Consider the following 72,089-nt stretch of genomic DNA (forward strand, 5'->3'; position numbering starts at 1 on the left):
AGATGTCATATAGTTTCAGGGAAAATTAAAGATCAAATATTTTTGTTATGATTTTTATATTATACACTTATAAATGATAGTATTTTAGACTTATTAAGAAAAACATTTAAGTTAATTCCAGTGAAATTTAAAAAATGACTCATGTTTGTATTTATTTTATACCTAGTTGATTCCTGGCTCACAGTTTTGTTTCTTCTGTGATTTCTTTTTTCCTCTGTGCATGCCCTCCTCTTCAGGTTTAGGCGCAACTTAATCATCTCAGTGTGTCAGGGAGAACTTTGTTGTTGCTGTTTTGTTTGTTTGTTTGTTTGTTTGTTTTGGCCACACCTGGCGGCACTCAGGGGTTACTCCTGGCTCTGCTCTCAGAAATCGTTCCTGGCTTGAGGGACCATATGGGATGCTGGGGATCAAACCTGCATCCGTCCTGGGTCAGTAACATGTAAGGCAAAAACCATGCTGCTGCGCTACCACTCTGGCCCTATCAGAGAGAACTTGATTCTGGTTGATCCCACCTTGTGTATTCTGTGGCCCAGTTTTGTTCACTTGGATCTACTTTGATGACCAGAGACTCTACATGTAAACTTTGAGTTCAGTATTACCGTATTTTCCGGTGTATAAGACGATCGGGTTTATAAGACTACCCCCTAATCTTGCAGTCAAAACATAGGTTTAGGCCTATATTCGCTGTATCAAACAGAACGTATCAGTGCTGCAACTGTATGTACCACTGTGAGCCAATCACAACAAGCAAAGGTTCAAAGGTTATACTGGAATAGACTTCCTCTCTGACTCTGGTCAATCTGAGCAGGCTTTTGACAGTGTAGATTCGGTTCCAGAACATTGTCTAATTTGCATGCATCAAAAGCCTGCTTGGATTGGCTGAGTTAGAGAGGCGTCCGAGCAGCATGGCAATGATTGGTGCAGGATCGAGTTGGAAAATTCGTTTTGTGGCAATATTCACACAATTTTCATTTAGCGGCGTATAAGACGACCAATTTTCGGTTGACTTTTTTTGTTTCAAAAGTCGTCTTAAGGGGCCGGAGAGATAGCATGGAGGTAAGGCGTTTGCCTTTCATACAGAAGGTCTGTGGTTCAAATCCCGGTGTCCCATATGGTCCCCCGTGCCTTGCCAGGAGCGATTTCTGAGCATAGAGCCAGGAGTAACCCCTGAGCACTGTCGGGTGTGACCCAAAAACAAAACAAAACAAAACAAAAATCAAAAGTCGTCTTATACGCCGGAAAATACGGTACTTCCTGCTTTTTTGAGTTTGTGCAATAAAAACTCAGCATTTTGGGGAGGGGGGTTGTACACAGTGCCCCACTGTGTGGAGTAGATGCTCCTACCAGCATAGTGCTTGACAATACAGTGGGTTTTTTTTTTTTTTTTCAGTTCAGAATACCTTTATTTATTGTTTTTTTTTGTTTGTTTGTTTTTTGGTTTTTGGTTTTTGGGCCACACCCTGTGACGCTCAGGGGTTACTCCTGGCTATGCGCTCAGAAGTTGCTCCTGGCTTCTTGGGGGACCATATGGGGCGCCGGGGGATCGAACCGTGGTCTGTCCTAGGCTAGCGCAGGCAAGGCAGGCACTTTACCTCCAGCGCCACCGCCCGGCCCCTACCTTTATTTATTTACTATTTAATTTCCAAGTGTTGATATTTTTCCACCCCATTCCTGTTTGTGATTGATTTCCATTTTCAAAGCATCAGAACCTGAGAAGACAGTTGATACAATTTCTATCAGGAAAATAATTTTGGTTTCTCTTATTATCCTTGGCTCATTGGGAGATCATAATTACAAATCAGGCTTCTAGGTTCAATTTTTGGATAAATTCTTAGATACTTAAATGGCTGGTGAGTTAATGACATGAGCAACCAGAGGTGCTATTAGCTTTTGATTGATGAAGCCACATGTTCAGCTTATATGGCAGATGCTGTTAATATCAGGCCTAGTAGGCCCATTCATCTGTCTGTGCCCAGCCTGTTTCAGTCATGAACTCGCTCAACAGATGGGGAATTTCATGGCCACAAATGGAATTGTTTATCCTCTCATTGTTCCTGTGTCAGCAATCAAACTAAATCCATTACCCACCAATAAAGGATCATTCTGCTGCCCATTCATCCTTGCAGGGAGCCAAGCTCTGTCAAGGGGATTTAGAGTTTTAGAGGGGATTAAAAAAACTAATAAGAAGTCACATGAAAATTAAGACCTAGAGAAGAGTTGAGTCTCTCATTCTAAACTGAAAGTTTTAAGAGGTTTAAAAGGAACCGTCTTGTAATCTGATCTTTTTTTAAACATAAGATATGCTCTGGGTACCCCTGCTTATGAATATTGCATAGTAAGTGTTGATAGCTTTATTATCTTACTTTTTAAAAGTCAGAAGCACTCACAATGGGCTTTGAAGAGGAAGGAAATGTCAGATTTGTAATGGAAAAGCTGCTACTATGTTAATGGTATTACTATTGGTAGAAACAATTTTTGTGGAGGCACATAGTGGTCTGTTCTTTATAAAGTAATTCCTCATTGGCTAAACTAGGGTGATCTTGTACAAAGATTCACAAGGGGGAGTCAAATTTTGGGTACCTCCCCAGGCTGCTTCCCTAACACACTTTTTTTTAAAAAAAAAAAGATCTTTATTTAAGCACCATAATTACAAACATATTTGTAGTTGGGTTTCAGTCATAAAAAGGACATCCCCCTTCACCAGTGCAACCTTAATGCCACCTATATCCCTCATCTTCATCTTCCTCCATCCCACTCCCTGTCTGAACTCAAGAGAGGCATTCTATTTCTCTCACTCACTAACATTGTCATGATAGTTGTTAGTATAATTATTTCTCTAACTGCACTCATCACTCTTTGTGGTAAGTTTCATATCATGGGCCGGTCCTTGAAGACCTCATCTCTATTGTCTCTGGGTATTATTGCAACACTGTCTTTTATTTTTCTTAAACCCTACAGATGAGACTATTCTCTCCCTCTGATTTTTGTTGTTGTTGTTTTGTTTTGTTTTTTGGTCACACCTGGCAGCACTCAGGGAATACTCCTGGCTCTACGCTCAGAAATCACCCCGGGCAGGCTCAGGGATCATATGGGATGCCTGAATTTGAACCACCGTCCTTCTGCGTGCAAGGCAAATGCTTTACCTCCATGCTATCTCTCTGGCATCTCTCCCTCTGACTTATTTCACTCAGCATAATAGTTTCCAAGTCCATCATGTATAGGAAAAATTCATGACTTCAGTTTTCCTGACATCTATATAGTATTCCATTGTGTATATGTACCACAGTTTCTGTAGCCATTTGTCTGTTGTTGGGCATCTGGGTTGTTTCCAGATTCTGGCTATTGTAAATAGCACCGCAATGAATATAGGCATGTAGAGGGCATTTTTTTTTTTTTTGTACTGTGTTTTTGTGTTCCTAGGGTATATTCCTAGGAGTGATATTGCTGGATCATATAATATCTCAATTTACAATTTTTGAGGAATATCTATATAGTTTTCTAGAAAAGCTGAACTAGATGGCATTTCTACTAGCAATGAATGAGAGTTCCTTTCTCCCCACATCCCAGCCAGCACTAATTATTCTTGTTCTTTGTGATGTGTGCCAAGAGATCAGTAGAATCTATGGTACTTCCTCCTCTCTCCCCTTCTCATCCTTCCCTTCTTTTCCCTTCCCTCCCCTTCTCTTTTTCCCTACCATTCCTTTCTTCCTTCCTCTCTTTATTCCTTTTTATAACATTCTGTATGTTTCAGGTCTATAATCTTGAAATATAAATTATGTTTGTTACTAGAATTCTAATTTCCATAAATAATACAGATATTTTGTTTTTACCCACTTTTCTCCTTCCTTTTCCCCCTATTCAGATTTTGTTTCTAAGGTATAAACATTTGTTTTGTAATTATTTTTGTATTTGGGTTTTTTTCCCCCAGTAGTTTGTCTTTTTACCTAGCATGTTGAGTGAAATCTACAGTGTTTTTTTTTTCTTTTTCTTCTTTTACCTTACTTCAGAAACATAATGCCCTAAGGCAAAGTCATGATCAGATGATTTGTGTTTTATCGCAAGGATTCTAGAATAAAGAAGGAATTATAGGGCTCTAGGTCCTGGGTTCAATTCCTGGGTGTAGAGTGGAGGGTGGGGCAGGAGACTGGGAGACCTTTTAAAAAGATAAGTGACAGCTGTAATTTATCAGGGTGAAGAGTTGTGAGCCTGAACCAAGGAGCAGGGAAAAAAAGTTGAATGGTTGAATGGAAGGAGGTAGTTGCTGAATAGTAAGTTTTGGAAGGAAGAGGCAGAAAAGTATCTCCCAGAGGCTCTGAGTCCCCTGTCTGGAAGAGAACATGGAGTATGGTCCTTGACTTCCTTCAGCATGTCCAAGTCTGGGAGGAGCTTCTTATGTTTGTTTGTATCTTGTTTTGGGGGCCATACCTGGCAGTGCTCAGGGGTTACTTTTAACTCTGCGCTCTGAAAGGGTTTGTTGCATGCAAGGCACACACGATGTGCTATTGCTCTGGGGAGAAGTTTCTTTTTCTTACTTTCTTTCCTTCCTCTTTTGATGAAACATTCTCTTCTAGGTCACAAATACTTTTGGATTCCTACTGTGAGTGGATAACTGTGCATAGTGCTTAAAGGATATTTGAGAGACTTTCCTCGGCTAACAGAAGTCATTCAAGAGTAGCAAATATGGCACCAGGGAAAATGGGGTCATGAAAGCCTTAAGACTAAATACTGTCCTTGCCACTTACTGTATGGAGTTGGGTGATTTTAAAAACAACCTGGCTGAGGGGCTGGATTGATAGTACAGGGATAGGATATTTGCCTTTTCATGTGGAAAACCAGGGTTTGGTGTTTGTCTTTTCATGTGGAAAACCAGGGTTTGATTCCCACCACCCATATGGTCCCCTGAGCCTGCCAGAAGTGATTCCTAAGTCAGAGTCAGGAATAAGCCCTGAGCATTGTCAACTGTGGCCCCAATAGAAGAACAAAGAAAAAAAGTTTTTTGTTTTTTGTTTTTTTTGGTTTTTGGGTCACACCCGGTAACACTCAGGGGTTACTCCTGGCTATGTGCTCAGAAGTTGCTCCTGGCTTGGGGGACCATATGGGACACGGGGGGATCGAACCGTGGTCCATCCAAGGCTAGCGCAGGCAAGGCAGGCACCTTACCTTTAGCGCCACCGCCAGGCCCAAAGAAAAAAAATTTGACTGAGGGGCTGGAGAAATTGTACAGCTTGCCTAGCCCAAGGTTGACCTAGGTTAGACCTTAGCATGTCACATAACCCCTAAGCATTGCCAGGAGTGATTCCTGGGTACAGAGCCTGGAGTAATCCCTGAGTATCACTAGATGTGGCCTCCAAACAAGGCAAACAAAAATCCTGACCGATCTTAATCTCTTTATCTGTTTGTTTATTGTGGTTTGTTTTGGGGTCATACTTAGAGCTGCTCTGGGTCTTCCCTGGCTATGTTCAGGAGGCCACGTGGTGATGGGGATTGAATTTGCTTTTATCTCCAATATGCAAAGTATGTGCTCAGCCTGTTGAGTTGTCTCTCTGGTCCAAAGTTTCTTCATCTGTACCAGAATAAGAATAGCAATGTTTCTCTTATAGCGGGCAAGTCTTTGATAAAGAGCCTGGTAGGGGCCGGGCGGTGGCGCTAGAGGTAAGGTGCCTGCCTTGCCTGCGCTAGCCTAGGATGGACAGCGGTTCGATCCCCCGGCGTTCCATATGGTCCCCCAAGCCAGGAGCGACTTCTGAGCGCATAGCCAGGAGTAACCCCCTGAGCGTTACCGGGTGTGGCCCAAAAACCAAAAAAAAAAAAAAAAAAAAAAGAGCCTGGTATAGGTTTAAGGTTCAACAAATTAATCCATAAAAACATTACTTTTTAGTTTATTATCCTTAGCAGCTTTTTTTTTTTTTTTTTTTGGGTTTTTGGGTTTTTGGGCCACACCCGGCAGTGCTCAGTGGTTACTCCTGGCTATCTGCTCAGAAATAGCTCCTGGCAGGCACGGGGGACCATATGGGACACCAGGATTCGAACCAACCACCTTTGGTCCTGGATCGGCTGCTTGCAAGGCAAACACCGCTGTGCTATCTCTCCGGGCCCTCCTTAGCTGCTTTAATAGATTGCTATGGGGTATTTTTTGTGTGTAGTTTTTGTTTGTTTATTTGTTGTTTTTTAATTTGGGGTATGAGAGGAGAGTTTGTGCCACAGCTGGGGGGAAGGAGTCACATGCAGTGTCAGGGATTAAATGAAGAAACCAGAGTTGGCTACATGAAAGGCAGGCACTTTTGAGCCTTGGCACTATCTCTCAGGCTACAAATGATTGCAGTTCATGAGTTGATAAAAATAGAAGATCAAGGGGCCGGAGAGATAGCACGGAGGTAAGGCGTTTGCCTTTCATGAAGAAGGTCATCGGTTCGAATCCCGCATCCCATATGGTCCCCCGTGCCTGCCAGGAGCAATTTCTGAGCATGGAGCCAGGAGTAACCCCTGAGCACTGCCGGGTGTGACCCAAAAACCACCCACCCACCCCCACACACACATACACACAAAATAGAAGGTCAAGAGCTTGGTTACAAAGTATTGCTAAATGTCAGTTCCTATAATCATTCTTAGTCTCCAGTCCTAAAGGAGTCTCTTCTTGTAGAACCCCCATTTCTCCTTTCTCCAAAGCCACATTCCCTTTTCTCCTCTGGGTACCTATTTTGTCAATTTCCTTAGCTATGTACTAAATATAAAATGTTAAAATGAGATTAAAAAAAGAAAACTAGCCTATTTCTATTTAGGTGTCTACTTCTGTCTGTTGCCACTGTTTGGTCATCTCTTCGCTTATGTTATTGTGCAATATTCATTGCTTATATATAATATAATATAATATGCTACATATATAGTAAATATACTACAGTATAAATACACTATAAATATATATGCTACATATATAGTATATATGATAGTAAGTTTAATTTCCTCAATAAATATTCCAAAAGTTATTGTGGACTAATATGCAGAACTGCAAAGATCTTTGAGGTTTTCATCAGAAGAGCAAAACTAGACCCTTGGAAGTTAGCTTGACAGTAGAAAGCCTCATGCTCCATCCCAGTGAAGAGATCGGCCCCTCACAGACACTGATGACCAAAGAACAACCCATAAAAAGGAAACTTGTATTTCTATTTTGTTCTCTTAAGTTTTTTAAGCCAGCACAACTGAAGACTAGGGATGTGATAACACGTGTAGCCTATAGAGAATTCTAGAAGGGGGAAAAATGGTATAGGATGTGGATTTATTCATTTATAGTTTCAGTTAAGAGGCATCAGTATAACTTTGACGTTGTATCTTTTTATTGGGAAATTTATTTATTTTGAAATCAACTAGTTTTATTTAGGAAATATGAGAGGAGAAGAGGCCCATACAGAAGGAAAATTATAGGGAACTGGAAGATAGTACAGAGAGGGGAGCACTTGACTTGTATATGGTTAACTGGGTTCCTTGAGGCCTGTCAGGAGTAATTCTTGAGTACAGAGCCCGGAGTAAGGCCTGAGTATGGCCAGATATGGCCTAAAAACAAACAAGAAAGGGAAATAATATAATTAGAGCTGGGATGTGGATGGCTTCAGAATAGAGTGACTCATTTATTTATTTAGAGAGATTTATTTGAAAAATTTAATCTATTCCTATGAACTGATCAATTATGGTTACAGGAAAATCAGTGAATTTTTTCAGATTGGCATAAAGAGTTCAGTCTGGTTCATCCATATGAACTTTAATTTCTTACTGTTCAGCACTACCGCAAATTGAATTTGTTCAATTAGTTGTGGGGTCATACAATGGTGCTGACTAATCATACTAGGAAGTGAACCCAGAGCCTACCGTATGTCTGGCACATACTTTATCACTTGAGTCACACTCCAATCCTACTATTTATTCTGAGAGAAATAAAATGGAATGGAGGAAAGCAATACTTAAAACAATAATGGAATATATGTAATTTGACTCAATAACTTGAATCATTAAAAATCCATATTCTAGGGCCCAGAGAGATAGCACAGCGGTGTTTGCCTTGCAAGTAGCTGATCCAGGACCAAAGGTGGTTAGTTCAAATCCCGGTGTCCCATATGGTCCCCCGTGCCTGCCAGGAGCTATTTCTGAGCAGACAACCAGGAGTAACCCCTGAGCAATGCCGGGTGTGGCCCAAAAACCAAAACAAACAAAAAAATCCATATTCTAGGGGGCCATAGAGATAGCATGGAGGTAGGGCGTTTGCCTTGCATGCAGAAAGACGGTGGTTCAGATCTCGGCATTCCATATGGTTCCCTGCACCTGCCAGGGGCGATTTCTGAGAGTAGAGCCAAAAGTAACCCCTGAGCGCTGCCGGGTGTGACCCCCCAAAAATCCATATTCTCATGTAAAATTTCAAATTATGTATTAATTTAAGAAATTAATTTATGGGCCAGAATGATAGTACAGTGGGTATGAACTCGCTTTGCATGTGACTCATGTGGGTTCAATCTTGGTATCCCAAATGGTCCACAGAGCTTGCCAGGAGTGATCCCTGAACCAGAGCCAACAATAAGTCCTGAGCACTAATAGGTGTGGCCCAAAAATTAAACAAAAGAAAAAAGAAATTTATTTTTTACCAAGTAAGTCACATATATTATTCATAATTCATTACCACTTTATTGGTAGGGGTAAAATCTATAAGAAATTTTAATGTTCTATAATGAAGATAAATGATCACATTCCTATATAATACATACCGTTTTTTGTTTGTTTTGTTTTGGGGCCACAGCTTGTAGCGCTCAGGGGCTACTCCTGGCTCTGCACTCAGAAATCACTCTTGGCAGGTTTGGGGGACCATATGGGATGCCAGGAATCAAACCCAGGTCCATCCTGGGTCTGCTACATGCAAGGCAAATGCCTGACTGCTGGCCCCTCAACACATAACTTTTAAGATAATGGAGATGAAGTTGTGGTAATATAAAAAATACTTCAAATAGTGTGCCACCGAAATGAAAAAAAGATTGAAAGGAGATATACCAATTAATAACAGCTGTGTTTAGGTAATGGTAGGCTGGTATCTCTCTCTTTTTCTCTCTCTGGTTATGATTATTTATTATTTTGATTTGAGAGTCACAATCATCTATGTTCATGGCTTAGTCCTGGTTCTGCCACCAGGGATCGATCACTCCTGACAGTGCATGGGGGACATATGTGGTACTGGGAATTGAACCTGGGCCAATCTGCTCTTCTTTCTGAACCAGTCCGGTTTCTAATTATTTCAATCATTTTTCCATGTTATAATCAGAAACCAATTCAAATCGTCTAAATTTAAAAACTAGTCTTTCAAGCCAGAAAGAATGAAACCAGATTACTTTAAAGTTACCTGTCCTATTCAGCCATTTATGATGGATTTTACCTGGAGTAAAACTTGGTCACTCGTAGCTGCTTGTAGGGGGTAGGCATTTAGTTGGGAAGACAATGAAATTGCAGTCTAAGAAATGAGGCCCTCCCACCGCAGCTGCAGTAATTCAACCTTGGGCTTCAAAAACCAATTTCGGTCCTTTCAGATTGGAGTCCTCTAGAGACGCCTCTTGAAGGCTATTGTGATGGTGAAGGCTGGGATGTGGCCCGGCTTCCTCAACAGCTCCCAAAGGACAAGGGCAGCTGTCTGCTTGCGTGGGGTTGCTGGTCATCAGAGACAGAGCAGCCTGTGCAATGCTGACCCAGGGGTGAACACTCGCTTTCTTTTGCCCAGTCCCCGGAGGCGACAGTCCCTCATTAGGGTACAGTTTCTAATCTAAACAACATTAATCTTTCTCGGGGTTAAAAGGCCAGTAGAGCAACTGTGCTTGCTCTCCACCCCTTTCCTTTCACTGTCACTTTCCACTTTTTTTTTTTGAGCAGACTTACTTTACTGCTCAGAGAGAAAAACTCCCCACAGCTATATTCATAGCTATGCAAGTGCCACGTTCCAAACAGTCCTCCCTGCATGTGAAGAAGGGACGAGTCTGTACAATATGTCAGTTCTGCATTTTGGACACTTGGCAATAATCACAGAAACATAATTTACTGAAAACAAGTTAGTATTTTGTTATATGGCATACGTATTAGGTATAAGCATGGATTTTAAATGAAAATGCCACTCTATGAAAGTAATACAAAATTTTGAATACTCTTGTTCTTTTTGGCCCACACCTGGTGGTGCTCAAAGGCTTTTCCAAGCACAGTACTCCAGTAGCTTTCCAGTTGCTCAAGGTACCATAGAAGTAGGGATCTACATAGGACTCCAGCAAGCAAAACATGCTCCTCAGCTCTGGAGCTATCTCCCCAGCAATTTGAATATTATTGCCATAGCAACTAAATTAACACATATTTAATATGTATTCTAATATGCATACATATTTAAGAGCTGTGAATCTTAAGACCCTTTCAATCTTTTAAAGAAAATAACTAGAAAAAAAATCAGAGTTAACGTGAAAAACTGCATTGTTGTCTCAGAAATCTCAAACTGTTTAGAAATGGGTCTATTCTCTTCTTCCATACTCTTGATTCCTGATAAGTCAAGAAACACATATTACCTATATATAGTCTCAAATTGTAAGGACTAAAATGATGGGCATTAATATATATATTTTACCCCCCTTTAATATATTTTTAAAAGTCTTCTTAAATTTGTTTCTTTATTCTTTTTTTGTTTGTTTGTTTGTTTTTGGCTCTACTCTCAGAAATCGCTCATGGCAGGCTTGGGGGACCATATGGAATGCCGGGATTTGAACCACAGTCCTTCTGCATGCAAGGCAAATGCCCTGTCTCTATGCTATCTCTCCGGGTCCTGTTTCTTTATTCTTAACCTTTAAATTTTTCCTCTGCAGTCATTACCAGTATGAATACCAAACAAGTCTTGAGAGTGAGTCATGTTTAGATATATGGCTACTGGTAGTCAAAACATCAAGCATTTAAGAGAGACAGACACTATTATATCTCAAATTATTTTACATTACATTTCCCAAGAGCAATTATTTCACACTGAGGCCTAGGTCATACACCAAATCCAGTCATAGACATTCAAACTGGAAAAAGTTATGGTTGAATTAAAGGTTCAGATAGATCAAGGAATTGGAGCAAAGTCAGAGTCTTTCATCCCCAGTTATATACCAATGCCATGTCACCTGGCAGAATATATTACAAGAGTTATAGAACTTACCTAGACTCTGTGTGCGTGTGTGTTTGAGAGAGAGAAAGAGAAAAAGGCACATATAAGTTTTTGTTATACTCAGTATATTCTGAGATATTCACTAAAAAAATTTCACTAATGTTTCCTTAAGAATTTTATATTGACTGGGGCCGGAGAGATAGCACAGCGGTAGGGCGTTTGCCTTGCACGCTGCCAACTCCGGACAGACTTTGTTTTAATCCTTGCATCCCATATGGTCCCCTGAGCCTTCCAGGAATGATTTCTGAGTGCAGAGCCAGGAGTAACCCTTGAACACTGCCAATGTGACTCAAAAACCAAAAACCAAACCAAACCAAAACAAAAAAAAAACCTTAGATTGGTATGGTTTTGCTGTTCTCTACTTTATTCACATAACTTTCAGCATCCACAGTTCTGAAAAATTGAGAATTTTTATTACATCCAATCTGCAAGGCATAGCTAAAATTTGATTGATTTTGTCTTATGCTTTCTTTTTTTGGCCCTTGTATATCCATGGAATAATGTATTTGAATGCTATTCAGAAATAAATATAATAAGACTATCTAAATATAGAAAAGGTATCTGATATATTATATATTACATCTGCACACAAAATGACTAGGAGAGCATATCTTTTGAGTGGGATAATATGAACAAATTTTTTTTTTGGGGGGGTGCACACCTGGTGACACTCAGGGGTTAATCCTGGCTATAAGCTCAGAAATCACTCCTTGGCTTGGGGGACCATATGGGACGCTGGTGGATGGAACCGTGGTCCAACCTAGGCTAGCGTGGGCAAGGCAGACGCCTTACCACTTGTGCCACTGCTCTGGCCCCCCAATTTTTTTTTGTTTTGTTTTTGGGCCACACCTGGCGGCGCTCAGGGGTTACTCCTGGCTGTCTGCTCAGAAATAGCTCCTGGCAGGCACGGGGGACCATATGGGACACCGGGATTCAAACCAACCACCTTTGGTTCTGGATCGGCTGCTTGCAAGGCAAACGCCGTTGTGCTATCTCTCTGGGCCCCCCAAATATTTTTTTAATTGACCATTGTATTGTCTGTTTTGGGTACTGAACATGTTTTACATTTATGGCCAGAGAAAACTCCCAATAAACATTATTTAGAAGTTGTTCTTGGACTGTCCTAATAATGAGAATGTATGAGGGAAATGGAAAGCCTGTTTAAAGTACAGGCCGGGTTTGGGTGGAGAGGAGGGAGATTTGGGACATTGGTGATGGGAATGTTGCACTGGTGATGGGTGGTGTTCTTTACATGACTGAAACCCAAACACAATCATATATGTAATCAAGGTGTTTAAATAAAATAAAATATATATATATAAAAAGTTGTTCTTGGGCTGAAGCAGTGGCGCAGTGGTAGGGCGTTTGCCTTGCACACTGCTGACTTAGGACAAACCATGGTTCCATCCCCCGGCATCCCATATGGTCCCCCAAGTCAGGAGCGATTTCTGAGCACATAGCCAGGAGTAACCTCTGAGGGTCACTGGGTATGGCCCAAAAACCAAAAAAAAAAAAAAAAGTTGTTCTCATGTAGCCATAGTTATTATACAGTGGGTAGGAATTTGCCTTGCATGCAGTTGACCTGGGCTTGATTCCTGGCATCCGAAATGGTTCCCCAAGAAACCCCTCCCCCTTATTAATTCCTGAGTGCAGAGTCAGGAATAACCCCTGAGCATCACTGAATATAGCCAAAACATCCCCCACACTCACACAATAGATGTTCTTGGGCTGGAGAAAGTGCTTGCCTTGCATTGTAGATAACCTGGGTTTGATTTCCAGAACCCCATGTGATCCTCCTGAACATAGTCAGGTATGACCTCAAAACTGAAAATAAAGTAATATGAAAGTTGTTTTTAAAAATCACAAGAAAAAATGTTTACAAAATAGACCTGAGCAACTTGAATGGAGACTTAATGTCTTTTTAAAATAATTTGAACGTACACATTGATTGTTTGATACAATTATATAACATTGCTTATTCATGGAAAACATGAATAAATGCACTTCAATGTGTCAGCCTTCATGATGGAAGATGAATCACAGAAGCTTCTGTTGTAGCAGCCTGGGAATTCAGATAGTCATGTTTCTTAGAGTGGACTTGCTGAAGTCTGCCAACTGCTAAACTTCTTGCTTTTGAATGAGTTTATTTTGGCTTCTAGAAAAACCTTTCTAAAGAGGAAATTGCCAGGTTTTCCTCAAAAGAACAATATATTCACAAGAAAATCAATCTCCTATTTTTTATACTATAGGATTTATTTTGCCTTTCAATTATTAGCTACTTGTGTGTGTGTTTGTTTGTTTGTTTTTAGGTTTTGTTTGATTTGGATTTTGGCATACTTCCTGGCTTTGCTCAGGACTTACTCCAGGCTTTGTCCTCAGGGGTCACTCCTAGTGGTACTAGAGGACTATAGGATAGCAGGGATCAAAGTGGTGTCAGCCGCATGTAAAACAAGTTCCTTATATTTCCTGTACCTTCTGTCTTTGGCCAAAGTTATTTGTGATTTTGTAAAATAAATTGACTCTGACCTAAAGTGATATTTTTGTCTTTTCTAAGTCATTCCTTAGACTTCTTTTAAAATTAGAAAACATATGCTGCTTAATAATCAAATCCAAACAATGCAAACATTCAAAAATAAAAAATGCAAGTTGTGACTAATAAAAAAAACCCTAGTCTAGGGTTTTAGCTACGACCTGCACAACTATCATAGGCTCCATCCTAAGATCAGCGCAAAGACCAAGACCACCAAACACAGAAGACGGATTAAAATGATACTGAGGGAACAGAACGTCTAGAACCACAAAGAAAAGCTTCATCATAAGTTCCACCCCTTGACCTGTGCAGATACCGAGATCTCAAGATACAGAGATCTGATTTTAACACCCAGGACGAAGAAGTCTTTCAAACACCACGAAAGCACCAAGGGGAGAGTAAATAAACCTGAACGGAGTCTATAGTTAATCCCATGACAATATACTCCAAGGGTGGAGAAACCCCATATCTCTTAGGCCAAGGGAATTCCTTTTCGAATGACCCCAATATTTACAGTGCCTGTGCAGGAGGGAAAAAAAAAAGCACAAAACAATTTTTTTTTATATCTATCTAGGTTTTGTCGATTTCTTCGTTTTGGTATGATTACTCAAGTTGTTGTCTACATTTATATTTATTTATTTATTTATTTATTTTCTTCTTTTCTTTTTCTTTAGGTGCTATGCCATGTTTTTTTATCTCAAGACCACGGCTTTATTGGTGCTTATCTTTATTGTTGGAGTGCTTACTGGATATTTTATTTGACACTTCTTTTTGTACTGTTGAGGTTTTTCACCTTTTTTTCCCCTTGGTCTCTCAAACGGATGATGAGAGCCTCTAGTCTAGAAGGACTCTGCCCATTTTCGATGTCTTTGATTTTTACCCCAGTTTATCACTTTTCTCTTCTTCAAACAAAACCACATAACTGGAACTATCTAGTACCGCCTCCCAGTTAGAGGAGGAAACAAGACCAAAACAGGTGCAGGACCACTAAGTAGTAAGCTAGGCTCAGAGAGGACCACGTACGTATTCTAGCAGCTCTGGGGGTGAGGGAGGAGGATATGGGAGGTAGGATGGGAACAGAGGTGTAGGGAAGATAATTTGGTGATGGGAATCCCCCTGATATTATGTTAATATGTACCTAAAATATTATTGTCAACAATATGTAAGCCACTATGATCAAAATAAAAATTATATTTAAAAAAATGAAAGTATTGGGCCGGAGAGATAGCATGGAGGTAAAGATATTTGCCTTGCATGCAGAAGGTTGATGGTTCGAATCCTGGCACCCCATATGGTCCCCTGAGCCTGCCAGGGGCAATTTCTGAGCATAGAGCCAGGAGTAACCCCTGAGCGCTGCCGGGTGTGACCCAAAACCCAAAATAAGTAAATAAATAAATAAATAAAAGCAAAAACATAGTATGTCCTCTTAATTATGCTTTAAATTCCATTCTCTAGTCATACAATGTAATATTTTGATGTGCATCCTTTTTTTCTAGATACTTTAGAAAGTAAAAATCAAACCATATTAATATAGAGTTGTTCTGTTACATTTTTCAAATTTAAGTATCATGGGCATATATATTTCAATAGACTTATTCCATTGTTCTCCCTCCCTTCTTTCCCCTGTTTTTGTTGTCGTTGTATGACAACAAATAATAATCCTCATGCCTGAGGGTCACACACTTAATTTTAGTACTTGCTGTAGTCACACACTTTGGTATGATTCACCCCTGGTGATAATGTTGGACATCTTAACTGATGGTGCCACTGTAACCACCCTAAGTGACGAGGGGTTGTGCAAGGGATGGAATTTGCAATCTCAGTTCTGCTATGGAGGTGCTTATGCTGAGCCACCTCCCCAGACCACTTCCCTCATTCTTATTAACAGCACGGTAGCATTTTATTATTTAATATATTATTCATTTATTATATACTTTTTTTGGGGGGGCCACACCCGGTGGTGCTCAGGAGTTACTCCTGGCTGTCTGCTCAGAAATAGCTCCTGGCAGGCACGGGGGACCATATGGGACACCGGGATTCGAACCAACCACCTTTGGTCTTAGATCGGCTGCTTGCAAGGCAAATGCCGCTGTGCTATCTCTCCGGGCCCTATTATATACTTTTAATAAATATTTAGGTTTTATCATTTTTTTCTAATCTGAATCATAACACCTTGATTTACCAGGTTGTTTATTATACAGTCATTTCAGGCACTAAATACTCAAACACCAATCCTACCACCAGTGTGACCATTCATTCACCCATGTTCCCAATCTCTTGTCTTTCACCATAGCCTGTGTCCATGCAGGCACAAACAAATTTACTCTATGCTGCTTGATACCACATAAAGGCAACTGGAATAATTAAATCTTAGATCAACACATGCTAATCTGAAATGATTGCTATATCTTGCCAAGGTATAACTAAACTCAGTGTCTAAAGGTTTACTTGGCTGTGGTTTGGTGCTGTTGAGCCTTCTGTGCTACTGGTTAGGTTCACGGAAGTGGTAGGTTACTATGTAAATTTCTTATATTTCCTCTGATACTACTGGACTAACACTACAAGATATTGAGATATTTTATGGGCAGGATTAATATATCTAAAATAAATTAGGTGGCTGGGCAGTTTAATAAAATTAAGTCAAGAAGCTGAGCCCCATATGTCAGAGGGTGAGGGGTAGTATCAGGACCATTATTTTCCTCCTGAGCATGGCCAACAGTGGGCTAGTTCTATCTGTTTTTAACTATTGGATATTGTGGCCAGAAATATCCTTGCCATTTTTCTTTACATATCTGTGCTAGAATTTCCATAGGTTATTGTCTATTTTATATATGGTGTGGAGTAGCCTTCCTGGTAGGGGACAGCAATGTGGACCTATGAAATCTGGCTCATGCTCTAACATACTGGATGTTTCTTCAGGCCATTTTATGGGCATGAGTTGACTTTGAACATCAGGACAGTATCTGTTAGATATTCACACTCATATAAGATTTTTTAATCTTTTATTTTTTTATTTCATATGAGATAAGTTATGTACAGAGAGACTAGACAAATCTTTGACTAGGTCAACTTTTGTTTTTTAGTGAGTGTTACTTTGGTCAATAATTTTTGGCAATCCCCAGTAATTATTTCATTAAAAATGTTAATCAATACAGTTTCATTGACGCTTCAAACAGAGCAGATAGATCCTCTTCTGACTGAGGGCGTGGAGCAAGCTTGGTGACCCTTTCCTGAAAGAGTAAACAGAAAAAGTGTCTCAGAATTTTGTTAAGGTAGTTTGTATGTGTGACAAAGTTGTGTAGATTAACTTGGTGTTAATTAAGAATGACTTGATATAGACCATATCTTCAAAAATCATGTTTCTTGTTTCCTACTAGAAGATTCCCAACTCAGTTTTATCAAGTGGCATCTTTTTTTTTTTTTTTTTTTTTTTTTTTTTATAGAAAACCATTGCCATTGCCTTTTGGTCTGGCAATAGCATTTTGCCCAAATGCACAGAATCAAACCAACCGTGGGAGAAAAACACCTTCTATAATGACTGAATTGTGTCCTTCAGGAACCTTTGCCAGGTTCTCCTGGCAGAAATCACTGTCCCAGGTACAGCCTGTGCTGCCAAGGAAAATAAAACTATGGAGAACTTCAAAGATCATGTTTTGCAACTTGGACTTAAGGTGTATTCAAAAAGACTTCACTCGGATATTATTACCTTTCTGGATATAGACAAGTGACTCCTTTTAATAAATATTAACTAAGGCTTTACCTCTACCTTTTCAAATGAATTGAGCTATTTGTTTGATTGCTCCAGGGATTATTGAGTCAGCAGAAACCACTAGCATAGCCTTTTACTACTTAGATTCAAATAGGTGGTACCTGCATCCCTCTACGACAGAGGATTAACACTATTCTATGTCCAAATTTCTAAATCTAAATAAAAAAATTAAATGTAACAGTTTCTTGTTGTTTGGTTCCATTTTATTTTTTATGCGTTTCTCAGTTTAATTTCTTGAGATTAGGCATTAATTTTGAAGTATATGTGTTAGAAGAGGGACATTCTACAAGGGCAAGACTGTGTTAATTCTATGTTCATTTCTTTTTCTTTTTTGGGAGGGAGGGGGTCACAATTGGTGGCACTCAGGGGTTATTTAGAAATCTTTCCTGGCAGGCATGGGGGACCATATGGGATGCCAGCGTGCAAGGAAAATGACCTACCACTGTGCTACCACACTGAACATAATTCTATGTTCATTCTATTCTATGCCTACCACAGTGGCATACTTGGCACAAAGTACTAGGTGCTCATCAGTTATCGGTTTGGCTAATGTCAATGATAGAAGGGGGGGAGGGTAGCACCTCACTGTTACTCCCCACCCCCAACTTCCTGTTTTGCTTACCTTGAGAGGCAGACCTGTCCACATCTGGGAGGGTCTGTGGTTGCTAAGGAAGGGCTTGCCTCAAGGGGCAGGGGGAGGATAGATGGGGAGAGATTCTGCTGGAGGATTGAGGGGGATGCAGCAAGAGAGGTGAATGGCAGAAACAGGGAGATGTCAATAATAAACATGTTTTTCAACACCTCACAATTCATATATACAAGGCAGAGCAATGTCTCCCTTGCTTTACATTTTCCCTACTTTAGGAATGACACCAAGACACTCAGGCACAAATCTAGGAGTTAAACTTGATTTCTCTTTTCCTGGCTCAATAAGTTTAACTCTTCAGCATCTTGTCATATTTCCCTCGCTAATCTCATTATTTCTCTCCTGTTCCTCCAGAACTAAAGTACATCACTTTCATTCCTCAGTCTATTTGAAAGCTCTTGATGGTCTGTGATTACTTAAGAAGAGCTCATTTTCTTCATGATAACCAGATTGATTTTTTTCTTAGTATAAAACTGACATGTCATTCCCTTGATTAGTATTCTTTGATAATTTCCACTACAATTAGAACATGTCCATGACCACTAATGCCATCTGATCTTGTCCTCCTTCTTGCCTGAGCTATACCTCTTCTCAATGCATCTCACTCAGTCTCACTGGTCCATGTTCAGTTCACTGAAAAAGCTAATTTTCACCCTTTCTTCGAAGTGTTCCTTACTGCCTGGAATGTTTCTCCCAGATCTTCACGTAACTGCCTCTGGTTCTAATTAAAAACTTTCACTAATTACCCTTGCTGGAATTCTCTCCACATTATGTCCCATGTTATCACTAGCTCATTACTTGGGTTTTCTTCCATATCACTAATCATAACTAAAATCAATTCATGTTTATCATATCTATAGATTTGCTTAAATTTCTATTGTTTATCTCCATTCATGAGAATATAAGTTATATGAAAGATAAGTTTGTATTTGCTGGTTCACTATAGCTCACGTAGTAGATACCGAAATTCAATAATAATTTATCAGGTAAAGGGAAGAACAAAAATAAGGAAGAAAGCATAAAACATTTAAGATGAAATGGACCTAGATGTAAAGAATACAACATAAGAGTTAAAACTTTACAACTTTTAGAAGCAATTAGGGGAAAATATTTATAACACTGAATTTCTTATATATAACATCACAAACATAGGCAGCCGATTAAAAAAAAAAAGAAAAATTAGACTACAGCAAAGAGAAACTTTCATGCATAATCATTAGGAGAGTGAAAAGACATCTCACAAATGAGGACATCATAAGGGGTTAATATAATGCCAACAAACCGATCTTAAAAATTAGTAAGAGATTTGAGCATATATTTGTTCAAAGATACATAAATAACCAATAATTGTGTAAAGAGATGTTCAGATATTATTGGCCCATAGGGAAATGCAAGCTCAAATAGCAGTCACTACACAACTCTGATGATGGCTATTTAAAATGAACTAACTAGTGTTGGTGAAAATGTGGAGAAATTGACATTGTCAAGCATTATTGTTGGGAAATTTTTTTGCCACACCCATTTGATGCTTAGGGGTTACTCCTGGCTAAGCGCTCAGAAATTGCACCTGGCTTGGGGGGACTATATGGGATGCCAGGGGATCGAACCGCGGTCCTTCCTTGGATAGCGCTTGCAAGGCAGACACCTTACCTCTAGCGCCATCTCACTGGCCTCTATTGTTGAGAATGCAAAATGCTACAGCCTCTATGGGAAATTTTTTATGTAAATCATATGTCCCAAAAATTCTTTTCGTACACACTCAAAAGAAGTGAAACTATGAACCAGTACTTATAGCAGTAGTTTTCAAAGTAATTAAAAGGATGAAACAACCCATGTCCTTATGCAAATGACTGAATTAAAAAATACAGTGGTATGTCTATGGGAAAAATATTAGTCAACCAAGAAAAAGGAATTCTGACACAATGAAGGCATTATATTAAGATAGAGCAGACATAAATGGACAAGTACTATGCATATTACACTTACATGAGGAACTATAATAGGAAAATCCATAGGAATAGAGAGCATAATAAAAGACAGAATTTGGGGGCCAGAGCGATAACACGGAGGGTAGGGCATTTGCCTTATGTGCAGCCAATCCATGCTTAATTCCAAGCATCCCACACGGTCCCATGAGCCTGCCAAGAGCAATTTATGAAAGCAGAGCCAGGAGTAACCCCTGAGCATGGCTGTGTGTAGCCCAAAAGTTTAAAAAAAAAAAAAAAAGACTAAAGGTGTTGGTTGAATGGGAGAATAGGCTGTTTACCATTAAGCAATAGAGCAGAGTTTCTAGTTGGGATGATTGGAAGATTCTATAAATGAATACTGATAATGGTTATAAAACATTGTAAATATAATTAGTGACACTGAATGATCAACATAAAATGTGTAAAATGATAAATTTTGTCATATTTTACAATTAAATGAATAAAGAAGAAAGAATGGCTAAACAGATAGACAAGAGGTAGTGGACAATACTGATTAGTGTGGGTACAGATAAGGTAAACTTTGACTTACTAGTAGATTTCTTAGAGACCCTAAGAAATATTAAAACCCATAGCAAGGCAGAGATTTGCTCATGGTGACCTGTATGCATGTTTGTATGTCTGTGACACTGTAAGAGTTCAGCAATAGCTTAAGATTATCATCATATTTTCTTTCCTTTTTTGGGGGGGGCACACCAGGCAGCTCTCAGGTTTACTCCTGACTCTGTGCTCAAGGGTCACTCTTTTTTTTTTTTTTTTGGTTTTTGGGCCACACCCCGTGACGCTCAGGGGTTACTCCTGGCTATGTGCTCAGAAGTCGCTCCTGGCTTGGGGGACCATATGGGACGAACCGCGGTCTGTCCTAGGCTAGCGCAGGCAAGGCAGGCACCTTACCTCTAGCGCCAACGCTCAAGGGTCACTCTTGATGGGACCATATATGCTGGGAATTTGAATTGGGGTTGACCACATGCAAAGTATGCAAAGTATACAAGGCAAAAATGCTCACATTTTTCTATGTATAATGGAAACTAGACACCTGATGAGCTTTTAGACCTTTAAAATGATCCTGTTCGGGGCTGAGAAATAGCACAGAGGTTAGGCATTTTGTCTTGCATGCGGCCTACCCAGGACTGACAGTTGTTCAATTTCCGGCATCCCATATGGTCCCCCGAGCCTACCGGGGCAATTTCTGAGTGCAGAGCCAGGAGTAAACCCTGAGCATCGCAGGATATGACCCCAAAACCAAAAAAATAAAAAAAATTTATAAAATAAAATATATTAAAAAAGGGGCCGGGAAGGTGGCGCTAGAGATAAGGTGTCTGCCTTACCAGCGCTAGCGTAGGACGGACCGTGGTTCGATCCCCCGGCGTCCCATATGGTCTCCCCAAGCCAGGGGTGATTTCTGAGCTCATAGCCAGGAGTAACCCCTGAGCGTCAAATGGGTGTGGCCCAAAAACAAACAAACAAACAAAAAAATAAAATAAGGAGCTGGAGAGATAGCATGGAGGTAGGGCATTTGCTTTGCATGCAGAAGGACGGTGGTTCAAATCCTGGCATTCCATATGGTCCCACGGGCCTGCCAGGAGCAATTTTTGAGCATAGAGCCAGGAGCAACCCCTGAGCGCTGCTGGGTGTGACCCAAAAACCAAAAATAAATACATAAATAAAATAAAATAAATAAAATAAAATAAATAAAATGATCCTGTTCATCACTAATAAAGCAGTTGAGGACCCATGGATGCACTTTGGGCCAATCTGAGTGAATAATTCTTTCAGATTTCCAAACACTAATTGTTGGTTAGATGGAGGTAAGGACATACAATATTCGACATATCCTCAGTCATATAATCTGCCATACAAAAGCTAAGTTCTCAGCAATGCACTATTATTTATATACTTGTAAGATCGAAGGACACTGATTAACATAGGCACTGGCATAATTCAAACTACTACTTTTAGTGCATTCATAAAATAACAGCATTTCAGCTGGCCTATCTGCCAGCGAGTGGAAGGGCTCATTCTGGTAGACAGCTCTCCTCAGTAAGGCAGTGTTTTTATTTGAAATGTAAATGTTTCTTTCCAGAGGTTTCAGAAATCCAGCTTGGAGGACTCATTTATTCTTGCCTGTTCCCCAGGTAGCCTAGTTATGGCAGTTGGAAGCTTCTATACACAGGGCTGCTATTTGCTGCTACCACTACAGGCTGTGGTGTTTGGTTAAGAATACTGGCCTGGTTGTTCCTTGCAGAGAAAACTGATCCTGCACTGCTAAACATAAAAGAAGCTTTATCAACTGTTTAACTACATGAAATGACTTCTCTGGCAATGTTCTTTGTAGGAACCTGTATGCTTGTCTTAAATCATGTGGATACTAGTAAGTGAGGGTCAGTATATTACAGGTATAGAATTCTGAAGATGGCACAGCAGTCCTGTAAAATGTTCAGTTGCTAAAATAATGAAAAAAATAATAATAGTAATAACAACTGCAGCAACAATAACAACCACCACCAACAAAATCTTCATGGTAGTTCTTCATTTGTAAAATGAATAGCTTATTTCTAAGCATGATTATAAAATCTATAATACTAATCCCTTCTCTTTTTTCAAAATGGAATTCAAAATAGAACTAATGCTTATGTAATGAAAATGAACTGTTTCCCCTAATCATGGAACAACATCAAAGGGAGAAAAAGGGAACAAACATATTGGGGCTATTTAAAAAAAATATTTTAAAAAATCTTGGCTTTCTACTTTACTGACAAATGTTGCATTAAAAGAGTTAATGTTCCAGGGGCCGAAGAGATAGCACAGTGGCGTTTGCCTTGCAAGCAGCCGAATCAGGACCTAAGGTGGTTGATTCGAATCCCAGCCTCCCATATGGTCCCCTGTGCCTGCCAGGAGCTATTTCTGAGCAGATAGCCAGGAGTAACCCCTGAGCACCCGCGGGTGTGGCCCAAAAACAAAAACAAAAGTCAATGTTTCTAGTAAATTACTTTCTTAATTATTTTGTCTCAATAAACTCTTGCTATCTTTGATTTCTCAGGACAAAAGTGTGCTGAGGCATTTGAAGTAATATCTAATTAATTTGTATTCTTAGTGCATGGTCTCAAATGTTAGTCTGGATTTGTTGCTGTCTGGAACTGTTTCTGAAAAGGAAAAAGTGGAAATAAAACAATGTGGGTCAATGGCTCGAAAATGTATTGCCACCAACAATTAAATCACTGATATCATATAGCTTCATTTGAAAATCATGAAATATCGTTCTTAGAAACTGACAAAACACATTACTCCTAAATACTTTTCTTGGTGGAGCCAGCAGAACTTTCAGGCAATCCGTTGCATATAGGACAAGCTCTTTGGGAATCATGCTATAATAGCTACTGGAATCCTTGCAACTACTTGCTACTGGTACACCTGGCAGATTCCATGTTTGTCTAATAAGTGTAAGGAAAGTTCTCAGAAGTTACTACCATCAAGGTATTAAGTTCACCCAGATACTCATTCAATATGTTTACTAGTCCAGACTTGGCACAATAAAGGTTGATGAACAACAAATAGGTTGCCGCCCTCATAAATGTAGTATAGTCAGTCTGAACTTTGGGTAGACTTACTTTCATATCTATTTGATTTCTCTCTCTTTTTTTTTTTTTTTTTTGGTTTTTGGGCCACACCCAGTAACGCTCAGGGATTACTCCTGGCTATGCGCTCAGAAGTTGCTCCTGGCTTGGGGGACCATATAGGATACCGGGGGATCGAACCGACGTCCGTCCAAGGCCAGCGCAGGCAAGGCAGGCACCTTACCTCTAGCGCCACCGCCCGGCCCCATCTATTTGATTTCATATCCTCACCTGTATTTAAATGACCTTCACCTCTCCTGTTTTGGATAGAAATAAGTAAACATTGTGGGGGAGTGGTAAACACAGCCCACACCAAGGAAAGCTGAGTTCTCTATTGTATGGGAAGTTGAAATGGACATGGTCTCATGCCTATTAGAACAAGATAGGCATCTAGTCCAAAGCCAATGGATAAGAAACTCTTAAAATTTTTTAATTGCAGGGTAGCACAATGGTAAGGCATTTGCTTTGCCCCCTGCTGACCCAGGACGAACTTGGTTTGATCCTCTCATCCCATATGGTGATTCACCTGGTGACACTCAGAGGTTATTCCTGGCTCTGCGCTCAGAAATCGTTCCTGGCTTGGGGGACCATATGGGACGACAGGAATCGAACCCAGGTCTGTCTTGGATTAACCCCATGCAAGGCAAATGCCCTATCATTGCGTTATCGCTTCGGCCCCCTCAAATTTTGTAATTGCATTTTATTTTAGGTACAGTGGTTTACAATACCTTTGTTTGTTTGTTTGTTTTGGTTTTATTGGGCCACACTGGGTGATGCTCAGGGATTACTCCTGGCTATGTGCTCAGAAACTGCTCCTGGCTCGGGGGACCATATGGGATGCCAGAGATCAAACCCAGATTCATCCTGAATTGGCCACATGCAAGGCAAATGCCCTACTGCTGCACTATGACTCCAGTCCTGTTTATTTTGTTGTTGTTGTTGTTTACAATACTGTTAATGGGAGTTCTTGCATAAAATATTCCAGCACCACATCTTTTACCAGAATTTCTGCTTCCTTCTACCAGTGTTCCAGTGTCACCCTCCATCCTACTCACCCCCTCTCTTACCCCTAGCCTTTCTGCTAAAGACCAGTTAGCAGTTTCTGCTGCTTTGGATATTTGTTTTTCCCTTACTATGTTTTTTTTATGTCCTGAATATGAAAGGAATCATTCTGTATCTGTCTTTTCATATGACTAACTTTACTCAGTATAATATTATACTCCGTATAATACTCTTCAGATTCATTAGCATACCAGCAAATTGCATAATTTCATTTTTTTCTTATACTATAGTAGCAGTGTGTATATGTAGCATAGTTTCTTTATTTAGCCATTTATTCTTGGCTCTTGGATTGTTTCCAGATTTTGGCTGTTGTGAATAGTGCTGCAATGAATGCAGGCATGTAAATATCTTTTCTGAATAGAGTTTTCGGGCCCTCGAGGTAGATGCCATTAAGCAAAATTGCTGGGTCACATGGAAGCTCAATTCCTAGTTTTTTGAGAAATGGCCATATTGTTTTCCAATAACTCTAGACCAACTGACATTTCCACCAGTAGTGAATGAGCTTACAAGGACTCAAGAAAAGGAAACTGAATCAATTATTTCCACAGTGGGCCATACCATCCTATAGATGGTGCTGGACTCATGGGGGAGAGGCAGTCTAGTCTCAGGCACAACTGGAAAAGGTATTTTTGGATTGTTTCCTTAGAAAGTAGGTTTACAGGGAGACAATGAGTAATTTGTTTTATTCTGAAAGGTGTGATAATCCAAATAATTTTGGTGATTTCTGCTCTAAACTTACAAATATTTGATCAAAGATGGAGGAATGCTATTACTGATAGTGAGCAGTGAGTTTGAAATTGGGAATATTCAATGCATTAAACTTTGTTATAAATAACCTTGAAAATCATGGTTAAAAGAAAAAGATGTCCACCAAACCAAAGATGGGGACTTAGTCTTCAGCAACTTATAAAAAACAACAACATACAACAAAGTGCCATGGTAATATTCATGAAATATACAATTTCAAAATATGATAAACATGATTCTGCAATTGTCTTAATTTAAAAACCATGTATATTCACAAAATAGTAGTAACTTGTAATTCATAGTGGAAAATAATTTTAGCTACCCTTTTTGAATAACTTCACATCACTTTATAGGGAACTCTTGAAAAAGCTGACATGAAGGAAAGAAAAACTTTAGTGATAAATCAGAAAAAATTAAGTTGTGTCTGCCTTCAATTTTTATACAGGAGCCATTCAGTCAGATCATTAAAGCTTTAAGCCACACTTTTGTGGAGGGATGTAAAAGTTGAGGAGGCCTTGATCCTTTCCTAGCAGGGGTGCTGCTGTGTGGTGTGGAGGAAACCCTAAAACTGCTTGAGGGATTCTGGGGGTTCATCTCCCTAATTCTCCCCACATGGCCTTTCCTTCAGTTTTGCTTTTTAGAATGAGAGTGTGACACCTGGCATCTCTTACCTGGGGCAGTGTTCCCTTCACCAATGCAGGGATATCAGTCTTGGAGTAACCAATGGCAGTCAAACCATCATCCACATCCAGATCGAATAAGAATGTCCGGAGTGTGTCTGCTAAAATAGGCCCAGCATCTGGGCTTTTGGCAGTGCGGATGTCAGCTCCTAGAAGACACAAAGTGCAGATTGTAGAGCAGGGAAGGAGCTGGCCCTGGGGTGACTCAGTCACAGGAGAGCTGAATCAATCCATAGCCTACTGTAGCTACCCAACACCAAGGACAAGAGCTCTGTTGTGCTTCCGCATGGACTCTGGCCCTGTGGTCAAGCCCACAGACAGAAGCTGCCAGCCTGAGAAATCCTGAGAGCCTCTGTAAGGGAGAAGAGCTTCCCTAAGAAGAAGCCAGCTAGAAGAACACCGACTTAGTGCTCAAATTTCCATTGGGCTGCATGCCCTGAGCAGGGAGGGGGTAGTGGTGGGAGGGGTGGAGAGGAGGTACTGAACCAAATAAGCCAGAGGAAGTCTAAGAAAGGAGGTGAGTTGAGAGCATCTAGAAAAGTAGTTTATGTGTCTTGCAATGCTTGGAATTTACTGACCTCTAGAGGTACAGGTGTAATATTGGTTCTTTTCACACAATTTAGTAAGTCAGGCAAACCTTTTGAGAATACCATACAGGAAAATAATATACAGGAAAACAAGAACTCCAAAATTAACTCCTGAAAATGGGAAAAAAATTGCATGACAAATACGGAGCATATTGGCCAGGGATGAAAATGGTTTCACTTGAAAGGCATAACAATTGCTCCACCCCCCCCCACCCATGTGCTCACCATTTGCTCCTTGTTCCATGCTCAGAGATTACTCCTGGCAGAGCTTGGGGTACTAGATTTAGTGTTGGGGATTGAAATGGGTTTGTTGCATACAAGGTGAGTGCCCCATCCACTGTACTATTGCTCCAGCCCCCTTTTTAAAAGCCCTTTTATTTATTATTTTTTGGGCCACCCCCAGCAGAGCTCAGGGGTTACTCCTGGCTTTGTGCTCAGAAATCACTCCTGGCTCTGGGGACCATATGTGATGCTAGGGATTGAAACCACATCCGTCCTGGGTCAGCCACATGCAAGGCAAATGCCTTACTGCTGTGCTACCACTCTGGCCCGCCCTTTTATTTTAGACTTGTGAAAGATAGAGTAAATATTATAGAATCAGTTGGCCAAAGTTAGGAATATGAAGGCTTCCAGAAAACAGTATTTATAATGTGTAGGTAATTTGATATCATCGAAAGTTACCAAGAGTCAGAGATGTGTTACGAATATGGATATAAGACATGAAATCATAGCAGACATCAGATGAGCCAAGTCCTGTACTAAAGCAGGTGACATGCAAGTTCCCAGGTGCAGAGAACTGATTCCTGGTTTTCAATATGGTTAGGAAGCAAACAAAATGTTGTACTAACCTATCATGCAAGTTATGTTGTAGCAGGAACGTTCAACAGAATAGAACGTCTGCCAGTCAGCTAGGGGGGAGGGGATTTGATTGTGACCAAGAAGAGAAGAAACATCCCCATTCTGTAATATGTCTGGTCAACTTCCCAGTCATCTCCATATCAGGATCCATTCCCCTCAAAGCATTTAAGCCATTCAGGAATAAACCTAGAGACCATCCTGTAGAAATTGATCTCAACTTAGAGAAGAAACTCAAATAGTCAAGGTCTAGGAATGGAGCCTTTCAAAATCCCACTATCCAGCAAAGTGAGCAGGATAGCTTTTTGAGGGTCCTTGTACCTACTACCCTCCCTCCAATGTTCTTAAATAAAAGTTCTCCCTTTTGGGCCGGAGCCGTGATGTAAGCTGTAGGATGTTTGCTTGCATGAGCTAACCTAGGACGAACCGTGGTTCAATTCCCTGGCATCTCATATGGTCCCCCCAAGCCAGGGGCGATTTCTGAGCGCATAGCCAGGAGTGACCCCTGAGCATCACTGGGTGTGGCCCAAATCCAAAAAAAAAAGTTCTCCCTTTTACTTTCCTCCTTGGAAAATTATTTTTTGTAGTGTTAAGCTAGAGCTTTACCTTCCTCTCCCCTAATACCTGCCACTTTCTGGAGGACTCCCCAGGCAACAGTCTAACTCTCTCTCTCCACCATTTAATGAAGGCATGGCCAGGAAATAAAGCACTCTTGTAATGAAATGTAGCATTATATGTATGTAAATATCACACTAAAGTCCGAGTCACTTTCTCTGTATTATTCACAGGAGGCTCTACATTAGTCAAATGGGACTAGCTCATGCACAGACACTTGCCTTGCATGTGTGAGTCCCTGGGTTCAACTTACAATGACAGAAGGAAAAAGAGAGAGTATGTGCTAGATTGCCTTCATATGAAACACATATTAAATGATTTAGTTTTTCCCTTATGTGACAAGTCAGTTGTTTTAGTAATCCAGGAAAATGTATACATAAAAGTAGATAAAATAAAAAACATTTGTGTAATGATTCTCAGAGACAAAATAGAGGAGGACTGGAGGGTCCAGCTCCTGACATGAAGCTCACCACAGGGACCGTTTAGTGCAGTCACAGAAATAATTACACTGAGAACTATCATACCAAAATGTGACTGAATGAGGGAAGTAGGAAGCCTGTCTAGAGTACAGTCTGGTGTGGTTGGGGAGCAGGGACACTTGGGATATTGGTGATGGGAATGTTGCACTGGTGAAGGTATTTTTTTTTTTTAAAGAAAAATAAATAAAATATCAGGGCTTCACCTGACTGACTAAAAACAAAAAAAGTAAGGTAAAGACACATAACAATTCAAATGCCCTTCCAAAAGAATCAAGTGTTTAGTTAGACCAAAGCAAAAAGAACATGTTGGCAGACTAAGAGTCTACTTCTAGTTCATACTCAGGAGTCCATAAATAAAAAGTAGATATAGAATTTGTTGGGGATATAACTGTAGGAAGGTAGTAAGCCTTCTCTGACAAGACCACTCTGTCTTACGTTGAAATAGATAGGACTAGGTGGTGAGATGACACATGATACTGGGCCTGTAGATTTTTATGTCCTCCTGTTTTTGAACATGATATACATCATCAAAAGCTCTGGATTTTCTTATTATGAGTTTTAGGGAAAAAATGAGAGGATAGGAAAAAAATAAATTAGTCTCAAGCTAGGAAAATCTGTGATTACATAGGATTTCTATTACACAGAAAAAATGTAATGGTTAATAACAGAATAATATTAAGCAAATTACCTCTGTAAGAATGAAGAGTTGCTGGGATTTGTTTTGTGACCTGGAATTTATCTATTAAAGGAATTGCTTTCTCAGTAATTTTGTTAGCTGCCTGTAATGTTAACTTTAAGTTCTCTAGAAAGTTTCCATTCACCAAACATCTAACCTACCATTTGAGTTCATTCCTATTTACACTGTTAGTATATTTACAATAGTCTCTGAGTTCCAGCATCTGCCTTAACAACAGTCCAGTCTAAAAAGGATAAGGGACACAAGATCCTTGAGAAAGAGGGCATCACGTTTCCAGAAATTCATGCTGGGAAATGAAGCCACTGGCACCATTTGTATGCCTGGTTTCTCTCATTAGCATTTCCAGCCTCACATCTAGAAGAGGGGAAAGAACAAATGTCCAAGTATGAGTGCAGTTGTGGAGGGGAATTCACATGTGTGAGGAGGTCTGTGGTCACTTCTGCCTTCTTGGAAATCATCTTTCTAACGGCTGGTGCTGGAAGAGCACAATGAAATCTTCTTTTTAGCCCTTTCCTTCCTACCTTAAATACTAGTTGGAAGGAGGGGTGGTTAAGATATTTTGAAAGTTAAACATTCAAGTTTACTTACAAGAATTATGTTAGAAAAAATATCAGAATTGTACGTAAGATTAAAGCTATCATATAATAAAATTTTACTTCTTCTATGATCAACATTTACTAAGATTATTTTATTACAGGTATTTTTATTCACAGACTAGCAAATACATTTTTCCTTGAGGGCTTTTTTTTTTTTTTTTTTTTTTTTTGAGGGGGAATTGAGGGTTTGGGATACATATGGCTATGCTCAGAGATTACTCCTAATTTATTTGTTTTGGTTTTGGTTTTTGGGCCATACCCAGCAGCACTCAGGGATTATTCCTGGCTCTGCCCTCAGAAGTGGCTCCTGGGGGATCATATGGGATGTCGGGTATTGAACACTGGGTCCATCCTAGGTCGGCAGCGTGCAAGCCCTACTACTGTGCTATCACTCTGGCCCATGATTACTCCTACTTTTGTGCTAAGGGATCACTCCTGGTTCTACTCAAGGGATCATATGTAGTGCTGGGATTCAAACTTGGTTCAACCTCATGCAAAGTAAGAGCATATTATTTCTCCAATTCCTGTTTTGTTTGTTTTGGGGCCACACCTGGCAGTGCTTGGACTTACTCTTGACTCTAGGCACAAATATTCCTAGTGGAACTAGGGGGACCTTATGGGGTGCCAGGGATCAAACCTAGGTAGATCACATATAAGGCAAGATCCTTACTGCTACTTTATCCTAGGATTTAAAAAGAGAAAGTTTCTAGTTGTATAGATTCTCTGTAACTGAGTATTTACTGTTAAGATATTAAACATAGCAAAATTTATCTATAACATTAACTTATATAAAAGTTTTATTTTATTTGGAGATGAAAATGGTAATATTATTCCACAATTAATATAAGCAATATATATAGTCACATTTCATTGTTAACTGATTTAGAAAATTCCAGATTTTAGAGTACACAAGTCATCACAATTTTATTATTTAACTATAGCAAGGCAATATTTCCCAGTATTCTTCTATATCATTTACCTTCAATTTTAGTATATGTGCTGCCTAAGCGAGTACATGATTTACCTTCAGACATAAAAAAAGGAAATTCCCCACATTTGAAGATTTATGGGTAATGGCTCATACCCAATATTTCTGCTGTCTTCAGGTGTCGCTCAGGAGACATCTGGGCAGTGAAAGTGAACACAGCTGGAGATGTGAGCACAACAGAAAGGCCATGAGGCTAGAGAGATAGGTAACATGGTCACTGATGAAACAAAACTGGTCTTCAACCTGCATATTCTAGGTACTGAATTAGTTTACTCTGCACATTCATTGCAATCAAGAATGACAAAACATTTCAAGGACACACAGATAGTAAGCAGAGGACTAGAACTCAAGTCTGTAATTGTTAGGTCTGACTGCCTGAACCATGGCACAATGGCTCTCTCTGTTCAAATGTCATTGACTTGGGGTAATACTTTTGATACATTTTTTTTTGTTTGTTTTGTTTTGGTTTTTGGGTCACAATGATACTTTTTTTATACTTTTAAACCTTGTAGATTTTTTTTAACCTATCATGCTAAGTGAAGTGCATCGAGGGAAAGACAAATTCCAGGTGACTGCTCTCATCTGTAGAGTATAGAGAAATAAGACTAGGGTTTAGGCAATGCCCAGTACAAACAAACAGATAATGCCAGCAGAACTGAGAAAACCAATTGGGAAGGTGGGGAATCACAGAGGGGAGTGTACATGGGGGTGCAAGAGACAACAGTGGAAGAATCTAGACATTCTGGTGGTGGTGTGCTGCAGAAAAATGTCTAGAATATAAATATAAATATTATTGTAAATTATGATGCCTCAATAAAATTTTTTGATTAAAGTAAAAACGCTTTCATTTTGTAAGGATTTTAGATTCACGTGAAGTTATAAAAATATTAAGATTCTACTATCCTTTCTCAGTGCTAGCATCTTACATGACTATCTACTATCAAAATAAGGAAATTTGCATTGGTACAATACACTTGCTTATCATTCAATAGGGTTTTATATGCATTCCTTGTGTCCTTGCATAAATGTGTGCAGGAGTATGCATGTGTGAATATGCATATGTCTGTATATGTATGAGAGAGAAAGAATGTAAATTATATATTGGGCTAACTACCACTACATCTAAGTCTCAGAACTATCTGTCCCCATAAATAACTTCCTCGTACTATCCTCGTACTATCCTCGTACTATTCACTTTAGTCATACCTCCATCTTTAATCCAGGCAACCACTAACCATAAACTGACACTACTTAAAATTATTCTCTCTGCCCTTCTGGTATAATGGAAACATTCCTATCTCTATTGATTATTTATGCCCCCAAATATGCAGAAACAACAGGAAAGAGTAAAGTGTATTGGATCAGATAGGATTTTTGTATTCTTGTTATAAGTGATATATATATACATATATATACATCCATAAATAAAGAACATCATGATTGACATTTTAAAAATTAGAACTGACAAATATATTTATAAAAGTAACAAGAAATTTAAGATTTAATTTAAAATTTTATTGTAATTTTACCACAAGTGGGTGATCCACATTATAATCCTTTGCTTTATATGTCTTCACTAAGCCTGAAATTGGATAAGACATTCCATGGCTACAAAAGAAAGAAAGTTTTTATGTTGACAGATATCAGAAATTTAAGTTAATGCCAAGATACTCTAGTGGGAAAGCTATTCAGAGTCTCTTGATTATATTTTTGTCTGACAAAGTCATATAATATATTTTGCTTTCTTTGATTAAGGAGATATTGTGCACTTTATGAATTCAATCCTTGGCGTCCCATATGATCCCCAAGTCTGCTAGGAGTGATTCCTAAATGCAGAGTCAGGAATAATCCCTGAGAACCACTGGGCACGGCACCCCAAAAGTTTATGCAGAAGTGGCTCCCCCCAAATACATTGATTAACTATGGTATTAAAAAATTGAAAACTCCACATCACAAAGAATGAGAACAATCAGTGCTGGCGGGGATGTGGAGAGAAAGGAACTCTTATCCACTGCTGGTGGGAATGCTGCCTAGTACAACCTCTATGGAAAGCGATATGGAGATTCCTTCACAATCTGGAAATTGAGCTCCCATTCGACCCAGCTATTCCACTCCTAGGGATATACCCTAAGAACACAAGAATACAATACAAAAACCCCTTCCTCATACCTATATTTATTGCAGCACTATTCACAATAGCCAGGCTCTGGAAACAACCAAGATGCCCTTCAACAGAGGAATGGCTAAAGAAACTGTGGTACATATACACAATGGAATATTATGCAACTGTCAGGAGAGATGAAGTCATGAAATTTTCCTATACATGGATGTACATGGAATCTATCATGCTGAGTGAAATAAGTCAGAGGGAGAGAGAGACACACAGAATAGTCTCACTCATCTATGGGTTTTAAGAAAAATAAAAGTCATTTTTGTAACAATCCTCAGAGACAATGAGAGGAGGGCTGGAACACCAGCTCACTCCATGAAGCTCACCACAAAGAGTGGTGAGTACAGCTATAGAAATAACTACACAGAGAACTACCATAATCAAGTGAATGAATGAGGGAACTGGAAAGCCTGCCTGGAGTACAGGTGTGGGTGGGGTGGGATGGAGGGAGATTTGGGACACTGGTGGTGGGAATGTTGCACTGGTGAAGGGGGTGTTCTTTACATGACTGAAACCTAATCACAATCAATTATGTAATCAAGATGTTCAAATAAAGAAGAAAAAAAATTGAAAACTCACTTTGAATTTTATCTAATAAAATTCAGAAAATACATTTTGTGTTTCTCTTTGAAGTGATATGGTGATGTGCTTCTGTAGAAACTGAAGATATTGGTAGGAGTTTTACCTGTCAAATTGTGTTGTATTAGACATGCAAGTGTAACCGGCTAGTGTTCTGTCTCACTATTAGTTGTACATTCTGTCAAATGTTACAACCTAATCATGAATTATTATTCCAACCTGAATAAAAGATTACCAAGGACTTGAATCATAAATCATTATTTTAACCTGAAAGGGTAGAAATGGCAACAAATGTTTTATTTATAGCTTTTTGAATTTGCTTTAATGAAAAATGTTTATATTTTTTAAAGTATTAGTGAATAGTAGAAAATTAAAGTATATTAGATGACTAAGGAGATATTTATTATGAGAAGTTCAGATATGTATAATTGGCATATTAAAATGAAATACTTTATAATATAATATTCATTTTAGTATTATTGAATGAATTTGGACTTATTGAAAAATCAATACTTCATAGAAAGTATTTTGATGAACTATACAATTATCAATATAGTCTTTGGAAGATTGGAAGCTATCAATTCTCTGAGTTTCTGTGCACTTGCTGGAGATTTTTTTTTCCATGTGTTTCAGATTCAAAAAATAACTGCTTAATGTGTTTTCATGAAATGAAATGGTTTGGATATTAGAGTTAGCTCTCTAATAGACAGTAGTTTAGTTTGAGTTAACAGCTGCCTATGATTTTATTTAAGTATAAAAATTATCTACAATTCTATTTTCTCAACATAACCACTGGAATGTTCCTATGCTAGTCTTTTTATATGCACCATTGATTTATTACTAGATGGTCCATAAATTAGTTGTTTTTGTTATTATTATTTTAGGGATTTTTAGGGTATACCCAATGGTGCTTAAGGTGGCTCATGTGGGAGGTCCAGATTCAAACCTTGGCATCACATGGTCTCCCTAGCATTGCTTAAAGCAAGGTCCAAGCAATGAGTTGGCCCCTGAGCATTGCTGGTATAGCCCCAAAACAAAAACAAGTGGTATATAAATAAATGGAATGTTATTTGGCAATAAGAAGGAATGAAGTACTGATTTATTAGTAAATAAATCATGGAAATATGTTAAATTAAAGAATTCAGGGGCCGGGCGGTGGCGCTAAAGGTAAGGTGCCTGCCTTGCCTGCGCTAGCCTTGGATGGACCACGGTTCGATTCCCCGGTGTCCCATATGGTCCCCCAAGCCAGGAGCAACTTCTGAGCACATAGCGAGGAGTAACCCCTGAGCATTACTGGGTGTGGCCCAAAAATAAAAAAAAAACAAAAAACAAAAAAAAAAAGAATTCAGACATAAAAGACTAGATATGACATCATTCCATTTATATGAAGTGTCCAAGAATAAAAAGAGAGATATAAAGTAGATCAGTGTTGCTTAAATAGGAATTAAGGAACAAAGGGGGCACTGAATTTATTTTTGGGGCGGTCATAAAAAGTTATGAAACATATTGTGATAAGATTGCTGGGGCTGGAGAGATAGCATGGAGGTAGGGCGTTTGCTTTGCATGCTGAAGGACAGTGGTTAGAATCCCGGCATCCCATATAGTCCCCTCAGCCTATCAGGAGTGATTTCTGAGTGTAGAGCCAGGAGTAACCCCTGAGTGCTGCCAGGTGTGACCCAAAAACCAAAAAAAAAAAAAAAAAAAAAAAAAAAAGATTGCATGCCACTCTGTGAAGATATTGAAAAGCACTGAACTATTCATTTTACTTACTTACTTATGTATTTATTTATTTATTTATTTATTTATTTATTTATTTTGGGTCAAAGCTGGTAATGCTCAGGGTTTATTTCTGCATCTGTGCCCAGGAATCACCTCTGGTATAAGAGTCAAGGAAACATACATGGTGCTGGGGATTGAACCTGGATTAGCTGCATGCATGGTAAATGTCTTACCTTAATAGTAAATATACTATTACTTCAGTCCTGACTGTACATTTTATATGGGTGACTTATATCTGACTTAGAGCCCAATAAAACAGTTATGAAATCAAGTGAAATAAAATTAGAATGAAAGTATTTTAGGATTTTAAGTTATATTTCTTTTTTATAGCTATTTTACTTTACCACCTATCCTAAATAATGAAGATACAAAAAACATTTAAAATGAGAACTCAGGTAAAGAAATAAATTTCAACTTTCTCACCATAGATGAACACCAGCATTCCCAAAGCCAATGCCAGCAAAAGCACTAGCCAAGTGCATATTCGATCTTGCTTCAAGATCATCAGGATTTCTGACAGCCCTGTGGATGACATAAATACTTAACAATAACAGAATGACATTGGCATTTCCTATTGAATAAAATAAAGCTGCCTTTAGGGAAAGATTTGTTTTAAAAGCCAAAAGAAATTCAGCTTAGTAGGAAGAAAAATTGAAAAATTTATTCAAATGACATCTGGTATTTAAAAGGAAACTGAAAGAAAACATTTTCTTATCAATAATTTCAGCCATGGCATAGTAAATATGTTGACAGGTTGGGATCTGACCCCTAGGATTGTGAGAGCTGATTTAGAAAAGCATTCAAGACTCATTCCTCTTCATTTGACCTTGACTGTAAATGTGAATGGACCTAGAATAAACATAGACTACTAACACCCAGAACCTAGAGGGCTTTGTTGAAATCACCCCTTGTGGCTACCTGCAGGCACAAGGCAACCCATGCAGCCTCTTTCTCTTTGACACTGCCCCAAAGCCAAACTTACAGGAGGCATCTTTCAGAACTGGTGGAAATGGCACATGGTAGTCGACTATGTATTGCTGTAGAAGTGGAATGCCACTGTAGAGCAAGACTTTCGCTTGTTCTAGCGGTCCCCAGTGCCACTTAGGAAAAGCAAATTCTCAAAGGTCCCTTTTAGATGAAGCCCAGACTGCCTGTACTTGTTTGGAAATTCTAGACCAAGGATGGTGCCTGTCTCACTGCCCGGCAAACCACTTCTCACTTGCTTTTCTGAAAATTTGCTTGGAGTAATAGTTTCTGTTATGAAGTAGGATTGTGTGTGTGTGTTTAGTGCACAGCTGATTTTTCTCCCTTTCTTTAGAATTGTTGGGCATTTGGCTATCCTTTCTAAAAGTTACTGTTTTTTTTCCCTTTCCCCCAAATAATGTGACATAGCAAATGAAAGTATGCCAGTCTTTCCTCTGTCCATTTAGCTCTTCACCTACTGTTTCTTTGGCAATCCTTCCATCTCTGTTGTGCACATTGGATGACATGATCTGCATTTGTTTCTACACAGTCAAAGCTTGCCAGCTTCTATGAGACCTCCATGAGTTCGCACAGTTCTGTGACCTGCTTATTGCAAACTGCACCCCAAATGCACTTCTCCATGCAGCATCAGGTTCAAGAAGGCCAAAAGGGTACAGTACTCACATCTAGGCTTCACACGTCTCACCACTCCTAGTGCCTTTTCCCACCTTCATGTGTAAATGAAAAAGTGAGCTACATTTTCAAATGCCTTGGTGTTTCAATGATTAGCTCATCTCAGCATTTCTGCTCTTTTATAGGACTGGTCTGGCTATATCACTCAGAATTTACCAAAACTTTTTAGGAAGCCTTTTATATCTCCTGGAATAGAAAACTTATATAAAATCTAGTTCACATGATCTTGTCCACTGGGATGATGCTATATGTCTTGGGTGTGGTGAACATAACCAATCTCTAGCTCTGTGACTCTCCTTTCTGCCCTTGGTGGTTAAATATCCAAGGATACTACCCATCAAAACCTTGATTTTGATGACAAAACCTTCTATCTGCACTCATCATAAATTAGGGATTCCTATCTTTTCCCCTTGCAGGTTTTTCTTTTTATTTTTTTGGCTACACTTTCAGAGGTTACTCTTGGCTGTGTGCTCAGAAATCACTTCTGGCTTGGGGGACATATGGGATGCCAGGGGATCGAACTGCGGTCCATCCTGAGTCAGCTGCATGCAAGACAAATGTCCTACTGCTGTACCATCACTCTGGCCCTTCTTGCAGTCTTTTTATAGGGGCTATAGCTTGCAATGCTTAGGACTTACTTCTGACTTTGCCTCAGAGATCACTCCTGGCAGGCTCAGGGGACTTTAGGGAGTACAAGGGACTGAACCTTGATTGGCAGTGCAAGGCAAGACCTTTTCCTTCCATACTATCACTCAGGTTCCTATGCAGTCTTGATGTTTTCAGGCTCAAGGGAACTTTCATCTACCTTCACATGACTTCTTCAGTCTCTCTTATCCTAGTGATTGTTGGGCTCTAATGCATCTCCATCTACTGATTCCTCTTTAGGTAAACAGACTTGCTTAGAATAATTTAGAAGCCTGAACTACATTTTATGTGAGGGTAGAACATGGTGTTCCTGTTTGTTTTTTCTCCCCTCTGGATGACATACCTTTTCAGATATTTTGCAACAATCCTCAGGGCATGGACTGCCCAAATATCACTGATGGGGTTGCTACCTTGGTAGGCTGGGCGAGTGATGGGATTTGAAGGACAGGGGCTTCGCATATGGTAAGGAAGAGCTGTATAGGATTCCAGGGCATGGCTAATAAGAGAAGACCAAAATACACCAATTAAAAGAATGTCCTTTCTTTTCTTCAATTCTTATTACAAACTCTTAGAAACACTGGTACTCGTTCCATAGTGGATATGCTATGTAGCTATGATAAACTTTTTTATTGTTAAATTATCTTTATTTAAACACCATGATTACAAATATGCTTGTAGTTGTATGATTACAGTCATGTAAAGAATACCCCCCTTCACCAGTGCAAGATTCCCACCACCAATTTCCCAGATCTCCCTTCTCCCCACCCCACACACACCTGTACTCGAGACAGGCTATCTACATCCCTCATTCATTCACATTGTTAGGATAGTTCTCAGTGTAGTTATTTCTCTAACTGCACTCATCACTTTTTGTGGTGAGCTTCATGTCATGAGCTGCACCTTCCAGACCTCATCTCTGTTGTCTTTAAGAATTATTGCCAAAATGTCTTTCATTTTTCTTAAAACCCATAGATGAGTGAAACTATCCTGTGCCTATCTCTCTCCCTCTGACTTATTTCACTCAGCATAATAGATTCCATATATATCCATGTATAGGAAATTTTCATGACTTCATCTTTCCTGATGGCTACATAATATTCCATTGTGTATATGTACCAGTTTCTTTAGCCATTCATCTGTTGAAGGGCATCTTGGTTGTTTCCAGAGCCTGGCTATTGTAAATATAGCTATGATAAACTTAACTCTTTCTGTGAATTAACCTCTTGCTCATGCTAATCATTACACATTACAGAAATGAACACAAGATTACACTAACAATATTATTGTATTGCTATTTTAAATTTGGTTTGGGGGCACTCAGGTATCACTCCTGGTGGTGCTCAGGAAACCATATGTGGTGCCAAGGATCAAAGTGGGGTCTGCCACATGCAAAGCAAGTGCCTTCATCCCTATACTCTGGCTCAGTTTGTGGTGTGGTATTATTTCCTGGTCTACATGAATACATAAGACTTTTCCAGTAAGAATAAATACCGTTTTGTTTTTCTTTTCGGGGGGGGGGGCAATCCGACAGTGCTCAGGAGTTACTCCTGGCTCTGTGCTCAGAAACCACTCCTGGCAGGCTCAGGGGACCATATGGGATTCTGGGGATCAAACACAGGTCACCCGTATGCCAGGCAAATGACCAACCTGCTGTGCTATCACTCCAGTCCCAAGAATACATATTAAAGGTATTGCATTTTTAGACATCTGACTATGGGGTCAGGAAATAGCTAAGGGTTGGTCATGTAGGTTACATGCTGGGGTCTCAGGTTTGATACCCAGAATCACATGGTTCCTCAAGGACAACCAGGAAAGAATTGAAAGCCAAGATGAGAGTAGGCCCTGAGCATTGTGTGGCCCCCATAACAAAACACTTGAATCAGAAAGAAAAAGTACTGATTCTATGTGACCTTCCTACAATATGTTGACCATTTTGCACCTACATTAATGAAATTAATTAGCCAAGGAGGGTTAAAATCACACTAGCAACATACTAAGAGTAGTGCACACATGTATGTGTGTACATAAGTGTATGTTTCTATGAGTGTGACTTCCATTCTTCTGACTCTAAGAGGGGGATAAACAATAGTATGTCTTCATGGTACTGCCTTGAAAATTAAATTAACACTTGTAAATTCCTTAGACAAGTGCTTTGCACATTGAAAAGTTTATCATTCACCATCATTACTCATTCATGACCTAAAAAAAAATCCAATTACCTTTTCTCTTAGGTGTCCTTGATTATTTCAAGAACCAATTTTAGCATTTCCTTCTCCTATTAATCTGTGTTAATTCTTTTAATCAATTCCAGAAGATGAGAATAAACATATTCATCCTGACCAGGAGCATACAATAATGTGAACTAATTTTTTCATGAATTATCATTTTTAGTCTTAGAATGAAGAATTTATGCTTACTGACATATGAAAAGCAGATACTATTGTATGAACAAAGCATTTTTATTTTTATTTAGTAAAATTGTCAGATAGACAATATGACCTTTTGGTTTAAGAGGAGGCATTTATGAATACTGCAAGGATGAGGGGGAGGTTAGGGCAGGAAGGAATTCAACAAGGTGAAGAACTGAACCTCTGCCCTGCAATGTTTCTCAATTCTGAGCCCCAGAGCAGATCTGTCTCAAAGGAACAGACTCACCCAGCTCACATAAATCATGTGTAAAATCTGCAAATCAGAATACTGAATTACAATAAGAAATATAATTGCAGAATGGGACAGGGACTCGAGTCTTTTTTGTTTTTTCCTTCGAGTCTTTTAGATGGTAACTTTTCTCCTGATTGGCAACCTTGAGGATGGTTAATTATGACCAGAGTCATAATTGCTAGGACTCTGGAGTCCTAGCAGGGGAACTGCCTCCAAGTTGACTACACATTGACTATATGATGTGCCCATCTTCTGAAAGAACCTTAGAGGCCAGGCCTTCTTTCCCCTGGACACTACTTGGAAGGGCATTTTCCTTTCTTTGGGACAGTAGGTATGGGGAGGGGGCGCACTAAAAGACTAAGGTAGGTAGATGCAATGTGTACTCATGTAGTTGTGAGATCATACTGTTTCCTGATAATGATAACTTGTTTGGGTCAGTTTGGAGAACAGAAAGTATTGAATGGAAGAAGGAAATCCCAGAAGAGATTACTGTCATAGTTCAGGTAAGAGTTAGGTAATAGTTATTGAACTAGGCAGCAGCAATGTGGCTTGAGAGAAGAGATTAAGCAGGACAAGAGATAGGGTGTGTTGGTTGGGTGTGGGCATGACAGAAGGGGGTAGTTCCTAGTGAGTCCTGCCATTCACTGAGGTAGGAGTTTGTGAGAAGTTGAAAGGTGTGATGTATGGATTCAGAAAATTATCAGGAGCTGGAGAGACAGTTAAGATGGTAGAATGCTTGTTTTGAATGTAGACTGATTGGATTTGATCCCTGACATCTAATATGGTCTCCTAAGCCCAACCAGGAGCAATCCTTGAGCTCAGGAGTAATTTCTGAGCATAGCTGACTAGAGCTGTGAGAGAAAGAGAATGAGAGTGAGAGTGAGACAAAGAGAAAGAGAGAGGGAGAGAGAAAAAGAAAAAGAGAGAGACTGATTAGTTTTTTTTAAATTAAAAAATTTTTTGGGTTTTGGGCCACATCCAGTGACACTCAGGGTTTACTCCTGGCTATGCACTCAGAAACTGTTCAGGCTTGGGGGACCATATGGGACACCGGGGGGATAGAACCATCGTCTGTCCTAGGTCAGCCATGTGCAAGGCAAAGGCCCTACCGCTGTGCCACCACTCTGGCCCCTGATCAGATTTTTTTAAATCAAACTTAAGAGGCTGCACAATGTAAGGGCTACTCTATGAAACATGGCCACATCATAAATTTTAGATTTGATTTTTAATCCTGATTGTAGAGATAATAGAACACATTTAAAAAGTACATGTACAGCTGGGTAGTTGAGATAATGCTGACTGTGGAACTGAAAGGATTTCAGCAAGGCTCAGGAGCTGATTTGTGGTGAAATGAGATTAGGGAGCCTTCAGAGATCATAGCCAAGCCAAGATAGCATTACTAACTGGGGAAAGGTACTACCAAAAAATATACACCTCACCCCACCCCTCTGGGTCAGAGCTGCTTTGGGTTGGTGTCTTGGTTAAATGCCACTTAAGAGCAACTCATTCCCTTCCCTACTCTGCTCTTCTCCATGTGGTGGCAGTCACAGGAACAGATGTGTGAATTGGAGTCAGGGCATGCCAACTACAGCCCTGCCTTTTGCCTGTCCTTGTGGCTGCAGTGGTGACTATGCCAGTGCATTCTAAACCACAGGGGTGTACCTCACTAGGCTCTCATCAATGAGATTCCAACTGCCAGAACCAGAGTTGTTGCCGAGGTAATATCAATGAGTAGTTCACGTGTGCTTCCAGTAATAAAATACTGTCTACAGATCCAGGTACTAAAGACACCTCTCATATGGCATAGGTACTTACCAAAGCACATCGAAGCCACTATAGGCGACCACCCTGTCAGGCATGTGCTGCGTATGCAAAGGATCAATCAGTCCCAACGTGGGTTTGATGGCTCGGGAAGCAATGCCTGAGTCAAGGATTTTCAACAGAAACTATAGATACATATGGACACCACTTAAAGAAATAAAAATAAATTTAGCATAATAAATTATCCACTCCCCCCAAAGGTTAGGGCAAGGAAAGATTTCAAAAGGTTAGAGTTCACCCCTGGCAATTATGAGGTCCTGAGTATGATCTCAGCAGCCATAGCCTTTACCCCCAACACTGCTGGAATAGTTCTGGTGGCCACTAATATCACTAAATTCAAGCACCAAGTAGGGGGGATATTGCTCAGAGTATTCCCAGGTCCTCAATGTTTGTTGGAGAGACTTTCCCCCAATCTTTATAAATGTTCTGTGAGCTGAATGTCTAATTTATTTTACAAATTAGAAGAAACATGAATCAAATTTAAGGAGAGAGGCTCTGCTGGCACAGAAGCGAAGGGTCAAAGAAGAAGACAGAATGGAGAAAAAAAAGGAAGTAGAATAGTATTTATTTGGGAAGCTGTGGTACTGATTAGGTAAGAATATGGAGAAACTTTCTGGAACAAGAGGTATGATTTGCATCTTGACTAGAGTGGATGTTATTACATAGTTATATAATCGTCAAAATTCATCAAATGACAGGTGTGTCTGTATGTGTGTGCAATGCTGGGGATAAAACACACATCCTAATGCATGTGAAGTAAGTAGTCTACAACTGAGCTATAATTCCCTCTCCTAAATTAATCTTTCCTCTTTCCCTTTGCCTTGCCTTCCCTTCCATGCTGAGGATCAAAACCAGGGCTTTACACAGGCATAGGATATATTTTATCACTGAGTCCCATCCTTAGACCCAAAATGAAATTCTTAGTGTACAAAATTATATCTCAGTAAAATTTATTTAAGATAAAAAAGGATCTGAGAAAGGGAACAAAAACTTATTATAGATAAATACAGTTCCAAATGGGTAGAAAAATGGCCACTGAAGACTCAGAACATTTCAATATGCTTTTGTAGGTAATTCTCAGAAAAATTTGATTAGACTGCTTATATTTAGTAAAAATAAAATGTATCTTTATATATGTACATTATATATATATATCCTTTTCTTAATTCTAAAATGTCTTGGTTTTTAAATATAGGATTAAAGAAAATGTAGCAGAGTTGAAAGATAAGAGAAAAAAATAATTTAAAATTTTAAGCACATAGTCCTTACCAGTTTTTACTTTTAAATGTTCATAGTCAAAAATGGCAACTCCAGTAGTTTCACTTCCAGTTCCTGAGGTAGTTGGGACTTGAAAAAAAAGAATTAATTTCGAATAAAGCATATAAATAATGGCCAATGGAGAAAAATTTGCATTTAGACCTAGGGAGCAAACTTAGGAAAATTTGCTGCTCCTAATGTTTATATAGATATTAACATGCATGTTAATATGTTGGATAGTCACATGTATATTGCGTCTGCATTAAAAAGCTGGTTTGTTTAACATGCCTGGTGTTTGTGTGCATTACCATGTATATATATCTAATTAGAACTTGATGTGTATGAGATATGCATCTATGTTAACAGGCATGCACTTTCTTATCTGCACTAACATTCATGTAGCCCAACATGAGTCTATGATGTACTTGTCTATACATAAAAGATTGATACATATATGTGATGTTTATTTCTGTATTAACAGTTCTAGGAACTCTGGTTTTGCTAGCACTGAGTTAAGTACCTGAAGCTAGATTATTCAAGGGTAAATTTGCCATCTCTAAAAGACATCTTTATTTCCCCCTTATTGGTCGGGAATTCAACTTCTGCCTTGCTGAACTCCAAACTTGTGTCGTTCTGTCAAATTTCTAATTTTTACTAATCACCCTTCTGTGTGATGTGGACACTGTTTCCTCAGAGGGTTCCATTTGCCAGAAGTCAATTAGGCTGCTCCCCGCTGATTGCAAATTCATGTCAAAGCAGTTCATCGGCCTTTATCTCACTCCTCATCCCATGACAGTTGTTAGCAATAAGAGAGGACAAGACTTTGAACTGATATTTTCCATTTACCAGTTAGTGGATTTGGGTTAAGAAAATTACAATGGAATATACTAACAGCTGTAAAATGAAAGGGAAGGAAGACGGTGAAGATCCCAAGGTCCATGTGGAACCAGCTATTGTAATTTTGATTTGTATGTCTGTGCCCCAAAAGCCACAGAGCAGATGTCACCCATAGCCATGGGGCCAGACTGACCACATGTTCCAGAGCAGAGACAAAACCCTAGGTCAGCTGAAGAGCCTTATGCAGAAGAAAGGATTCAATCAAGCCCAGATAAATAAGAGCAAATGTTCCCCGTAAACTGCACAATGGCTAGTAAATGGAACAAAACGGGGAGGAGGATAAAGACGCATCTCCTCTTACAGACATAGGCAATAATATGCAAACGATGACCTTTCCCTCATCCAGATAGTGACTTTATTCATAGCTTAAATCTGCAAACTTTTGGACCAGGGATCTCCATTGTTGCTGCCTAAAAGTAAAGCTCAGGCTTTTAAACGCAGATTAATTGCTATCTTGTTTTTCAAACAAGGTCCTACACCAAAGTGAAACTATCACACAGCTTTGTAAATATATCCTGAAGTTAGAGGCTTGTATCTTTCCTGAGACTTTTGTGAACTGTCAAAGAAAATCAAGTCATTACCTGCAATCAGAGGCTTAAGAGGCACCTTGACAGGCAGTCCCTTCCCAATCGGGACATTGACATAATCTAGGAAATCCGAGTGAGGGCTGGATGCATAGAGATTAGCAGCTTTACAGGTGTCCATGGTGGAACCACCACCCACAGCCACATAGGCATCAAATGCTCCCTTTTTGGCAAACTCAATAGCTTCCATGAAGCTTGAAGAAGGGAAAATAAAAGACATTAGGTCATAGTTAATATGAAAAACAAACAAACATTAAACTTGCACATTTTAGAGGCACATTTAGACCACAGTGCCACAGTGATATGCCTTGGCTTCTCAGAAAACAACAGCAATAGTCAAAGAGTACCTGCTGTCAGTTGGCTCCACTCTCACTTTGTCGTAAACCTTAAAGTTGATGCCATTCTTCACCAGCGAATCCATGACAGTTTGTACAGGAGGAAGCTGGGAGAGGTTCTTGTCTGTCATCAAACAAACATTTTTGGCACCCATGTTTTGCAGGTCCTACAGTAACAGAAATAATTGGTTAGGTTTGGCTGTACTTGGACAGAGAGAGGGACAAATACAGAATGATCTTTGTCATATATATGGGATGAGGGGAAACTTCATAAAAAAAAATAACAAACCCCGAAAGGAATGAAGAGCAGGAGAACTGTTTTGTAGGAAGCTTGCCATGGGATGGAGGTGGATTAAATTAGGGAAGGGAACACTAGAAGAAAGGTGGAGGGGAAAAGTCCTGATCTAGAGGCAGCCTGGGGACTGGTGGGTAATGGGACACTGGTGAAGGGATTGGTGTTTGAATACTGTATGCCTGAAATTTAATGATTGACTCTATAATTCATAGTGATTAAATTTTTTTAAATCATTAAAAATATTTAACTGCATTTGAACTGCCAAATACTATGTGCTTCAATTTAAAACTTGACAGTTGACAAAACAAAGACCCAAAGAACCACATATGATTCATTGCTGTCATTTTATACTTGTTTTTAAAACTAATGCTTATAGTAGGTGACTGTAGAAATTCCAAATACTTGCCATGCCCACTTCCTTTGTAACTCCAGCTCCATATCTAATATTTGAAACAGCCATCTAAAACAAAACAAAACAAAACCCTGATTTAGATGAAGGGAAGAGTGTATTAGAGGGTTGATCATTGTGTTTCTAAAAATGGAAATGGTTCTTCATTACCTAGAAAATAAAACGTATAAAACCATAGGAGGCTATGCTCAGATGGTATCAGACTTACATAGATTTAAAAAAATATCTATCTTCTGTGGTATTTTAGCACAAACATAGGGCCTCACACATTATGAGTCATGTGATCGACTGCTGAACCACACAACAGTCCCTTCATTATATATATATATATACATATATATATATATATATATATATATATATACATATATATATATTGGCTTGGGGGCCACATCTGGTGGCAGTCAGGGGTAACTCCTGGCTCTGAGTTCAGAAATTGCTCCTGGCAGGTCTGGGGGACCATATGGGATGCCGGGGATTGAACCTGGGTTGCTAGCAAATTGCCCTACCTATCCACTGTGCTACTTCTCTGGTCCTTTGTATTTCTTTGAACAAATCTTGGCTTCAGTTACTTATCTTTTCCCAAATATGTCACTCTCCATTGTTCTCTCAGCTTCTTAAAATTTATAGCTAAGAAAAGAGCTTTTCTTTCTTGTTTGTTTTGTTTTTTTGTTTTGTTTTTGGGCCACACCCGGTAACGCTCAGGGGTTACTCCTGGCTATGCGCTCAGAAGTTGCTCCTGGCTTGGGGGACCATATGGGACGCCGGGGGATCGAATTGTGGTCCGTCCAAGGCTAGCGCAGGCAAGGCAGGCACCTTACCTCTTGCGCCACCGCCCGGCCCCGAGCTTTTCTTTCTTTTTGTTTTTTGGGTCACACCCGGCAGCACTCAGGAGTTACTCTTGGCTCTATGCTCAGAAATCACTCCTGGCAGAATCGGGGGATCATATGGGATGCTGGGATTCGAATCACTGAACACCCTAACTCCATGCTATCTCTTTGGCCAAGAGCTTTAATACTTATGGATGCTGTGTCACTTAGGTCCTGAAGAAAAGTTTTGCTTGAGCAACATGTTAAAAAAGTTGTTTATTAAGGGTCAGAGAGATAGCATGGATCACATTTTAATATACAACATTTTAATATACAAAAGAGGTAGGAGGAAGTGGGACATTAAAGAAAAACTAAGCAATTACAGTGTGATAAAAATTCATCAGAAATAAGTGCACCTTTATTTCTGTGTTGAAACATCACTCGAACCTCTTTTGGAATGAGTTCCAAATGTAAGGAATTATCGACATACAACATATATGTAGAAAAGTTTATAAATAGGAATTATTGAGCATTTAAGGTATTATTTATTTTTTCAATGTATTATTTATTTATTTATTTATTTTTGGTTTTTGGGCCACACCCGGCGGTGCTCAGGGGTTACTCCTGGCTGTCTGCTCAGAAATTCTCTCTTGGCTTGGGGGACCATATGGGACACCGGGATTCAAACCAACCACCTTTGATCCTGGATTGGCTGCTTACAAGGCAAACGCCGCTGTGCTATCTCTCCGGGCCCTCAATGTATTATTTATATTAAAAGAAGTCTACTTTTCATTGTTCTAACATTGGGAATTAGGCCTGGTTTATGCTGTATCGAAGATGATATTCAACACATTACTTATATTAACAGAAGACTTGTTACCCATTGTTATAACAAGATACTTTGCTGAATAGGGTCACTAATTCATAATAGATGACAAATAAAGCCATGCAAAATTAGAAAAATAGGTTCAATTGCATTTTTCCCAAGTCATTCACAAAAGAAAGAATGGATTAATTAAACTACCTCAAAGGCATAATCTGTTGTTTTCCCAGCAGGTGAAATTCCAGGAGCTAGAAATGCAAAAATTAACGTCAGAGTAGGTCTCAAGCACAAAACACAAATATTGTTATTTGACAATAAATTGGTAACCCAGTAATAAATATAGACATTTCTTTTGAAGGTTTATTTAAAACCTATTTTAGATTTCACTTTTTGCATGTCAAATTAAAATTAAACTTTATTTAAGAGTCTATAAAAAAAAATGTAAAACTGCAACCACCTACCTGATGGGCTGGGAATATAGCTCAGGGGTCAGGGGGCTAAGACCTTTTATAGGTAGGGAACCCAATTTGACCCTCAGCACTCTAGGGCTTCCCAAGCACTGCCATTGTAGTCTTGGTGGCCTCAGCACTGCTGGGGCGCAGGTTTTTTTTTGGGGGGGGGGTCACACTCGGTGCCACTCAGGGCTTACTCCTGGCTCTATGCTCAGAAATCGCTCCTGGCAGGTTCGTGGGACCATATGGGATGCTGGGATTCCAACCACCGTCCTTCTGCATGCAAGGCAAACGCCTTGCCTCCATGCTATCTCTCCGGCCCCGGGGCGCAGTTTTGAACCATCTAGTGGTCAGCAAATATCACTGGGAACTGGGGTCACCTCAGCACCTCAGAAACAATCAAGATGTTTGTGGTGAAGGTAGTCTCAACAAAAGCTTACATTCCTTTAATCCCTGTAGAATGTAGAGAAATCACCCTTTCCTAAAAATGTAGGAAAATACATTCACTAATAATTTTATTCACAGCCTATAGAAAATTACTGGCTTTTTGTTGAAAGCAACTAAAAAAATAGATACAAAATTTGAAGGCAAAATTCTGCATATGTTCATGAATGTCTAAAAAGTTGGTGCCTGCTTTTGTCGAGTAGAGCTGTTCCTGGCCAGGAGGTGCCTGGACTGTCCTAAAGGGAGTCAGTCCCTCATTTACTGACTCTGTTCTACTCCCCAACAGGTTTTTAAGTTTATTTTAATTTTTTTTAATAGGCTTCTGTTTTGAGGCCTGTATGGGTCCATAACTTTCTACTCCTCCAGTACAGTTTAAATTTGACCTTTTCACCAAATGGTGAAATCAGTTTGTGTGTAAATCAAATGACAGTCAGAGGTCCTGCCTACTGCAATGACTTCCTGCTGTGCTGGGGACAATACAATCTGTGAGAGAATTAGGACATTCGTTAAATCTCAAACTTGGGACATTTTTGATGATTAAGAAAACAAATTATTTTAAGGATTTGTACCAATAAGATTGTTTTCTTTTGGGGCCTGGAGAGATAGCACAGCGGTGTTTGCCTTGCAAGCAACAGATCCAGGACCAAAGGTGGTTGGTTTGAATCCCAGTGTCCCATATGGTCCCCCATGCCTGCCAGGAGCTATTTCTGAGCAAACAGCCAGGAGTAACCCCTGGCTAAAAAAGATTGTTTTCTTTTTTAGATATCATTATGTCCTTACTCCTGTTCTTTTTTGAGATGGATTAGAATCTTCAAATATTTCATCTTGGTTAATTCTCTTTAATGAATTCATACAATATTAAAATTCTATTCATGCCACCATTTTTAGTTTTGTTAAGTAATTTTATTTAAATAAGAAAAAGATGTTTAAACAGCATTAAATACATGTTTGAATCAAACACATAATCAGTGGCAATGCATTTGTCTAAGAACATATCATTAGACTATAAGCTATCACTATCAAGAAAAAAGAACCATTTTCATTAGCTTTTTATTCACATGCCTTGAATTTTTTGTGTTTTTACTTTTTTCCAATTCTGAACATGGAAATTGTGGCTTAAATTTTAAATTTGAATTTAAATTTAAACTTTAAAAAATATATATATGTATATTTTTACCTTGGGAATAAGTATGAGAATGCGTTGGGCACTGGCATCTAGGAAAAGAAAAATAGACAAAATCAATAGTTAAGTGAAACCTGAAAAGAAAAAGGAGTCAAAAAGACACATAGATGGTTTTCTTATCTTCAGATGTAGTCAAAACAGTAGCTATTAGCAATCATAGTAGAATTAAAAAAAAAAAAAAAAGATCAGAAATCCTCATGGTCTTAAAAGTTCTTTGCAGCTTTGGGTCCTTCTTTCACAAATTATTCAGAGTATCTACCTGTTGAGAACTGAGCAGAAATTGTGGGGATGAAATGGAGGGGGACAAGATAAACGGGGACACTCTGGTTAAGGGTGTGGTGTTGGAACTACTATGCATCCCTATTGCAAATCACAGTATTTGTCTAACACATGGCAGACCTGACATCCCTCATGGTCCCCCGAAACTCTGCGGAGAAATTTCTGAGCACAAAATTAGGAGTTAACTCCTGACCGCCGCAGATTGTGATTCCCTCCGACCCCCCCATAAAAACTCAACCAAAAAACAAAAACATGAAAAAAAAAAAAAACAAAAACGTTTCCATTACTTAGATATTGCTTTATTTACTGTTAAGGCAGGCCCCCAAATATATGTGAGGTATCCTGATCTCCATGCTATTTCCCAAGTCCCTTCATATCTGGAATTAAACATGTAAAGCAGAAGGAAAGCAAAGATCAGGTCATAAAATTTCTGAAAATGATCAACTTGAAAGGCACGTGGGAAGCGAGTGTGGAATTTGCCACGAATCAAGAGTGCCATCTTCTGGCCACAATTGAAAAGACATGCGCTGAGTTTTCTGGGCCCGGTGGAACTAAAGGATCTGTAAAGGAAATACAAGCAAATGGAGCCAGGGTGACCTGATCATGGCCTGCTTCACTTTTGAGAACTTTCCCTGCTACTACTTCCCTTCAAGGGCAAGAAAAGAGACATACCTGGAAGAAGATCTGAACTTCGCACAGGTCTCAGGAAATGTGGGAAGTGCATGCTTCCTTCTGTATATACATTCCCTTTTTGACTTATATTTTTATTTTTCTATATTTTTGGGTAGTGGTGGTGGTTGTTTAGGCCACATCTGTTGTGCTTACAGCTTATTTCCTCTGTGCTCAGGAATCACTCCTGGAGGTTCTCAGTGGACCATAAATGGTGCCATGTAGAGCAAACTCCTTGTCCCGATCTAATTTTTTTTTTTTTTTTTTTTTTTTTGGTTTTTGGGCCACACCCGGCGGTGCTCAGGGGTTACTCCTGGCTGTCTGCTCAGAAATAGCTCCTGGCAGGCACGGGGGACCATATGGGACACCGGGATTTGAACCAACCACCTTTGGTCCTGGATCGGCTGCTTGCAAGGCAAACACCGCTGTGCTATCTCTCCGGGCCCCGATCTAATTTTTAAGCTCAGAGCTACCTTAATTAGTCACCTCTACTCCTTTTTCTGCATTTTGATCCCACATCCTCTTTTGCCTTCTAGGGGACCTTCCTCTGTTTAATATCCTCGTCTTCTTGTCATTCCATCCTTCTCATATTGAGGAGTGTCTTGCAACTCCTTTTTGTGTGTCTTCCCCACCTCGTTACTTAACCACTAGGTCTCCCCATCCTGGCCTCTGTGCATTTATTCTATTTCTTTGACTCATCTATGTCTCTATGTTCCTTGGCTTGTTCAAATCAGGCTGCTTTCTCTACAAGTCCCAGCACTAGAGCAGCCTCCTAACTTCTCTGCTCTTACTTCACTGGGCTATGGGCACACTCTATTGGTTTTCAGGACCATAATTTCTCTAATTTTCTGACTTCTTTTCTCAGCTCCTTTCCCACTCTGCCTGTTTCTTTCCATTTTTATGTAGGTACTGTGACTGACTGACCATACTGTGAATAAGAGAATTCTGATGCTATTATATGGTGTGATCATATATAAAGTGCCATTTCCACACTGTCAACACGGTCAGTGTCCCTTCACTGATGTCATAAGGTCCCCTCCCACCTTTCACACCTCCCTTTCAGAAAACTTTAATTTTTTTGGCTCTTGGGCCACACTCAGTGGCACTCAGGGGTTACTCCTGGCTCTGTGCCAGAAATCGCTCCCGACAGGCTTTGGGAACCATTTGGGTGAAAGGGATCTAACCTGGGTCGGCTACATGCAAGGCAAATGCCATACCTGCTATGGTATCGCTCCAGCCCCAGGATCCCAAATAATTTTCTATCCAAATCTATCCACTATTCTTAGGTACACTCCTTGGCCAAGTTCATTGGCTGTGGGCATGAACTGTTTCCAAACAGGTTTTTCTTGGCTCTACCTTTGCCACCTCTATTCCTCACACTGCGACTGGAGGTCTGGCTCCATGGACACCAGAACTATGTTTAAAAGTACATGGATGGGGGGCCGGAGAGTTAGCATGGAGTTAAGGCGTTTGCCTTTCATGCAGAAGGATGGTGGTTCAAATCCCGGCATCCCATATTTCTGAGCATAGAGCCAGGAGTAACCCGAGTGCTGCCGGTGTGACCCAAAAACCAAAATCAAAAACAAACAAAAAAAAAGTACTTGGACGGCTGTCCATTGGACTTAGGATACAATTCAGACCCGAGCCTGCTAGCGTCTCTATTGTGATGCCTCAGCTTGCTTACTCGACGTCCAGAGTGAACATCTGGGAAAATTAATTTTGTTCTTTTCCTTAAGCGGGTCACACATACTCTCAATTTCTGGAGTATTATTGCTCTCTTTACTTTGTGTGGGACATATGTTCCCCTCTTCTCGTCAGGATAATTGTATCTTTTCTTGTGTCGGTTTGGCATCACTTTCCCTGACCCTTTCTTACCTTTAGAGTCCACCAAGGTCCCAAATATTTCTCTCTTTACTTTTGGATTTGTTTTTGGGCCAGAGCCGGCTTAGGGATTTCCTGGCTCTGCGCTCAAGGTAACATTTTACCTCAAGCCTGAAGTCCTGGGGTTCTATATATATGAATGGAGCCTAAATTTTCTGAGTTGCAGAACAATGTATTTTTCAATTTTCTTGTCACTGAGGCGCTCCGCTTGGTTGTACATGTACAAATCAAAAAGCCCTAGAGTGAAAGTACCATCTCTTGCTAAAGCTAACCATCACTACAGCCCCTACTTGGGTAAATGGCCCACAAATGTCCTGACATCCTGGCCAGGAACCTCACCTTCTATTTTATCATATTTCCCGCTGGACTGAAAACCCCTAGGTCTGCATTTATCTTGGAATACCCAATGGTTATAGAGCTCATGGGTTGGTTTAGAGTTAGACCATATATGCCCTGAACACTCTAATTTCTGTGCCGATCATGGTCTGCCACAATGTGGGCCCAGGAGCGCCTTAGTTTCTTGCACTGCAATGAAACAGCAAAAGCTGCTGCACAGCGATGTGCTCTGATGCATGACAGACACATACTGACAGTGTCCTACTTGGCAAGCAGTCCCTGGGTTTTGGACCTGCATGTGTGGTGACTTCCTTCCTCGAGTTCTTTACAGGGGATCGGGTTTTAGAAAAGGCCAAACTCAAGGAGCTGCGTGGGCACAGTGGCCCCTCTGGGTCTTAGCCCACCCACTGAGACCTGAACTCACGCGGCGCGATGGAGTTGCTGCAGCAAGTGGGCGACCCGGGAGCGGGCAGCGGCGGCCATGGCTGGTCCCAGGCTCTTGGGGGACCCCGCCCCGCCCCCTCTGCCAGCCAATCGGGACCTCGGGACTCCCGCCACGCCTACTCCAGCAGGCAGCCCCGCCCACAGCACTGGCAACCCAGCTCTGGCTTAACTCATGCTGGTTCAAGGCCCTAAAAGCTAATTCCATTGATGGTTGGGACTGATGGCTCTGGACAAGAACGCGGTGCTGAAAGGGGAGAAAGTGACACACTTGCAAGGCACACCACCACTGATAATCGTGCAGACCAGAGTCAACAGGGAAAGAGAAGCAAATTGCCTGCCCTAGAGACAGGCAAGGAGGATGGGAGGGAAATAGGGGACAGAGGGTGTTCTGGTGAAGGATAGTGTACATTGTATGTTTGAAACCCAAAAATGAACAATTTGTGAACACGGTGTTTAAATAAAGCAATAATAATAATAATTAATAATAATAAGCTAATTTCTAGGGTACCTCTGCCAGTCTACCCAAAGATAATAGAGACCCAGTCAAGGACTGGTTCATGGTAGGAAGGTGGTCTCAATAAGCAAAGTGAAGTAAGGCAAGAAGAGATCACCTAGTAGACAATGATAGTTGGAAATGCTCACTGACAACAGGGTGCTGAAAAGATGTAAACTGATATCCAAGATGCCCATTCACAATATTGCACGTGTCTAAGAGGGGAAAAGAGACAGAAAAGAAACACGCAAGCAGGAGGGCAAGCAGGAGTGAAGGAGGGAAGGCACTGTTAAGGTATATGTGTACTAGTGAAAAGATATGTTGGACATTGTAAGACTGAAAATCATGAACAACTCTGTTAACTATCTCATGGTGATTCAATTAAAAAAAACTTAGGTAATATTTAAAAATATAGTTACAGATAAAAGGCCCCAGTTAAGAATCTGAAAAGGTTTTAAATGCTCTGTGAATAGGTTGACTTTTGATGAAACTTTCTCTACTCAGAGCTTATGAGCCAGCAAGCACACATTTCCCTGAGGAAAAGTTTGATGGGACAATGCTCAAGTTTTACTTAATTCAGAAAGTACTGTAAGGAGTAACAAATGAAATTTTTTTTTGTTACCTATGAAATCTGAGTTCATAGCAATTTTTACAAGTGATTCACAAGTAACAAAATTAATGTCCAATTTTCCCACTGATTGTTAAGACTAAAAGGAAGGACAGGATGCGTTATCAAAGTCTGGGGGGGGGGGCGGAGTGATAGCAATGGAGGTAAGGCATTTGCCTTGCATGCAGGACCGTGGTTTGAATCTCAGCATCCCATATGGTCCCCCAAGCCTGCCAGGAGCAATTTCTGAGCATAGAGCCAGGAGTAATCCCTGAGCGCTGCTGGGTGTGACCCAAAAACCAAAAAAAAAAAAAAAAAAGTCTCTGGGAGGCTGGAGCAATAGCACAACAGGTAGGGCTTTTGCCTTGCAGGTGACCTACCCAGGATAGACCTGGGTTTGATTGCCTGAGAATCCATGTGGTCCCCTAAGCCTTCCAGGAGCGATTGGGCCATACCTGGCGGCGGTCAGGGGGTTACTACTCTTGGCTATCTGCTCAGAAATAGCTCCTGGTAGGCACAGGGGACCATATGGGACACTGGGATTCGAACCAACCACCTTAGGTCCTGGATTGGCTGCTTGCAAGGCAAACACTGCTATGCTATCTCTCCAGCCCCAGGGAGCGATTTCTGAGTGCAGAGCCAGGAGTTAACCCCTGAGCACCATCAGATGTGGCCCCAAAAATCAATCTTTTTTTTTTTTTTTAGAAAAAAGTCTCTGGTTATTTTTGAATGACACCCAAGTGTTTAGGATTTCATCTAATCTGCACTTTGAAAGGAGCCTGGAACCATGTGGTCTGGCAATGAACTTGATTTGACATGAAAAGTACACCATTACTGTACTCCCTCTATGGCCCCTGGATTTGGATCTTACCAAAAAAAAAAATCTACTCAGAAGCTAAACTAAGAAATAAACTTAAGAAATTAAGCCTAGGGTAAACTAGAAATAAACTAAGATAAACTAAGAAATTAAGCCTAGGGTAAAAATTTCACATCTTACTCAAGCCAGTTCTGACAAAGGAAGCACAATATTTTAATTCAAGATCTAGTTAATTTTGTTTTTTTTTTTGGGGTGCCACACCCGTTGATGCTCAGGGGTTATTCCTGGCTATGGCTCAGAAATTGCTCCTGGCTTGGGGGGGGACCAGATGGGACACTGGGGATAGAACCGTGGTCTGTCCTAGGCTATCACTTGCAAGGCAGACGTCTTACCTCCGGCCCCAAGATGTAGTTAAATTTTTTCACAATCACACGTTACTTGAAAACAAGCTTTGAGGGCAGGAGCAACAGCACAGAGGTAGGGTGTTTGCCTTGCACCCAGCCAACCAGGGATGGACCTGGTTTCAATCCCGGGCATCCCATATGGTCCTGTGAGCCTTCCAAGAGTGATTTTTGAGTGCAGAGCAAGGCGTAACCCTGAGTTCTGTAGAGTGTGGCCCAAAACCAACCCCCCCCCCAAAAAAAAAGCTTTGAAAAAATTGGGTACAGAGCTAATCTGGATTCAATCCCTGGCATCCACTAATGCTACCCAAATCTGACAGCAGTCAGATGGAAACCCTGAGCACCGACAGAAAAAATCTGGGGATATAAATGTTGAGAAAGAATTATTTTTTAGACAGAAAATGTAAATAATCTGTACCCTGAGGTCAAATGATCAAAGATTTCTACCATGACTATTGCTCAAAAGAAAAAACAAAAACAAACAAACAAACCAGAAATTGAACTTTCTTATGATCCAGCAATACCACTCCTAGGGATATGCCCTAGGAACACAAAAATACAAAAATGTTCTCTGTACTCTGATGATCACTGTGGCACTATTTACAATAGCCAGAATTTGGAAGCAACCCAGGTATCTGGCAACAAACGAGTGGCTAAAGAAACTGTGATACATACAATGAAATACTATGCAGACATTAGAAAGTCATGAAATCTGTTTATACATGAATAGACATGGAGATTATTATGCTGAGTGAAATGAGTCAGAGGGAGAGGGAGTAATTTCATTCATCTGTGGGATATAAGGAAAAATAAGACAGTGTGAGAATAGATATGAGGATTAGGAGGACCAGTTCATGAATCAGCTTGCTACAGAGTGCAGTTAAGAGAATGGTAATAGTACTGAAGGCAGTGCAAAAAAATGGGCAGACCCAAGAGCAGGTGAGGTGGAAAGTGGGGGTGTAGGAGGGAAGAGGGCATCAGAGTGGGTGAGAGGGAAATACTGACAATGGTGACAATAAGTGCACACTGGTGAAGGTTGTATATTGTATGACTGTAACTTGATCATAAAAAACTTTATAAAAAAAAAAGAAAACCACAAAAAACCCCAACCCAACCTGTAGTATGAACCACCTTGTAACCATGATTTTAAATTAAGAAAGGATTCATATCATTAGACACTTTTATTAAATAACCTTTACAAAACTAACTGTAAATCCAGTTTTGAAACTGCCCTTTCCTTTCCCCCGCTTTGGTAAACACACAAATTTGCTATAAAAATATCGCAGGAATGCAAAAAACCAAACTATTATACTTTCCCTCACCCCATCTCCAGAGTTAAAAAGAACAACAAAAACATCACAATCATGTTTAAGAAGTAGTTTTCCTAGATCGGAACACATTCTTGCCTTAACTGTCCAAGTACATACTTGAGTGGCCACAAAATGTTGGCGGCGGGGGGGGGGGGGGGTCATTTATTTGCAGAATTCAGTTTTATGCTACCGAGGCTCCAGAGAGCAATTCTGTTATCCCTTCAATCTCAAGGGTAGCTACTTCCAGTATCAGTCCCCCCAAACTAGAAGTTAACATTAACAGTGCAGAAATTCCCGGGTGGGCAACTCCGGAGGAAAACTTACTTCCTCCTCTTTCCACCTGGGTTTTGCCCCCCTTTCCTCCTACCACTCAAGCCGGGGGACCTGGAATTATTCATCATCTTGCCTCCCAAGCCTCCTTTTCTCTTTCCTCCCTGACCGGGCGGACCCCCTTTCCTCTTGCCCCCAGGCCCTGGCCTACCCCCCTTCCTCTTGCCCTTCTGACTCATTTTCCTCTTCTTAGCCGCCTCCTCCTGATCCTCCTCCCTCATCTGCTTGTTGGTGGCCCTGATCACGTCCAGCTGAGGCTTCTTGCTGTTCATGACTCGCAGCAGCTCCAACTGACCCTTTCGCTCGGCTGCAAAGTCCCCAAAGACGGGTTGAAACTTCCTCTTCTTGCCAGCACCTCGGGGGGTCTTCTCCTTGGGCAGGCGTTCCTGGAAGCGCCCTACGGAGGCGGTGGAGACCTTGGCCACTTGCATGGCACGACCCAACTCCTCCTTGCTCTGATGCCCGGTTGGGTGCAAGCCTGCCGTGCTGGGCAACTGAGTCTTGTGCGCTCGGGCCAGATTCCTCAGCCGATTCAGCTCGTTCTTGGCCACCCTCTCCTTCTTGGCCTGGACGCGCTTGGCGAACTGGTCTTCCAGGGGGTCTGCATTGCCGGGCACCTCGATGAGCCACTCCTTGGTGTCGTCGCGGGCACGCTGGTAACCCCATCGCCGTCGCCACTGACCTGCCACTTCGTCCCACACCAAATTGGTCTTCTTTTTGGGCTGGATGCCCTTGAGCCGGGCGAACTGCTGCCAGCGCGTGAGAGGCCTAGGCTTGGGCACGGGCTTCTCCCGGGGCAGGCGGGTGGTGGGTTCGGGCAGACGCGCCACCAGGGCCTCCTCCACGCGCTCCGTGGGCAGCTGCCACAGCTGGTTGATGAGCAGCTGCGTGTTGTCCCGGGCCAGGTCCTGCAGCTGCTTCTCCAGGCTAGGCCCCGCGCGCTGCAGCATCTCAGCCACGGGGTTCCTGTCCAAAGCCAGCAAATTGCCCAAATCGAACTCTAACTCCAGTTCTTTGTGGACCGTGATGCGCCGCAGCTTCTCCGCCTCCTCCTGCTCCGCTTTCGCCAGCAGCTCCTCCACGTTTTGGCTTTCCATCACTCCAGGACCGGGACCCGGCGCCGCCATGTTCAGCTCTCGCATCCGCTTTGGGAACAACTCCACGTGCGGTTTCCGGTCGGCTTGCTCCGGAAGTTAAAGCTCGACTTCCGGAACACCCCGGAAGTGATTCCCGCTAGCGCGCTCGCTCATGGGTGAAACTAGATGTTTCCGGAAGAGGGCGCTGTGGGAAAGTGAATAGAATTAGAGAAAAGCCTTTTTTTGGGCTGTTGCCGGGATGTTGAGCGGGCCTGGAGCCTGGGAGCTTTGAGTTTTCTTTCCACTTACAGCATCTCATTGTGGTTTACTGCAGTGCTTTATTTCTTTTTTAACTTTTTTTGTGCAAAGTCATACTTTTTTTCATGAAAAATAAAAAAATATGAGGCACACCATCATTAGAAAAGATTAAATTTTTTCTTAATTAGTTAACAGTTTAAAAAAGTTCCATCTTCAACATAAATATTTCAGCTTAATTCCAATGTATAAATAAATGAAACAAAATTAAAAATTTAAATTTTGACATGTCATCTTGCTATAAACAAACCATGAACTATTTATATATATATATATGAATATATGAATACATTCATGTTTGACTATCTGTTGACATGAATATATGAATACATTCATGTTTGACTATATTTTATTTTTAATATCTTTGACTTTTTTTTTTTTTTTTTTTTTTTTTGGTTTTTGGGCCATACCCGGTGATGCTCAGGGATTACTCCTGGCTCTGCGCTCAGAAGTCGCTCCTGGCTTGGGGGACCATATGGGACGCCGGGGGATAGAACCGCGGTCCGTCCAAGGATAGTGCAGGCAAGGCAGGCACCTTACCTCTAGCGCCACCGCCCAGCCCCTATTTTTAATATCTTTATTTAAACACCGTGATTACAAATATGATTGTAGTTGGGTTTCAGTCACGTAAAGAACACCCTATTCATCAGTGCAACATTTCTATCACAGTGTCCCAAATCTCCCTCCTCCCTATCACCTCCTCTGTGCCTGTATTGACTCTAAATATTAAAGTCATTCTCTTGAATAGGAATCAAATAAACACAAATAAATTATTTGATAATTATTTGATTATGAAATAATCTAATGATTGTTCAATTTGTGAGCCGAAGCCGCATGTTATGGATGAAATTGGAATTTTTCCCATGGAACACCAGGCAATGTCTCAGGGCACACTAGTGTTGAGGTTGAAAACTCTGACTTAAAGCATCTCACTGTAGTTTATTTGGTGAGGTGGTGCTGGGGGGAACAAGCGCATTCCTGGGGGAGACAGATTGGACATACTCTGGAAAGGCTATATTCCAATTTTATGATCAATAATAATCAGCCCTTCCTGGGACTGGGCCTATTATATTTCCCCTTAGCTCTCTCTGGTGTAATGTGGGTTTCTCATGGCAAGACTGGTAGACCTGCAGCAAAGTGTAGAAAGACTTGGTTTGCTTTCCTAAGTGAGCCTGGCTGGAAGTCAGTTGATTTATATGGAGTTGGGTATCTTCTCTCTTAGCAAGCTAATCACTGGAAGCTCCATCACCTCCTCCTCTAAGTGGACAAAGAGTTAGACTGCTTGGGTTCCAGTCCTGATCATGTTATTTATAAATGGCAGGATGGTTATAACAGAAGAACCTGTTCCCCCTTCCATGGCTGTTTTACAGATAAAAAGAATAATATACCTTACATGTTAGATTGGAAGTTGGCAGTTGAGTATTCAACAAATGTTAGGCAAACATTGCTTTTTGCTTCATTTTTTTCTTCATTTTTTTCTTCATTGTTATTGCTTCATCTCCACAGTGGTTCTGAGAGCTAAACTGAGAGGTACTTTTTGCAAAATGATCTAAGCATCAGGTAATAAAGTCAAATTCTCTAGTTCTTGATTTACTGTACTCACCCTGGACAGATAATTTTACCTTAATTCTATTCTGAAATGGATACATATGAAACAATAGTTCTTAGTACTGTAAGCTTGCATTGAATGGTGGCTTATTCCACTGTTAACAGAGTTGCGAAGAGGCCTAAAGATTTGCCTGAGGTTATACAACTAGAAAATGTGGGAACCAGAGGAACTTTAACTATGACTTTGAGAAGACATACATATTTTCTGTAATATTATGCATGTTCTTTTTTTTTTTTTTTGGATTTTGGGCCATACCTGTGACCCTCAGGGGTTACTCCTGGCTATGAGCTCAGAAATCACTCCTGACATGGGGAACCAAATGGGATGCTGGGGGATCGACAGAAGGTCTGTCCTAGGTCAGAGGCATGCAAGGCAAACACCTTACCACTGCACCACCGCTCCAGCCTCATATCAATTATATCAAAATAGTGTGTTATGTCTATGAGCAGCAAATAGGCACCTGAGAGCTAGTTAGAAATGCAGAATCACATCATTCTAATGTACTGCATAATAGTTTCCATTTAAACAGAATCTCTAGATGATGAGTTTGGGGTTGTGTGATTTGAAGGAATTTTAAGTTCATTAGCCAGAAGTTGTGAAAACTAAAGAGAAAAAATTAAATAGAACAAAATAGCCATTTAGAAATTTAGCCATTTAGATCCAGTTGAAGTTTCCATTTTTTCTCCTTTTGTTGTTGCTATTGTGTTTTCCAGGGATTGCAATGTTGTAAATTTCATTTAGTTATAATATTCAGTAGGGGTCACACATGTTTGTAGTGGTTCTTAAGAATATTCTAGTTGGATTGTTCATAGGAAATTGCTGTGGTGCTTATTGTGTTTACAGAGAAGAGGTATATGTGGGGTAACTTCTACAGGTCACACTGATATGGTGCTCATACATTTTGTTGCAGTATTCATGCAGACCTGTCTGTAGTGTTCCAGAGGTTGAATATTTTATTAGTTTTATTGTATTATTTTTAGGGTTTTGGGCCACACCCAGTGAGGTTCAGCGATTACTCCTAGTGCTATACTCAGTTTACTCCTAAAGGTAGTTAGGGGGACCATTTGGGATGTCTGGGATTGAACAGGTTGGTTGGCCTTGTGCAAAGTAAGCACTCTACTTGTTGAATTATCTCTCGTCACAGAATGCTTTATTTGGGAATTGGTTATCCTAGAAAGAAGAGCACCTGGTGCCATGCTCCATACCTGTAGGTAGTAACAAGAGCTAACACCTGGATTTGCTTTTGCATGGCAGGTTTCTATGCCTCTGAGCAATCTCCTTGTTCTCAGTTGAGTTTTAGCTAGAGCAGATTTTAAATACAGCCTTAGTAGTAGAATCTGACCAAACAAGTTTGGTCTTGTTCTGAGTTTACAGTCTACTCAAATCTCTTCGGTTTATTCCCTTAATAAAGATTTAATAATCACATTATATGCATCAAGTTTTGTGCTACAATCTTTTTCCTTGGTCTTTTCTTTTTTTTTGGGGGGGTCATACCTGGCAGAGCTCAGGGGTTCCTCCTGGCTTTATGCTCAGAAATCACTCCTGGCAGCTTGGGGGACCATATGGGATGCCAGGATTTGAACCACTGTCCTTTTGCATGCAAGGCAAATGCCCTACCTCCATGCTATCTCTTTGGCCCCTCCTTGGTCTTTTCTAAGAGCATTTTTTTTTATTATTTTAGGTGGACCGTTTGTGATGCTGGGAATTGAATCTGGCTGTCTCAAGCTCCCTACCTGCTGTACTATCTTTCTGGAGCAGTTTTGGATTTTTTTTCCTTTCTGAGTTTTTGCTGAATCACTCAGCACCAAGTCTTTAATACCAAATTATTCCATGGACCCAAGGTCACACAAAGTAACTCCCTTGAACCATAAAGCTTGTGGGAATATGCCATAGTAGAGAAGCAAGTTAATACTGCTATTCTAGGCTTTGGTAAGCTTTGGATTCATTAATTCATTGAGCAAATATTTGAATGATTAGAATGTTCCAGACAATAGATTCAGGGATAATAGAGAATTTATGGAACAGTAGGGAGAAAAGAAAGCAAAGAGAGGGGCCGGGAAGGTGGCGCTAGAGGTAAGGTGTCTGCCTTACAAGCGCTAGCCAAGGAACGGACCGCGGTTCGATCCCCCGGCGTCCCATATGGTCCCCCCAAGCCAGGGGCGATTTCTGAGCACATAGCCAGGAGTAACCCCTGAGCGTCAAACGGGTGTGGCCCAAAAACCAAAAAAAAAAAAAAAAAAAAAAAAAGAAAGCAAAGAGAAATTTACATTATAGAATGTAAATTTGGGCTTTAATAGGAAGTACAGGTTTGTAGGATTTCGCTCTTATGTTAATCTTCTGAGTTAAAAAGAAGGAAGAGTAGAGGTTGATAGGTGTGTTGATAAATTCTCACTGGTTAAAATGCTAATTGGGTTCATCATACAGGTCTGCTCTTAAACTATAATTATTTTATACTCCATGTTTTTGTTTTTTAATGGTACAAGTATATTTTAATTTCCTTGACTTGATATTACTTTTATTCCCACATTGCTGAGCATGGTGCTGGATGCATAGTGAGTGGATAATGGTTAACATGGTTACTTGGAAGAATTATGTCAAATAAATAAACATATTTTAATACAAAAAGGTTAATTTTGACAGTAATAGATTAAAGATGAGTGAAACTGGTAAGAGTGGGACTTTGAAATATTCTTGATGTACTGGAGCAATAGCACAGCAGGAAAGGTACTTGCCATGCATATTGCTGACTTGGGTTTGATCTCTGGCATTTCATATGGTCCTTGAAGCCCTGCCAGGAATAAACCCTGAGCACTGCCTGTTGTGGCCAAAAAATGGAAAGACAAAATTTTTTAAATTTGTTTTTGGGTCACACTGGCAGTGCTCAGGAGTTACTCCTGGCTGTGCTCAAAGGTTATTCCTGGCTCTGCACTCAGAAGTCGCCCCAGGCAGGCTCAGAGGTGGGGGTGGGGACCATATGGTATGCCAGGATTCAAAGTGATTTCCGTCCTGTGTTGGCCCTGTGCAAGGCAAATGCCTTACTACTGTGCTGTCGCTCCAGCCCAGAAAGGCAAAATTCTATTGGGACAAGTTTGTAAGCAGTAGTAGTTTTAAACTTCATTTTGTATTATCTTTCTGTTAGACAGGTTGCAATTACCAAGGTGTCAGTAATAAAATGAGCCTATCAGGGATTTACATATATATGTGAAATTATCTTAACAGAATAGCAAATCATTGTGTGTATTTTATTTTCCCTTTGTTGACTTTTACCTTTGTTTTTTCCTTTGCTCTCATTCTTCATTTTCCCAATATGCAATCATATTCTACATTTTATCCTTAAACACGACATACTATTCTTTGTGCATGGTTTCTTTGCTATTTTGTCCACTCTTATAGTGTCAGTTACCACTTTTGTGCAGGTGATCCTTAGAGATATATCTTTTTTTTAATTTGTTTTTTTTGTTTGTTTGTTTGTTTTTGGGTTACATTCGGTGGCATTCAGGGATTACTCCTGACTCTATGCTCAGAAATCGCCCCTGGCAGGCATGGGGGATCATATGGGATGCTGGGATTTGAACCACCAACCTTCTGAATGCAAGGCAAATGCCTTACCTCCATGCTATCTCTCCGGCTAGAGATACATCTTTATTGTTTTTTTTTTCCATTTCAGAACCCAAGGCTCAGATCTCCAACTAGTTTATGTCTTTTGCCATAATCTAATCTCAATTTGTCTAAATCTATATAATGCATCATCTCCCCAAACTTCCTTATTCTATATCCAGTTTTTCATTGATATTTTTTCATTCTAAAATTGTTTATAGAACAATTTATATAGACCTTTTGACGCTCAAGATGCTCCTGGGTTTGGGGAATATAATGCTTTTTTAAAAACAAGCTTAATCACAGTGGTAGAGCATTTGCTTTCCACATGGCGAACACAGGGTTTGATCTCCAATCTCTGGTGTTCCATATGGTCCTGAGCCAGGAGAAACCCCTGAGCATCCCTGGGTGCGGCCCAAAAACAAAGTAAAAAACCAAGCTTAGTTGATGTTGACATCATTTTTGTCTAGTAACTCATGCCATTTTTAATTTTTATTTTTTAATTATATGTATATACTTAATTATATGTATATATTCATATATATATACATTTTGCATTCTGCTTTACAGTACTGTTGCTGATAGAATTTCATACATTAAATGATACCACCTTTCAGCATCATCTGCTCCTCCCCATTGAATGCTTCCTTTCACCATAGACATTACCCGTTCCTTGTCCTATCTCCCAGCCTCTCCAAATGGCATGTTTTCTACCGAATACCACTTCTCATGTTCTTTGTTTCCATTGTCTTTGGGTATTTATTATTCCATCATTATGTTTCTTTATATTCTGCATATAAGAGAGACCAGGCTGGATTGGTCTTTCCCTCAGACTAATTTCACTCAGCATACTTTCCAGGTCCCTCCATGTACCAGTACATTTCATGACTTTAGTTTTTCCTATGATTAATATTTCATTGTGTATATGTACCATAGTTTCTTTATCCAGTCATGTCTTCTTAGACACTTGAGCTGTTTTCAGATTTTTGGCTATTGTGGATAGTGCTGCAAGGAAGATAGAGGTGCAAATGTTTTTTTCTCCATTTTGTTTTGGGGCCCTTGGTGTATATTCTAAGAAATAAAGTTGTTGGTCAAATGGTGTTGATGGTCAAATGGCAGTTGGACTTGGACACGCCCCTTGGATACCCCCACTATAATGACAGTTGACCTGGTCACGCCCCAGGCCACGCCCTCTGTCATACCTGGTATAAAATGAAAAAAACTTTGACAGTTGGAGGGGGTGCCCAGGATAGTGACCAGAGCAGTGCCAGCCATTCTGCCGGAAGCCAGAGATAAATCATCAGCAAGATGCTGCCTGCTCTGTATCTACCCTTCACATTCTGTTCTCTTTAGAAAACCTGGACCTAAAGGCCTCCTCCAAACCCTCTCTGGCCTATGACTCTCTTTCCCCTTTCTCCTCAATCCCTCTCTTTTCCCCCTCTCCCTTCTCCCCCTCTCACCCCTCTCTTCTTTCTCTCTCCCTTCTCTCCCCTCCCCTCTTTCTCTCCTCTCTCTTTTTTCCTCTTTCCTCTCTCTCCTCTTTCCTCTCTCCTCTGTCTCTCCTCTTTCCTCTCTCCTCTGTCTCTCCTCTTTCCTCTCTCCTGTCTCTCCTCTCTAACCCTCTCCACTCTCTCCCCCTCTCTCTCCCCCACTCTTTTTTCCCCTCTCTGTCCCTCTCCCTTCTCCCTTCTCACCCCCTCTCCATTCTCTCACCCTCTCCCCTTCTCTCCTCTCTTTCACTCTCTCCCCTCTCCCTTCTACCCTTTCTCCCCTCTCGCTTTCTCCCCTCTCGCTTTCTCCCCTCTCTCCCCTCTTTCCCTTCTCTTCCCCTTTCCCTTTCTCTGTCTCTCCTCTCTTTCCTCCTCTTTTTCTCTCTCTGTGTTTGCCTGTTGCCTGCCTGCCTGTCTCTCCCTGCCTGTCTGCCTGTCTGTCTCTCTCTTCTCTCTCTCTCTCTCTCTCTCTCCCCCTCCCTCCCTCTCTCCCTCCCACTCTCATCTCTCCCTCCCCTTCCCCTCTCTCCCTCTCCCTCCCCTCTCTCCCTCTCCCTCCCCTCTCTCCCTCTCCCTCCCCTCTCTCCCTCCCTCTCTCTCCCTCTCCCTCCCTCTCCCCTCTCTTCTCTCTCCCTCTCCTTCTCCCTCCCCTCTCTTCTCTCTCCCTCTCCCTCCCCTCTCTTCTCTCTCCCTCTCTCTCCCCCTCCCCCTCCCCTCTCTTCTCTCTCCCCTCCTCTCAGAAAATCCCAGGGCAGCTGGAAGTGACAGGCTTCAGACTTCAGGCAGGAATAAAAACGGAAACCAACAACAATCATGTTTGTTATCATGGTGCTTAAATAAAGATATTGTTAAAAAAAAAAACACTTGGTTTCTACTTCTCTCTTTTCTCCTTTCTTCCTCCTGGCCACCTGTGTGGCAGTGGCATCCCCAGATGATTACAAATCCGCATCTCTGGGTGTACACCTGGCTCCACTACGTAGCTGGGCCCAATGGGCCCCTGTGTGGCTGTGACCCAGGCTTGGGACTCTGCAGCCATGCAGCCAAGCAGCCATGCCGCTAATTAAAGCCTTGCAGATATCTAAAGTAATTCTGCAAAATAGGAGATCGATTCTACATTTTCTAGAAATGTCCATATAGCTTCCCAGAAAGGCTGGATTAATTGACATTCCCATGAGCAGTGAATGAGAATTCCTTTCTCCCTGTATACACACGAACACTGATTTTTTTTTAATGTGTGCGAGTCTCTGTGGTGAGATGATACCTCATTATTGCTCTGATTTGCATCTTCATAATAAACATTTTTATGTGCCTTTTGGCCATCTTTAATTTTTCATTGGGGAATATTCTGTTAATCTCTTCTCCCCCCACATTTTGATGGAATTTGCTGTATATTCCTTATGTAGTTCTACAGTGCTTATGTTTCTTTGATATTTTTACCTTCTCATCAGGTGGGTAGATAATTTCTCCCAATCTGGGGCTGTCTTGATATCCTGGTTATTAACTCCTTTGAGGTCCAGAGCTTCTTAATTTAATGTAATAACATTTGTTTACCTTTGTTTCCACTTGCTTGGTTAGTATCCTTGATTTTTTTTTTATTTTTTATTTTTTATTTTTTTTTGGTTTTTGGGCCACACCCATTTAACGCTCAGGGGTTACTCCTGGCTATGCACTCAGAAATTGCCCCTGGCTTGTGGGGACCATATGGGACGCCAGGGGATCGAACCATGGTCCGTCCTATGCTAGCGCTTGCAAGGCAGACACCTTACCTCTAGCGCCACCTTCCCGGCCCCGATTTTTTTTTTTAATTTTATCTCCAAATCCACTATATATAAAAGCACTGTTAGATTTGTCTTTACATTCATCCCAAGTCCATGTCTCTTCTAAGTTACCATTTGCTCTGTTCTCTGCCTGGGCTTCCAGCTGTGTGTGATCAGCAAGAGGCAGAGACAGAATGTCAGATATGTGAGGCCAGTATTCCTCTCTTGTCTCCATATTGTAGATTATTATGGGTTGGTTGGTTCCTCAAAAGGGCTCTAATTCTAGTCAGGTTGTTCATTGCAGGTAGCCCCCCTCTTCTGACTTCTCTTAACAATTCTCTGGCTACTATCAACCTCGGTGAATATAGTTCTCATACCTCTCTTTGTGAATTTCTTAATTGTGTCCACTGGGACCAGAGAGCTAATACAACAGGTCAGGCTCTAGCCTTGCATGTAGCCATTCCAGGTTTGATCCCTGACATCCCATATGGTTCCCAGAGCACCACCAGGAGTCATTCCTGAGTGTAGTCAGAAGTAATCCTTGAGCATTGCCAGGTGTGGCTCTCAAACCAAACCAAACCAAACAAAAGAACCCAAGAAAACATATTCACAATTTTGTAGCATTCCTCTTATTGATTTTAAACTATCCAGATTTATTGCTAAACAGTTCCCACCTATGTCTTGTCTGATATTTACAGAGTGATGCCAGGAACAACTACCAGTTTTTCTGCTTCTATTATCTTTGTAGGCTATTTGCTGCAGGCATCTTGCGTCTCAGCATATCTAGTGAGGACGAAAATTTCTTCATGAAGGAAAATGGGTAACACGAGCGGTCAAATATGAAATATGAAATATGAAATAATGATACCACACACAGTGTATGTGGGGTCAACACATCTGGCAGAGTGTGACAAGTTTAATTTTTTGAGCAGGGGAATTTATAGGGGTAAACTAGCCAGAGGTAAAGAATAATTATAATCACAAAGCATAGTGCAACATAACAATACCTAAGCTATGGGTGTGACTGTAAAAATTCTAGGTTACAAAAGAGAAGGTCACAACTCAAGGTAACTCTTTGCAAGCTTACTTTAAATGCAAAATTAGGATTAGAAGGGAGTAGAAAATATCTAGGAACTTGATCTTTACTGGACTGGACTCTATTGTTATAGAGGTTAAGTAAAGGGAGGAGCCAAATCCCCAAAAATGAGTTTCCCTATTTTTAAAGGAGGGTCAAGAGTCAATAGCCAAGATCTGCATTCTGGTTACGCTCTTGATTACCAGAAAAATGCAGCTGCAAGGACATATTTGAAAAAGAGAGAAAAAGTATTGTCTTTGCTTTTAGGGCTGGCTATTATCCAGAAAGGGGTTCTCAAACAAACTTTGATGCTGGAATTTCTGAGCCAAATTATCTGATAGAGGCCATAATTTTGCCTGATATTAACAAAGGAGAGTAGCCAAATACTGACTGAAAATGTAATGCCAAGCATCTCTTTGGAAATTCCTCAACCATCCACGCAGGGGAAATAGGCATCCACAGCGGGCCTTTTGAGGAACCCCATGGGCGTTAAATTAGTTCTACCCACCAGAAAAATCTGAGGATACATCTGGTGGGCTGAGCCCCCTAAAAGCTTAGGTATGCCCTGGCACTATTCATGAAGATTTTTTTTCCCATGAATTTGGTCAACACTCTTCTCAAACACTTCCTGCTTTCAGAGATCATTCTTTTACTTGGTACTGGAGATTCATGATTTAGTCCCAAAGAGCTTATTTATGTGACTTTATAGTATTTCATATGACTATTTTATAAGCATTTTATACTCCTTTTTTATTTTCTATCTAGAGTCTTATAGTTTTTTGTTTGTTTTGTTTTTGGACCATACTGGTGGTTTTCCTTGCTCTGTACTCAGGGATCATTACTGACTATAGTTAGGGACCATATGAGGTGCTATGGACTGAATTCTAGATGATTGTATGTAAGGTACCCTACTGCTGTACTATCTTGTAGAGAGGTATTCTGAAATGGAATTCAGATATTGTAGCTTTTCACCAGCACTTAAAGTGTGTGGAATAAACTGGGGCAGAGTTCAGCCAAGAGTAAATCCTGAGTATAACAGGGTGTGGGTCAAAGACCAAAACCAAACTATGTCAAACAAAACATTCACAAGTAAACCTATAGGGAGTTCTCAGGGAGTCAGTAAAACATTTTTCAAAGTAATCTTTCTTCACTCTTTTAAGACTATAATAACTTTGGTTTACTTTTTAAACATTTATTATTTTCCCTTTTTGGTAATGTAAATTATTAGGCATGATGAATTGGCCAATCTTTATCTTGCTGTGAGCATACTTATTTTGAATGTTTTGCCTGGAAAATTCAGTGTTCTTGTGATTTGATGTAATAGTAGAAAGGTGGAGCAGGAGTGATGACACAGGAGGCAAGACATTTGCTGACTGACCAGGGATTGGTTGGGAACTGACCCAGAAACGTTTGATCCCCAGCATCCCATATGGTTCCCCAAGCCTGCCTAAAACAATTTCTGAGTGCAGAACCAGCAGTAACCCTTGAGTGCCACCAGGTGTAGCCCAAACCATCCCCACCAAAGTAGGAAGGACCCTTAACACTGAACTACCATTTCTACATGGTAGATTTATAATTATAGTTAGAAATCACTTGAGAAGAAAATGCATTAAAAATATTGAAATCAGGGGGCCGGGCGGTGGCGCTGGAGGTAAGGTGCCTGCCTTACCTGCGCTAGCCTAGGAGACGGACTGCGGTTCGATCCCCCGGCGTCCCATATGGTCCCCCAAGCCAGGAGCGACTTCTGAGCGCATAGCCAGGAGTAACCCCTGAGCGTTACCGGGTGTGGCCCAAAAACCAAAAAAAAAAAAAAAAAAAAAAAAATATTGAAATCAGGACCCGGGGGCCCGGAGAGATAGCACAGCGGCGTTTGCCTTCAAGCAGCCAATCTAGGACCTAAGATGGTTGGTTCGAATCCCGGTGGTAGTGTGTTTGCCTTGCACGCGGCTAGACCCAGGACAGACCTGAGTTTGATCCCCAGTGTCCCATATGGTCCTCCAAGCCAGGAGCGATTTCTGAGTGCTTAGCCAGGAGTAACCCCTGAGTGTCACCGGGTGTGGCACAAAAATAACAACAATAACAACAGCAAAAAAAAAAAAAAAGAAATCAGAGACAAAAATTTATATTCACTTTAGTTTTAAAAACTAGACATCTATATTGAAATTTCTTTTTTTCCTTGTCTTAAAAAGAAACTTGGGACTGCAGAGATAGTATATATAGCAGGTTGCTTTACCTAGCCTGGGTTTGAGTCCCAGCACTACAATTGGTTCTGAGCCCACCAGGAGTAATCCCTGACCACAGAACCAGAGGGAAGCCCTGAGCACCACTAGGTGTGTTCAGCCAATGGTATTACAATTTTGCAAAGTAGAAACAAATGTGTGTGTATCTCTGATCCAGCGATATGGGAGTAGCTGGTGTGCAGAGGCTGAAAAATGAGACAGATTGCTGACTAGTGGCTAATAGTGCCTTTATTAGGACTTCTGCTTTTTCTAATCTATCCTATTTTTTTGGTCTAGTGTCTAGGTCCAGGTGGCTTTAAATGAGAGTAGTTAACATGAGGACTGAGAAAGAAAGGGGAAACAGAGCTAAAAGAATGAGAACAAAACTAAATATGTGGGGCCGGAGAGATAGCAAGGAGGTAGGGCATTTGCCTTGCATGCAGAAGGACGTTGGTTTGAATCCCGGCATCCCATATGGTCCCCGAGCCTGCCAGGAGCGATTTCTGAGCGTAGAGCCAGGAGTAACCCCTGAGTGCTGCCGGGTGTGACCCAAAACAAAGAAACAAAGAAACAAACAAACAAAAAGTTTGCCTGCTGCAAGGAAGCTGAAGTCATATATGAGCATAAGGAAACCAAGATTTTTTTTTTTTTTGTCAGTTGTAGAGTGTTTGCGAAGAGATAGAAGCCAGCTACTGGCATAAGAAGAAAACCAAGATGTTTGTTTGCAGCTTGGCCTAATTTTAACAATTATATTGGTGATGATCAGGTCCATAGTGGCATATGTGCTATGCTCCATGTCATTTTGGGCAGACTGTTGTTAGGCTATTGCTTTATTTTTTGGAACATTCTCATGTATGGTCATACCAGAAATGCTGGCTTAGGTCATGCCTAGATTTCAATATAGATAAGCTAACAGCCAAACATTGTACATTAAGAAATTTAGGATTTATGGAGCCGACACGGTGGCGCTAGAGGTAAGGTGTCTGCCTTGCCAGCGCTAGTCTAGGACGAACCAGGGTTCGATCCCCCGGCATCCCATATGGCCTCCCAAGCCAGGAGCAACTTCTGAGCGCATAGCCAGGAGTAACCCCTGAGCATTACCGGGTGTGGCCCCCCCCAAAAAAAAACCCAAGAAAAAAATAATAAAAAAATAAATTTAGGATTTAAAAATAGTAAAATGGATGGTAATATTCTATAAATTATTTAACTCTTTTTGATTTCTAAAAAAACAATACACAATAGTTTATGCCTTTTTTTTTTTTTTGGTTTTTGGGTCACACCTGATGACACTCAGGGGTTACTCCTGGCTATGTGCTTAGAAATTGTTCCTGGCTTGGGGGACCATATGGGACATCAGTAATTGAACTGAGGTCCATCCTGGGTCAATTGCATGCAAGACAAATGCCCTACCGCTGCGCTATTGATTGGGACTAGTTTATGATTTTTTAATAGTTTCAGGTGTAGTTTTCTGCATTTGCCCAAATCCTACCTATAAATAAATAACACTGACTGATGGTTTTCTTCAAGATGTC

General features: G+C 40.5%; 2 protein-coding genes across 2 annotated transcripts; both read right to left on the bottom strand.

Annotated features, from left to right (window-relative positions):
• Positions 1-16,781: 16,781 nt before the first annotated feature.
• On the bottom strand, positions 16,782-53,500 carry ADHFE1 (alcohol dehydrogenase iron containing 1). The gene is made up of 14 exons (XM_049781823.1): positions 53,442-53,500; positions 49,847-49,884; positions 47,975-48,021; positions 46,139-46,192; positions 45,450-45,604; positions 45,100-45,296; positions 43,634-43,711; positions 42,359-42,464; positions 38,226-38,378; positions 36,005-36,103; positions 32,583-32,661; positions 31,150-31,246; positions 26,228-26,385; positions 16,782-16,963 (listed from the first exon to the last, which is right to left on the bottom strand). The coding sequence occupies exons 1-14, from the start codon at positions 53,498-53,500 to the stop codon at positions 16,880-16,882; spliced, it is 1,404 nt and encodes a 467-aa protein (XP_049637780.1). The 3' UTR covers positions 16,782-16,879.
• Positions 53,501-57,271: 3,771 nt separating this feature from the next.
• RRS1 (ribosome biogenesis regulator 1 homolog) lies at positions 57,272-58,571 on the bottom strand. The gene has a single exon (XM_049781829.1). The coding sequence runs from the start codon at positions 58,559-58,561 to the stop codon at positions 57,410-57,412; it is 1,152 nt and encodes a 383-aa protein (XP_049637786.1). The 5' UTR covers positions 58,562-58,571; the 3' UTR covers positions 57,272-57,409.
• Between the last annotated feature and the right edge of the window lie 13,518 nt (positions 58,572-72,089).

This window comes from Suncus etruscus, chromosome 10 (genome assembly GCF_024139225.1).
Source record: "Suncus etruscus isolate mSunEtr1 chromosome 10, mSunEtr1.pri.cur, whole genome shotgun sequence".
Classification (NCBI taxonomy): domain Eukaryota; kingdom Metazoa; phylum Chordata; class Mammalia; order Eulipotyphla; family Soricidae; genus Suncus; species Suncus etruscus.

Coding starts and splice junctions, on each gene's coding strand:
- ADHFE1 (XM_049781823.1), bottom strand. CDS start 53,500: ATGGCCGCCGCTGCCCGCTCCCGGGTCGCCCACTTGCTGCAGCAACTC. Junction 43,712..45,099: donor TCTTAAGCCTCTGATTGCAG/GTAATGACTTGA, acceptor TTTTTTTTCAAG/TCCCAACTACCTCAGGAACT. Junction 42,465..43,633: donor ACATTTAAAAGTAAAAACTG/GTAAGGACTATG, acceptor TCCTTGACTCAG/GCATTGCTTCCCGAGCCATC.
- RRS1 (XM_049781829.1), bottom strand. CDS start 58,561: ATGCGAGAGCTGAACATGGCGGCGCCGGGTCCCGGTCCTGGAGTGATG.